Here is a 72,089-nt window from a genome sequence, read left to right as displayed (position 1 = left end):
AAATTCATTATGTATTGCTTCGTTAAATCTAGACCCAGTTCAAAAAGGTTAATTATTTTACACTTCCATGTACTTCCTGATTTCAGTCCTACTTTTTCCAGCTTTGCTGTTTGACATATTTACTGGCAGCTATTGTAGACTTGGGCAAAAGGCAAATAAAGAATCTCACTATTTTTGCTCCATATTATGTACTTATCAAAACAGTGACACTCTTAATTGATACTAAAATGGATAGTTACTAGATTCTTTTTATCAAGGCCTCATATGATTAGATTTGGCATTTATGGTGTTGCTGTTTTTTTGTATGGGTTAAAAGTTGTAACCGTGTGTTGATATTTTCTTGTAATTAATTCACAATTGCAGCTTGATATACAAAATAATTTCGGTCAAAAGGTGTGGCAAGTGGTTGAGTTCATTTTTGGTATGGACATCGAAACTGTATATAGTCTGTGAAGTTCTTTGTTTTAGTACTATAAAATTTGTTGTTTTATTTGGAGTCTGTAAGCTACTCTTTAGGTAGCAGAAATAAGCAACTAAACTCTCTGGGTGGTTCCTCTGCTTTATTATTCTTATAGCTCTGTGTGTGCACTTCTTATTTATTTACATTAAGAGTTCTATTTTAGGATTGAGATATACAGCTAATTCAAAGTTTTCAGTGTGCTTTGATTGAAATGGGAGTGATTTAAGAGAGCATATCAATGAAATCAAGAACTTAAGACAGATGGGAGGAAAAATCATGATGAGGACTATGATGATGATGAGGATGAAGATGACACTAAAGACTATAGCTGATAGTTTTAGTATGGTTGAACAATATACTGGGAATTATAGTTGATGATCAATACACTTTGTTTATGTTTTGAATTATACTGACTTGCTTGTTTATAGTAGGGGTATTCAAAACCAATCCAGACCGAACAAAACCGATCAACCAAACCAAAAAAACCGAAAAACGAACAAACTAAAAACCGAAAAAACCGAACAAATCACATTTTGCTATTTTTTGCGGTTCGGTTCGGTTTTCGATTTTGACACTAAAAATCCTAACTGAGCCGAACCGAACCGGTCACTTAAAAAACCCCTAAAAGGCCAACGCCCAAAGGCCCAAACACTAAATAACTTAAACCTAGAAAGTAGCAGCGCCACTCTTAGTCTCTAATAGTCTCTCTCTAACGAAGGAACATCAATCCCCAATCCCCAAACCCCATCCACCGATCCCCTTCCTCCTAGTAGCGTCTTCCTTCACCGTCCATATCACCGTCACCAGCTCGCCGAATAGAGCCTCGCGGACAGTACCTCGGCGCGGTCCTCTCTCCCTCCCTCCCTCCTTTCGCAGTTCACAGTCGCCGTTTCCCTCCCTCGCGTCGTAACTTCTCCCTTTCCCTCCCTCACTCTCGCAGCCTCTCCCTTCCTTCCAGCCCAGGTGAAGCCGTCGTCGTCTGTCGCTCATCGCTCGTCGCCCCTCAGTCACACTTCAAAAACATCGTCCATCATTGTTTGTGCTGCCGTCAGTACAGTAGCATTCCTCTGCATCTAGAATAGGGATGCCTCTCAAGTAAATTCTTTGTTCTAATTTTTTTAGATATGGTTATTTGTTCTTAGTTCTGTTCTAATATTTAGTTCTATTTTTATTTTGCTATTATGATTTTTAGTTTAGAATTCTTGGTTCTGTTCTTTCTAATTTGTTCTTGCAGTTTTGATAATTTGTAGTTCTCTAATATAAAAATTTGTGGCTGTTAGATAATTTCTTTTTGAAAAATTAGTCTGAGTGTTCTTGTTTTAATGATCTAATTTGAATTTGTGGTTTGCTGTTCTATTTTATGTGGTTTTAATTTTAGTGTTGTTCTAATTTTGACCTGTTTTAAATTATATATATATATATATATATATATATATATTTATAGTTCTCTATTCTTTATTGAATTTAGTCATTAGAGATAATAATGATTGAGATCTAAAACATAATTAGCTTATAGTCAACCATGTTGCTGAAGTATTCATATTTTTATAATATTTTTTTGGAAGACAGAATTTTAAATCACCTTATACATGTGTACAACGTATAGAAGTAGTGATTGATTGAAAATAGTTGTTGCTTTCCACCACCACCCTTATTCTTATTGCTATGATTTGGTCAATTTCTTTACCAGCTTAAGTTTTGCATACTATGATTCATATGGCTCTGGTATTATGGCTTAATTTTGTTAGGCAAGGATGGCTACAATTTTACTTTTTTCTACTGATTGAAAAAAACGAACAAACCGAACCAAACCAAACCAATTTTAATTGGTTTAGTTTGGTTTGGTTCGGATGGTTTCGGTAAAAAAACCGAACCGCAGTTTAGTTAAACGATTGGATCGGATGACTTTTCTCTAAAAAACCGAACCAAACTGCACCGCGAACACCCCTAGTTTATAGTATTTTTCTTTTAGTTTAATAATACGATGAATTTGTTTACATTTTGAAATATTATAAATATTCGAATACAAATTAGATAAAAATTTGTATTAAATTTATATTTATTTTGTATGAAAACAAGTTTATTTTGCAATGAAAAAATCTAAAAAAAATTCTATTTTACCTTACTGACGGATTTACAGACAGATTTTCTGTCTGTATTCAAAGTGTGGGATGATTTTTCAAGGTTCAAATTACAGACGAAAAATCTGTCGGAAAATCTTTTGCCAATTACCGACAGAAAATCTGTCGAAAAGTTTGACATTTCATGGAAATGGAGGGGAGAATTTATCGAGGGAAAATCTGTCGGTAACTGTTCAAAATCCATCGGTAACTTTTCGTTGGTAAATAATTTCCGACGAGACTTTTACAGAGGGACAAAATTTGTCGGTAATTTTGTCAGTAACTAAAAATTGTCTGTAATAAAGACTAAATCTGTCTGTAAATCTGTCTGTATTAAGCAATTTTCTAGTTGTGTTAGTTTATAGGCTGTATTGAATTTATTATTAAGAATAATATAAAAATTTTGACAAAATCCAAAATAAAACATCTAATCCAGTAATACTACCTTATCCTATAAGATTTGTTCATGGTATTCAGTACCTTCAAGAATCATATTTCCGAATCATAATCATACCAATTTACCAAATACCACCACTAGCCTAGATAAGATAACTCACTGGCATAAAGATTAGATTCCCCTTTTTCCTCCCAGAACCGAGAAACCTTGTTAACTAGAAGAATTGCCATTTTTTATTTTGATATTGCATACTAATATTAGATGAAAAATATAGAATAAAACATATGAATAAACTATATGAAAACTAATATTATATGATAGTCTTAAATATAATAACGTTATTTGCATATCCAATTTTGATAATAAAATTATATAAATCAAAGTAAATCAACTCGATTTACCCTTTTTCAATGTGAATTCGATTTACTCATCTTCTATGTAAATCGAATTTACTTAATTTGATTTAGTTTTCCATTATATAAATTGAATTTAGCATTCGAATACATAAATCGATATTTTTGGATTCGATTTACTTAAATAGGGTATTATATGGTGTAAATCGAAGCAATTACATTCGATTTACTTCATCTTCGACAACATAGCTAAATCGAATCATAATAATTTGATATACATACATACATACATACATACATACATACATACATACATACATACATATATATATATATATATATATATGTATGTATGTATGTATGTATATGGGTTAATGCTATAAAATATAAATGAAGTTAAATTAATTCGATCTACTACCATACCTACATATATAAATATGAGCTGAACGTAAAATTCTCATCATAGTGAGACTCACAATGATTAGTGAGGATAGTTTTTTAGTTCTTGTGCACTATAGAGAGTCGATTAAGAAAAAAACACGAGAGAATAAAATTTACTAATAAGGATCCGTTCTACGAGTTTCATTGAGTTTCAGATTACTATCATCCAAAAACTAGGACTACATGGCATGAAATGGGTGAAAAAGTTATTTTATAAAATTTTGATTTCTATTGTACGTGATGGTGTGTAGTACGATTCCTTTATCATAAACAATAACGAAGATTTGCAAGTTCTGTTTCACTGTCGTCCTCAGTTTTCCGATGTGAGAACCCCTGAACTATTGGCCAAGTTTGGAGATGTGGTTTGTAGTTTAGGAGAATCAAACCGAAATCCTTAATCTTTAGCAATGCCAGCCACCTCTACTTCAATGCCTCTTGGTGCCTCATCATGCCTGGCATTGCACCTGAGGCAGTTTTGGTTGCATCTCTGTCCTTTGCAGTTAACTGCGATTGTGACAGACAAATAAGTGATAATTGACCCTTCGATGAGCTTGCTATTGCGATGGCTGTTATGATCCCGATTTTCAGGAAGGGTAGAGCACCAGATAGTGTCTGCAGAATGATGATGATGATGTGGAGCCTACCACGATTGCTGATAATAGTGATGATGATATAGCGATGAGTATTCCAGTTGAGGGTGGTGGAGCATCTAGTTCAGAAACTCATCAGTATCCCCGCATTTTTCAATTTTAGACTTGGAGGCCATGACATAGCAAAGGTTACCGGGAGAGCTTTTGGATTTGGGACCAAAGATACACAGGATACAGACAGGAGGTCTAGCTGAGTTTAAAGTTAGTCAACAGTTTCAAGATAAAGAGAAGGTCATCTTAAGTGTGAAGACTTATAGCGTCCGTCGTGGAGTTGAGTACAAAGTGCTGGTAGTTTTGAATCTTGTGGTGTTGTTGCCAAACTTTTCTCTCTAGGGTGTGTTTGGATTAGGGGAGGAGATTGTGAATTGTAATTTGAAACAACTGAATTCAAATGATATATATAGGTGTAAGGTTAGTAAATCAAATCTAATACATTCGATTTACCTATGCTCTACAATGTCTATAAATCGAAGCAACTTCATTCGATTTACTATGGGTATAATTTAATTATTTTGAATTACCATGTTAATAATTTCAACATTTATAACCTGCTAAATCGAAGCTATATATTCTGATTTTAAGCTTCCTCTGCTAAATCGAATCTAATAAATTCGATTTACATATAAACACAAACAAGACATGCATGTAACGTTATCACATTTAGGACTATCATGTAATATTGATTTTTATTTGATTTGTGCGTTTTATCCAAAGATGTATAATCCAACTTTATTGATTATATATATTTATATATATTTGGTATGGGAGTGTATAATTAGCAGATTCGATTACTTTGCAAAAAAAATTAAAAAAAAATTAATATTAATCGAATGATCTATTTTGCTTATTGTGATTTTTTTTTTCGAAGTTTACAAATTAGAGAATCCAATTTGTATTTTTAAGAGAGTTCGATTTTTATTCTCAGAAGAATCAAAAAGTCCAATTTTTACATTTTAAATCAAATAGTACCACATTTAAAATTAACATATTTATAATTCATGATCATGATGAAAAATATCATTCTCACCCCAATATAAAAAATAATTTACAATAATATATATATATATATATATATATATATATATATATTGAATAAAATGATGTTTAATAAAAAATAGAATTAACAATTCATCTTTTATAAATTGACAATACCTCTTGTGAATTGTATTTTATGAATAAAAAAAATAATACATTCCTGCCAATTATCAATATATTTTTTTGTAAATTGAACATTATAAATAAAAAAAATATTTTTTAACAATATATCTTCAATGAATTATGTGTCACAGACATCATCAAAAATTTTTTAAATACTAAATCATCCAATATTTAAGTAATTCAATATTACTAAAATAATATATAAAAAAATTATCCCAAAAATTGTTTCCATATATATATATATATATGTTGCATTATTAGAGATGATTTTACAATACATGATTTTATAATAAGCTAGAACAAACAAAATATTTATAATTATATTTTGAAAACTGACTATTTTAATAATTAATTACTTTACTAAAAGAATATATATATATATATTTTGCATTATTAGAGATGATTTTACAATACATGATTTTATAATAAGCTAGAACAAACTTTATTATCTTTTGACCACTAAGCAATATAATAATTAGACGATGGATAAGAGGTATATATATTCCACAAGAGAGACAGAAAACTCAAAACACTTTACTCAATTAAATATATTTTGTTGGCACCGGATTTAATGGTCTCAAAACGTTTAGACTATTAAATGGTCCTATAACAAAACATGTTTTTTTAAATTTTTTAATAACTGCTAAATAGTCCTTATTTAATTTTAATTACAAATTAGTCTTTTATATATTATTTAATTATAAAATCTATTTTTTATTTTATAAATTATTATTTTATCATTCATCTATCATGTTTATTAATGATCTAAAACTAAAATAATAATAAATTAGATCTTCCATTAATCGTAATAAATATTTTGCAATCTTAATCGATCATAATTTTATCATTGATCGAGTTACATATGTATTGGGTTGGAAAAATTGTGTTCGTTAGAAATTCAATCAATTGGATGCATAAATCAATCGATTGAAATTCACGTTTCCCAAACTTCAATCGATTGGAATTGATACACAATCGATTGAATTTTGCAAGGCATGTAGGGTTTTCCTTATTAAATCGATTAGTCATATTACCCAATCGATTGAAATCATCAAAGCAATATGGGTTTAGTTAATTCAAATGATTGGTTCTGTTACCCAATTGATTGAGTTACGCTATATCATTCTAATTATAAGAGTTATAACATAATGAACTTGTAAATCTCTAAACAATTAAGAAAAACTGAAGTTTTGTACTTCCACCAGAAACAACACCAACAGCAAAGAATTCAACAATTAAAGAACATAAATATAGGGATTAAAGTATTTAGATGATGCCAAAAATTATTACATGCTTCCATCCCTGCTAAAGGCAAATTAATGGCTTTATACTAGAAGCTCATGTCTATCGAGGCACAGGTAACCATCCAATTGTACTCCAGCTTCTCAAGAGTTAAATGGCACAATGACACATAATAGTTGAGCTAGAAAGGGAAGAAAGCAGTTGGAAACGGTTGAAAATGACCAGAAAACTGAACCATTCATCAATTTACTATTAGAAGTTAAGAATCCATTAAATCGTGAAACAAAAAGAATAAATCAAAGGCTAGCTAATAATATATGATGATTATCGATGATTATGTGCCCAACACTAAGAGATTTGAAAATAAATTATCAAATGAACTCATTTAACCTAGTTTATCTTTCACCATTACAATATGGCATTACAAGTGTTGCAGAGGACATAACATCAAGCATATTTACAAGTCAAAGGCTTAAATCATGCAAGATCTGATATAAAAATATGAAGCACAGACAAGTATGAAGGATAAGGATATGATGCGAGTAAAACAATGTATAAAAATCTTACGACGCAATTCAGCTGCAAGACATTATATTAGGTGAATTATGATTTCAATTTTGGCATAAATTGTGGCGAACATGCTAAAATACACAATCTTGATTGCTGTAAAATTATCATACCAATCGATTGAATTAATTAAACCCATATTGCTTTGATGATTTCAATCGATTGGGTAATATGACTAATCGATTGAATAAGAAAAACTCCACATGCCTTACAAAAATCAATCAATTCCAATCGATTGAATTTCTAACGAACACAATTTTTCCAACCCAATAAGTATGTAACTCGATCAATGATAAAATTATGATCGATTAAGATTGCAAAATATTTATTACGATTAATGGAAGATTTAATTTGTTATTGTTTTAGTTTTTTATTATCAATAAACATGATAGATGAATGATAAAATAATAATTTATAAAATAAAAAATAGATTTTATAATTAAATAATATGTAAAAGACTAATTTGTAATTAAAATTAAACAAGGACTATTTAGCAATTATTAAAAACTTAAAAAATATGTTTTGTTATGGGACCATTAATGGTCCAAACATTCTGGGACCATCGAATCCGGAACAGTAGAGTTATATATAACAAATTCAAAGATAAACTACCCTTAAAAAAAAAAAGACAAACTAGGCATCGGATTCGATGGTCCCAGAACGTTTGGACCATTAAATGGTCCCATAACAAAACATATTTTTTAAGTTTTTTAATAACTGCTAAATAGTCATTTTTTAATTTTAATTACAAATTAACCCCATATATTTTATTTAATTATAAAAAATATTTTTTATTTTATAAATTATTATTTTATCATTCATCTATTATGTTTATTAACAATCAAAAACAAAAACAATAATGAATTAGATCTTCGATTGATCGTAATAACTTTTTGGCAATCTTAATCGATTAAAAGTTTATCTTTGATCCGTTACATCCCTCGAGCATTGTGAAATTGTGTTTCAGAGAGAATCAATTGATTGGATTAATAAAACAATCGATTGAATTTCAGGTTTCCCATAACTTAATTGATTGGATTAGACTTCAGGTTATCACAAAACAATCGATTGAAAGTTGCAAGGCAGTATGATTTTTACAAAAATCAATCGATTGGTCATATTACCCAATCGATTGAACGATGACTAGAATGTGGGTTTTTTTTATAATTCAATCGATGACTGGACGTATTGCGGCAGATGAGGAATGGGGTGAATATAATAGATTGGTTGGTTTGCAGAGTCTGCAGTATGAGAATCCACATATGGATGCTAGAGGTAATATAAGTTGCAGTGGTTTGGGTAATGAGCAGGGTATATTGATGTATTTGTTTTCAGACATGTTGATTCCAAGAAAACATAATCATAGAATCTTGTTTAACGAAGATATTCTAGAGCTTTGGGCTATGGTGACTGGAAAGGAGATAAACTGGCCTTATTTTATGGTTCATCATATGCTTGAAATGAAGAAATGAAAATCAAGTGTTGGTTTAGGATATGCTTGCCAATGGACCAAGATTTTCAAATGGCTTGGAATTGACTTGAGTGAAGAGAAAAGTATCGTCTTGAGTAATGTAGCCAAGATTGATGACAGCACTCTAAGACAGATGGGAAAAGATCCGGATGCCCAAGAACCTCAGATCCAAGGACAACCACAAGACCCTGAGGTGCAAACACAATCCCAGGAACCCCCACCACCACCGCCTCCTTCGCCAACAATGTGAGATTTGATGGATGAATTGCGAAGCATAAGATTATATATGGAGGGACAATTTGCTGATATGAGGCAGCATCAAGACAGGTAAACTGAAGCTATCAATCATCAAGGAGAAGCAATTGATCTTCTATACATTAATCTAGGCATCACAAACCCAAGGGACATCATCTCAAGGCCTGGACCATGAAGAAAATGTGTCGAAGAATGAAGAAAATCTGTTTCAGGGTCTTGAAATTGTTTCAGTTGTTCTTGAAATCAATTGATATGCATTCAATCGATTGAATTAGGAAACCAATCGGTTGAAGAATGCTTGCAATCAGGAGTTTGTATGCATTCAATCGATTGTTTTGTTAGTGCAATCGATTGAAGTATCCACAATTACTGATTCAATCAATTGTTTTGTTAATGAAATCGATTGAAGTATCTTCAATTATTATTTCAATCGATTGGTAAGTGCTTGAATACGTATAGTACTATTCAACTAGTTTGTTCCTATTTTTATTTAATTATTAGTGATTTGTCTAATCTTATTATTATTATTATTATTATTATTGTTATTATTATTATTATTATTATTATTATTATTATTATTATTATTATTATTATTATTATTATTTGAGTATTTATCTACTTAAAAATAATTATAGATAAGATATAATCATATGAATTAATAAAATTTACTTTGTTAAATTGTAAAATAAAAATCAAGATAAAATTCAATTTGTATTTGATTTTAACCAAAAGATAAGATAACATAAAAAATTTTAGAATTGTTCACTTAATTTAAAAATTTTAAAAAGATAGAATTAAAATTTGATTATCTTTATTAGGTGTATATATATGTGCTCACTATAAAACCCAGTCAAACCGTAATTAATTAAATAATAAATTAAATATGAGCGAATATGGTTAGAAAATTTAGCAATCAGATTTTGATAATTTAAATATGATATTTGGATTCAATGAATTTTTCTGAGTTGGAAAACATAGTTTTCTGCGTAAAAATGCGCACTGAAAATTTGACCAGCAATACCGACTGCGATCTGTCCGGTACTGTGGCTGAGAAAATTAATTAAAAGTGGATAATTTTAAGAAATAAGAATTTATAATTTGGGGAGATAGAAATATTTAAAATACGATTTAAAAATCTAATCTTAAAGGTTTTGGCCCAAAATTGGGACAACGGATTAAAATAAGTGAACCAAGCCCATGTGGGCCCAAGACCCAACATATAATAATATTAGCTATGAGAATTTCAGCTCATTTTACCGTAAAGAAAGGGTGTGGGGTGTGGGGCGCAGCTATAGTAAAGAGAGGAAGAAGAGAGAAAATCCTAACTCCATCAAACTTCAAATCACCATAACTTTTGATCCGGAACTCCGATTGACGAGCTGTTTGCGGCCAAGCGTTACTCTTCTCATCCTCTATAATTCTATATAAGTTTTGTGGTGAGTATTTCATTCATCTCTGCTCAGTTTTCAAAATTTCCCACTGTTACACGTTTTTGGGTAGTTAGTGTTAAAATCTTGTGATTTTGGTTGTTTAGGGATACTTTAACATGGATTCTAAGTGGGTTCTATCCTTATTTCGTATGGGATGAGGTAAGAAGTACTCAAATCCTTGTGATTTATCAATTTCATGAACCCTAGGTTGATTATAAGTGTGAAAATTGATTTTGTTAGAGTATTGGGTGATTTTGGTGCACAATTGGAATATTGATATTGCTTGAGGAGCTTTGGTGAGGCTTGGAGCTAAGGGTTGGTGGAGACTCTCAAGAAGAAGCTCAATTATTTTGGCTACAAGAGGTACGATTTAAGTTTCATTTAAGTACCGTGTGGTGTGATGAGAATTCCTATGCTAGATGCCCCTAGGATAAGTTTGGATTGTGCAAATGGTTGGTACTAATATGCATAGTTGATATGTAATGTGAATTAATGATTGGGTTGAGCTTTTAAACACCCACCTGGGTAGTAGCCGCAGTAGTGGTTATTCCAGTGGCTCTGGGTTGAGCGGGTAGTAGCAAGGGGGTTGTAGCTCAAACCTACTTGCTCCGCGATGGGTGTTTCTGTCCATGGTTAGCTACCAAGACGTGTCGGGTTGGCTATATAACCGACAGATGATATCATCAGCCATAGGGCAGGCATACATCATTTGCATATGTTTGAATTATTTGGGTTTGCCTATTTGTTTGGATTGCTATATCATATATGCTATGTTACCTGACTATATGCTATCTGTTCTACTTGTACCTTATTTGTGTATTACTTGTCTGTATTGATTGTGTTTGTACAACTGAGAGGTCCCTCATGCTGGTGTCGGTTGACACTGAGGGCTGTTCTTGTTGAAATGGAATAATGATATGATTAATTTAAAATGATGATTATTGAATGAGATAATTTGAGCTCCCTGAGTAGACGCAGTGAAGTGATTTCACTTGCTCCAGGTTGATAATGAGATCATATGAGTTCCCTGGGTAGACGCAGTGAAGTGATTTCACTTGCTCTAGGTGAGAATATGAAGTATTGATATAGAATTGCTGAGACAAAATAACTGGTGATGGTTTATTGGCTTATGATTCTGATTCTGATTTGTTGGAGAGTTAGAAAGTTGGGAAGCATGAGGAAGAGGAATTAGATTTAGCATTCCCTTATGACAGTTGCCTATTTATGGATTAGCGAGAACATAGGGTGAATGTTTGGTGAAAGGAAGTTTAGGATGCTTAGCGAGTTTTTATTACGATGCATTATATTTATTTGGCACTTTTACCGTACTGGGAACCCATGGGTCGGGGGTTCTCATTTTGTATATATCTCTTGTTTTTCAGATATAGGTCCAGATGCTCATAAGTGAGTTGTGGTTCATCTGAGAGATGGCGAAGATCTTTATATTCTCTACTTTATATTTGCGTAGAATCTCTCCACCTTTATTTGGAAAAGCTTTATTATGTATTGAACTCTTCTGATGTTGCCTATATAGGCTCTCATGTTTCTTTTGGGAGAGATTAGGAGATATTGTTGTCAACTATTTTCATACTATACCCTAGCCGGCATAAACTTCGTGGGTCGCGACTAGTGGCTATTTACTTACGTTATATATATATATATATATTGTCCTTCTCTTACTCTCCTTTATGCCTTTATCCTTATATCGCTTTTGACTTCACGCTTTATCTTTTAGTTGTCGATACGTGAGTGATATGACTTCGTGATTTTATTTTCACTCTTTTTCAGGCTTCTCGTTTAATATTTCCTTTCATACATACATGATTACGTATTATAATCCCCATTGAGAGTCGTACCACCTTATTATCATTGACTTATGACTCGAGTATAAGGATTTGAATATTAGGATGTTACACTCACTCCGACTAATTTTTTATACTTTGACAAATTATTTTAAGTATTTGCCTTTCAACCAAATTTACTCATACAATATTTTTCAGTTGATAATAATCATGGATATTCCTCCTAATGAAGATTTAGTCCCCAATGATGCATGTAATACACAAAATATGTCACTGGCTACAGACTGTGATCTTATCACACTTGATTTTGGTGCTCAAATTGGAACTACAATTCCTAATGCTAAGGTAAGACGTAATGGATTTTTAAATTTTAGTAGAATATATTATAAGTAATTTAATCTTTTATGTTTTCTTTCTACAGGATGACCTAGTTATCAATGACGATGTTATTCAAAACAAGGATCTAAATAAAAGTGAAGAATTGTCTAGTAAAGTGGAAGAGGTCCTCCTTAACTTGCAGGTAATTTAATTTGGCAAATAGTAATGCAATTTATATTATATAATACATTTTATATATTATAAACATTTTTTCGCTATTAGTTGTGATTAGAGAAATCTTTGTCTTATTCCTTTGACAATCTCATTAGAACAACCATCACTCTTTTTGTATTTTTATATTTATATGAAATTATTTTACCTAAATTTGCAGTCAATAAGAGTTGTAAACATGGCTCGAGATGAAAAATTGATAAAATCCTTGAATCTGTAAACCGCATTGAGACAATAATATCACAACTAAGTCTGAACAATGATTTCGAGACTTCGACCAAGCTTTCTTCACAAAAGATACGTCCATTCTCAAATGGATTGAAGGCTAAGAGTTCGGATATTGATATTCATACTGCTATATCAGATGATGAGGATGATCTTATTGAAATGGACAAGAGGACTTTCACTCACGATGATGCGTTCAACATCAAAATCAAAATCAATATGGACAAACCAGTATCCCTAACTATAAGAGCCGCAACGAAAAAGAAAAATATATAAAAGGTATATGCATGTGTAGTAAATTCATGCATCATATTTTTTACTAGTATATTCCTAACATGATAATAAGTGTTTACTGACCTATCATTTTTCTTAGGGTAAGACTATTATGGGACACAGAAAAAATTATCGTTCACTCCCCCAGGCGGAGTTAGAAAGCAAAAGATTGAGCCCAAATCATTCAATAAATCCAAAGCATCTTATGCACTGAGCCAGCCCACAAAAGATTATAGAAGACCTATTTATTTCTTTTCCATCACCAATGTAATTACCTCTTAGGCACCAATCTTTAATTATCTAATTTGTTATGAGTAGTGCTAATTAACCATCTAGTATACAATGAGTATTGCTAATACTCTTGTGTTAAACTTTGTAGTAAATGAAGTATAAATTTATGCCAACTCCAACCATGCGTCTTTTAGAAGATCAGATAAAGGCCTGTGCATATGCATTTTCAACCTCGATAGATCCATCGTAAGTTATTTTGATATTATCCGTCTTGTCGATCAATGAGGACCCATCTAATGTGTTTTGGTTTTTAACTGATACAGTAAAGAACTTGTGGTAACAGATACAATCAGAGCTACTATATCAAACTTTGATCATTTTCTACCTAACAGACCCATTACGGATAAGGTACACAAATCATCTATTAATTAATTTATATTTGATTTTTCGCACAATTTAGTAATATATTTGGATTATGGTTCAGATTCTTGAATTAGTGGCATTGAGATGCACCGATGATCAATTTGATGTAAGTTTCAAGACAACATGGCAACATCCACCGGAATTTGTGGTATGTTCTATAACACCTAACAAGATAATTTTACTTATTATAAGTTATAAATGTAATGCTGATAAAGAACTATGCTTTATCATGTAGTAACAGTTATATGAATGCATTAATGTTTTTAGGTGGATGTCTTCAACAAGATACATTTAGAGCAAAAGATGCAACACTATATATACAAATTTATGTAACCTACTGCTGATTTAAAATTTGTAAGATTTTTTTGGATATTCTTTGTTGAATATAGTTTTTTCTTATCAATATACATAACACACGGGAAAATTTTATGGTCTAGATATATGTTCCTATTCAAGAGGATGACCATTGGTATCTAATGGTAATCTCGATTGACGATCGTACAATCTATCACTTGGACACCCATTTTAATGATGACAGAATTCACTATCATGAACGTGTTATCAAGACCCTAGTAAGGACATAAAAAAATTTTATAAGCTTATTTGCTTTGGATTTTTCGTTTTTATTATTTAACTAGTTAATTGAAATCAGGCAAACGTACTGCAGCAAATCATCATGTCGAACTTTTACAAGGATGATGGCATTCAAGAGTATAATAAATAATTTCATGAATACAAAATTATAAGGCCAAAAGATATACATTAATGTAGTTCAAGCTGGAACTCTGCAACTTGGGTAATGAAGTAGATGGATATGACTTTTGAGTTTAAACCAAAGGGTAACAATAAGGTGAGCAACTTTTACAAATCTCTAATATTTATACTCTATCTTTTTGTACTAATTCATAATAAATAAATTGCAGCCTGAGGATCATGATATTCGCATGATAACTGCTGTGCATTTACTCAGGAGTCGGATCAACCAGAAGAAGTCACGAATTATAGTGTCGACCAATGAGTTTTGGAATATGCACACAAACCATGAGATGTAAAGATAATAGTAGTTACTTTGATAAATTACAATACTTTGGTTGTTGATTATTTATTTGTTAGGTTTGGTGGATGTACTTCTTTAGTTATTTTAGAATGACTTCTTAAATAGATATTTTTGGTTTTGTGGCTTTTACAATTTTTTTCTATTTCTATGCACTATATAGATATCTTAGTTTAACGAAACTCATATTTTTATGATGAAGTAATGTCATTTTCATTTATTATTTCAGCAACAATGCCATACAAATATTATGTATGGTGAATTATATTTTACTTTATACAAATAATTTATTTTAAAGATAAAATTCTATTTTTTTATTTGTGTGCATTCTATTTTTATGTTTTCATATATTCAAGATTTGACCTAGTATGATAAATGATCTTTCACTTCCCAAAGGGTTTTTTTCCTTAAATCCTCTTCCTTATTTATATTTGTGAGGCATACGTTAAACTTATTCAGGTCCAAAATAAAAAGAAATTTCCACCACTACAACATTTTTTATCTATTGCAACATATACTGTAAGTAACACTTAAAAAGTGTTGTTTAAAATGATAAAAAACAATGCTTAATATTTGTTGCAATGAAATATTGCTATTGCAACACTTTTTTAACTAACACTACATAAGTGTTCCCTTTGATTAGATAGAGAACACATGAAAGGCGTTGCTTCAGCAAAATACACATGCAACGTTTACCATGTACATAAATTACACTTTTCTAAAATTGCTTTAAAATTTTTAATAAGCTTCTCATTATAAAGTGTTGTCTAAAATATATAAATGTATTTTTTTCTTTTAAATTTCAATTTTTCCTCTAAATATATCAATAGAAAACTAAATGATTCAAACACAGAAACTTTCATTCATTCATCATCTTCATATTCCTAACAAAACGTTGAAACAAAATGCTACTGGTAACCCTAACCCCTAAATTGATGAAATTCGCGGTTCCTTTTCTACTCGCGGAGAAGCATTCCCTCTCTCTTTGCGTTCCTCCCTACTCGCCTTGTTATGCTCTCTTCGTGTTACCTCGTGTTCCTCTCTTTCTCTGTTCTTTGCACGGTGTCGGTTACTTCTCTCTGCATTTTGCCGAAAAATTGCATAGTACAAGATCTGGTTTCGTTCTGCGTTTGATCTGCTGCCAAACTTGTTTCATTTCATTAGGTGTGCACTTCAATTCTTCCCTTTCCTACTCTAATTGCTCAATTGTGTGTATGTGTGATTTTTTCAAGAAAAAGGAAATTGTGTGTGTCTATTTGCTGTTTTTCTGAGCTATTTGCTGTTTCGAGCTTCTCTAGGTTTTGCTTGCCGTTCATCTCTGATCTCTTCCAATTTGCCAGTGTTCTTCTGCTAGGGTTCATCACCGCTGATCATTGTTCAGGTACTCATGATTCTGCCTCTGTTTTTCTTTTCTATTTTTGTGTTTTGAATCCTAATTTTTTAGATTAGCAATTATTCTGGAAAATTTTAGTTATGAAAAGTTCTTCTCCTTTTAATCTTCTTCGCCAGTTTTTGCTTCATCGGCACCTTCGCTTCACTCTTGCGCCACCTCAGCATCGAGCGTGGTGCACTGCCGCCACACCGGCTATAAACCCGTACCACCTGTGGAAGGAGAAGGAAGAGGAGATTTTGAGGGACATTGAGCCTGTGGTTACACTAACCAAAGATATTCTTCACTCTCGAAGGTAACTAAGTAACTAACTAAGCTTGTTATTCAGCTTTGCGCTCTTTCTGTTTGTTATATTGTCTCAGTCATTGGTTACTCTTTTTTCTATCTTTTGTTTTTCTCCAAGTACAAATAAGTAGTTTTGTTGTGATTAAGTTCCTTTAGAGTGTGTTGCAAGCTGCATTTTAGAGGGTAAAATGCATCATTTGGGTGCTGTGTTATATCACTTTAATATTATAAAATATATAATTAACTTCCTGATAAGTAAAGTAACAAGTCTTCTAAAGGAACTGTACAAATTTGTGTTCTCCCGTTTCAAACACTAATCAGACTTATAAATGGTTAAATAAGCTGAACCTTTCTAAATTTGAATGACGATATGATACATAACTCAACTCAACTCAACTCAAATGCTTGCACTAACTATGAAAAACAGAGACGTCTTCAGCACCATCGGCTGTGTCTCCGTCTTCGTGTCTGTGTCTTACTTCAAGACATTGCTCATTATTGTTAGTTGGAGAGATGAGAGTGATTAGATAGCTTGCTATTATACTGATAATGTGAAAGAAAGTAAAGGGAGGAGGAACAGATTCAGATGGGTGTGTGTCTGGCCAATCTAATACTAAACTATTAAGAGAGGGTTGTCAGGTAGTGGAAATCCAACGTGTCTTGAAGGAGAGATCTTAAAGAGTTGGGTTGATTATGGTACCTTTTATAAGAGTTGTATCATCTGTGGTCTCTCTTTCTTCATTTCTTCTGCATCATTATTAGGTTATATCAAAGGTAATATTAGCTTCAATGTCTTTAATACTTTCTGACAACTTCTCCTCTTATTCTCTTTAACCATTAATAATTTGTTGTATTGTCTCCCTTATTTCAATTAATTTTTCCTTCCTTTTGTACCTATTTTTCAAATTTCTTATTGATTTTCAAATTTTGAATTTCACCGCCATACATCATATGCATTACTCTTACTTATTTATAACTCCTTGCTTTCATTGTATTTTGGCCTTTACTCATCCCCTCCTTTATTTTTCCAAGTCAGGAATGTAAATGTTAATGTCCTTCAACTGCAGCAGCAGAATGCTGAGTCCGTGTGGGCGGTGCTAGGGCTTGCAGATGAGCCTGCGGTGCAGCCTTGCTCTGAGGTGAAGAAGAATGGGGTTTCGCCTAGGACTGCAGCGACGCTCATTCCGGGTCCGGCTGTTGTTACGTTGGGGTGGAGAGGAAGCCAGGTTGTCCTCTGAAGGCTGTGCCCACTGCTGATGTTGTTGCTGCTGTTGTGGCGGCAGCTGAAGCTTCAAGTGGTGACTCCTATTATGTTCATTGTTGTTTCTGATCTTGCCGCTGTTGTGAATGCATTGCTGTTGGTGCCCGTAGTTGTGCTTGCCAATCAACAGTCATTATAACCAGGTCATTCATTTGAGTTATGAAATTTTATATCTATCTGAGTTGATTTTGTTTTCCCTTTTTTATTTTTATTTGTTTGTTATTCCGACAAACAGATCTAAAGAAATCATTTAAGTGCCTCCATATAGCTGAGAAAATATTCTCTCTCTCTCTGAGTAAAATGTGCTACTATCATCTCTCTCCTCTGCAAATTTTTTTTCAAGAATCAATTATTGGAAAATGCAATGTGATTTCCACATCAATAGACCAGAAAATCCTGAACCATCTGAAACAGAGTTGAAGAGAGCTGATTTGTTTTTCAATTATGCATATGCGTTAGTTGCTAGCCGTGCAAAACTTGATGACTTTACAATTGAAGGTTAGTTATTTGCATCTGATATTTGTTAATTTTGGTAAGATAGAAGTTTCAGTTGTGATGTTTGTATTCGTGAGCAGAGCACCATTCTTTATTCATATGTTGATTTTTTTAATGCACTAATTAATGATTATGTCCACATGTACGATATATAGTAATATTACTTAAGAATGATAAGAGTTTCTTTCTTTTCTTTCCCTTTATTTTTACATTTTATGACTGATTCATTGGGCACTGTGTTTGTATAGTGCAAGTAGGCACAAGCAGTGCTGGATGCGGCTGAAGCTGCCACTACAACTGTGAGATTTCTGGACATACATCATAAGTATATCTCCCAGGCTTCTTAGTTAATTTGATCATCATTCTCTTGGAATTTAATTTTTTTTTTTCATTTATCTTTTACTTAGGTTTAAGTCTGAGATTGAAGAATGTTCAAAAAAGGTCTGTTCATATGGGCGTGTGTTTGGTCTCTTTAGTTTTATTTAATATTAATAGATAGTATAAATGTGTATTGTGTTGTGGATTTTTAGACCTTTTAATTTTTTTTCTTCTTCAGACTTTGCTATTAGGATATTTGGAGCAGCATATGAGTTTTACTTCTTCATTCTTTTATTTACTTTTTCATTTTAATTTTTTTAAAATTATTTTCATATATGTTTGGAAAATTTGCCTCTTTAATTTAGAAAATTTATATGTTTGGCAAAAATCATGCATTTAAAGAATGTTTTTCAATATTTTTTGGAAATCTCTATGAAGCATTAAAATAGTTTTTTCTTCTACTATCTTATTGATAAGAAATTATTATTTGGTCAGATTTTTGTCTCTTACCATGTATGATTTTCTTCATTATTGTACCATTCTTTTCTTCTGGACCAATTCCTTAATAAATTGATGGAGTTGAATGATTGCATTTATGATTTATCAATCAGTATTCAATACTATATATATAGAAATTCAAAGATATGCTATTTTGATTAGGTAGTACAGTAGATATATGCTTGTGCCATGCTTGCAAAAGAGTTCATGTTGAAAAATCTTAAAAGGAAAGAGGTTAAATTATTCAATATAATTATTTTGAATGTGAATTGTTGGGGTATAGGAGCATGCCTTTATATAATAGTCTATTTCAAATATTCGAGAGAAATTCAAGCACAAATCTAAATGCTAAGTAGACTAAGAAATTCAGATTTCTACATATTGTTCATTCCAGATCCAAATCTGTTTATATCCCTCTGGTTCATACTGATGAATGGTTTCAGATTCCTTCTTAGGGGTATTTCAAATAATAATATAATTGGCTCCATTCCTTCTTCCCTCGGTGACTTGGAACATCTTCTAAAGCTGTGAGTACTGTGGCAAGTTTCTTGTTATTTATTTGTTTTTCGAATCTGGCAGTTTCTCTTTTACTCACGGCTATTATTTGATTTTTGTAGGAACCTGAGCAGAAATCATATAACAGGATTTATTCCAGCAGAATTTGCTAATCTTAGAAGTGTTATGGACATGCAAGTCATTTGTCTTTATTTTTTCCTAATGAAATCTGTTTTCTCCTTTGTTTACTCCCCCCCCCCCTTCTTTTTTTCCTGTTTGTTAATTGGTTTTTGTCATTCTATGTTGCAGTGATTTGTCAAATTTGATTCCTCAAGAACTTAGTCAGCTTCAGAACATGGTGTCATTGTAAGTTCAGATGCTGGAAATTAATAACTTGTTATCTGTATTAGAACACAAATTTTCGTTGATGATGTTAGACTCTTGGAGTGTTAAATGGTAAAATTTCAATCTGGAAATCTTCATTCTGGATCCAATTACAAGATATTGTACTGGCTACTAGTAATTTCTATTAAGTTCCTTGTTAATTTTGTTTTTATTTCTACAGAAATTTTCTGCTCTGTTAATTCTTCGGCTTGCATATTAGAGTCTTGGTGTGGTTTATGGAGATTTGGGAACTTCCCCTTTGTATGTTTTCTACAATAATTTTCCTCATGAATTGCCTCCTTATGAATAATAATCAAGCGGTACTTTGATGCCATTATCATGAATCTTTGATTGACAGATGTATAAGGTTGTAGTGGGGATTATATTGAAGTGAGTAGCTAGAGTCTCCTTAAAAAGAAGTCTCATCTTTGTTAATCCCAAGATGCATAGGCATAAGGCATGTGCCTTTGACATTATTGGACTCATCATCATATAGTCAAGGATTTACAGCGCACCTCCTAAGTTAAAGTGCATTGAATTCATCGTTTAATTAACATACACTAATAATTTTTTATCATCTTTTTCCAATTTCATATGGCTTAGCTGCAGTTTTGTGAAAATATATAGCTGCTGTTTCCAATTTTTTAACCTTTTTATTGAAGTTTTTAATGGAAGTTAGAGACATGTTTTATACTTTTAACTAACTGTGATCTTTTTTATTATAGTTTTTCTTTCCGAAGAGAATCAAGACTAAGAGACAAGCTTTGTTTGTTGAAATACTTGATCAAATTTATACCTTAAGCACATTAGAAGGAGTTTTTTAGACCTATTTATTGCTTTTGTATCTATAATATTTAATATCATAAAGAAATTTTTATTATTATAATTTTTCATTTTTAATAATAAGTTGTTTATTTTTTGTTGTGTATTATTTGCAGATTTAGCATATGGGACAAGTCAAGCATGGATATAAAATATGCAAGTAGATTGATATTTTTTTGATAAATATTAATTACTATTTTGTTATGACAATTATTGTTAGACAAGAATTTTATTATTTTGTTGAGAATTATTGATGAACATGTATTTGAAATATGTATTTGAAATACTAATTGAACTTTTTAATATCTATTTTGATTAGAATTTTATTATTAGTTATTTTGTCTCTTTTATAATTTTTTCCTATTGTGCACAAATTTATTTATTAATTAAAATAATTAACATATATGAACAAAAAATTTTATTATAAATTTTAATTTTTTTGTATTTTTATTACGAAAGTAATTTTTTTTTATCAAAAAGGCAACATTTTTATTAGTTGCATATTTTGAATATTAGACAACACTTGTATGGTTGCATATCCAAAAGAAAAAGCAACACTTGTATAGGTTGCATATCCAAAAGAAAAGGCAACATTTGTATAGGTTGCATATTCAAAAGAAAAGGCAATGCTTTAAAAGGTTGCATATTCAAAACTAATAGGCAACACTTTAAAGTATTGCAAATTCAAACTTATAAGCAACACATAAAAGAGTTGAATTTTATTGCAAATAGGAAACATTTTTAGTAGTGGTCAAAATATGAGAAAAGACAACATTGCAAAAGTGTTGTTTCAAACACACTTTTGAAGTGTTGTTGTTTTCTAACCAAAGGCAACACTTACCAAGTGTTGCTCTCAAAAGCGTTGTTTTTGAAACAAAAAAGTGTTGCCTTGATCTAAGGCAACGGCTGCATATGCAACGCTGCCCAAAAACGTTGCCTTAGGTCCAAAAATGTTGCCATAGATCAAAAGCAACCTTTGTCAGTCTTTAGGCAACACTTTTTAAATGTTACCTCAACCTGAAAATGTTGTAGTGCACTAATAAGGATTTTTAAAAATCTATTAACCGATACTATAATATTCTTAATGCAAATGTAATTGAAATTGTCAATTGCAAACTAGTAAATTTAGCTAGAAGTATTTATTACAATGGTTTATGTTAACCGTTTAAATATCAAAAGTAGTTATAGATTACAAGTTTACTAAGACCATTGTATTCAATAATCACACTCAAACAATTTTTTTTCCTCGAATCTTGTAATTGTCACAGAGCGTATTCCTTGATATTTGATTAATCTTTATAATAAAACTCAGAAGTGAAAATAGGAGAAGAATAAGAAAATTGAGTGAGGAAAAAAATGAGAAATATTTTATTTAATATAACAAACAATATATTTCTTTCATTTCCATCTAATGAGAAATATATGTGGTTTTACTTAAATTACAATTGTATTATTTTATTTAACAAAGATTATTAGGTGAATTTTAACAACAAATATAAAATGATATAAATTTGTAGTTTTGAATTAATTTTCATAAAAACGAAATAATTTTAATAAATTGCAAATATATATAATTTTGAATGATTACAATTCAATGAAAATCCCGGTTGAAACCTTCCATATTGCCTTAAGTTGAAGATTTGTAGCACCTTCAACTTTGCTCATCTACAACTACTTAAAGCTAAAGAAGAGAAGAACGAAAAACATGTCCTTTGTCTCAAAGTCTCACTTGTCCAAACCATTAATCCATGACAGAATAACTTTTGCTCCTTTTTCCCATGAAACGTCCAACATCATATCATGCGCAACGACATCAACACAATCCGGCGGCACACTGTAAAATCTTGCCGTCTCATTTAGTCCTTCGGCATCCTATAAACAACAATAGTTCAGTGAATTTGAGTCTGACATCATCTGAGGGGGCCAGAAACTCTTTTCGAGTGTTCGGCATAGAACGACAAACAAAAATGAAGTCATTTTTCGCACCCAAAACAAGGACATCGACAGGGCAGTTTGGTGTAACACCCTCACTATCAGTAGTCACGCTTTCGGCTGCGCCACTCTGATAGCAAGAAGTATTACGACTACTTTACATACTAAATAATAAAATAGGAGCCTGTGACTCGACATTGTATCGCTGATCACTTTATAAATCGGAAATACATACTTCATCTAAAATAAACAAGCAGGCATAGATTCATATACAAGACTCCTTACATAATAACTTTATATTATACATATAAAACATACAATTCCTATCCCTCTTACAAACTTGTAATAACAAAGACGAGGGAAGAAAAATAATCTAATGAATACAACAACATATAAGCCAAACGCAGTGTAACTCTTCATAACGCTTCTTCCGGTTCCTGAAAAGGTAAAGCTGTAGGGGGGTGAGAACCTAACCACACGGTCTCACCAAGCAGTTTCAAAGTTGTCATAAGAAGATATTTAATAAGAAAACTGTTTTCAAACTCAGTGATTATCATCGCCTTATGAATCTCTTAAAAACCAGTAGGTAATCGTTCAAGACTTTTTCAAAGAAACAATGTTTAATCTAATTGAAATCCGAAACCTTTCTTTTCTTATAAGAAAATCTCAATTAGAAACCAACCAAGCAATCAAACAACACAATCATTAATGCAACGCCAAAGTTCATTCTCAAATGTAGCACGCCAGGACAAACACAGGCAAGACAGACAAGGAAAGCACAAGTAGGTAGCAATTACAGCAAATAGTTCAAGTAGCAGTTAAGAACAGTTTAGCAATTAGGCAAACCAAAACAGGTTCAAACCCAAGCAAAGCATACAAATGCATATGATGCATGCCTGTCCTATGGCTGATGAGGCTCATCTGTCGGTTATCCAGCCAACCCGACAAGTCTGAATTGTCCTTAGACTGTCCCCCGACGTGCATCCCCAAGAGTCTATGCATAGCTTTTTCTCAAATAATCAATATTGCTCAATGGGGGTAACATTCCCGGGAATTTATATAGTGCCCGGTCACACTTACGTCGTAGGGTCAACAGAGTATCGAGTTTTCAACCTGGTACACGTGGTGGCAAGCCACGGCACTTAATCCAGGGAACCTCGTATCTCAGATATTTCAAATTCATAAGCCAAATGAACAATTCAAAGATCGTATCTCAACATTCTCAACTTCATAATCATTCATTAATCCAAATCTCATTTCCAAATTCATTCGAAAGTCATATTTCAAAGAAATCCTCATCATCTTTCTTTTCATTCTGTTCACTAACAATTCTCAATCCAAAACATGACTTTTCCTTTGATAAATGAAGTAATCTTAAATTATATAATGCTTAAAATTAAACCTTGTAAAATAACTACTTCAAATGAAACTTCTAATTTTATAAAATTTCGGCAGCATCTCCTCTAAAATTCGGATTCTGCCACCCTTTTCGGGTCCCATCTAAACATTTCTCAAACCTTTTATCATCCATTTCCAAATCTCATTCATTTTTCCAGAGTTAAACCAGCTCCAATATCAATTTATTTTCAAATCAAACCAATTCCAACAATAAAACTCTTTTTAACATCAAATCAGCTCAAATATTAAATCATTTGTAAAGTCAGACGAATCCAAAATCAAACCGCTCCCAGAATCAATTTATTTTCATATCTCAAATTATTTCCTAAAATCGATTCATTTATATTACCAAGTAAACTTTAAAACCAAGAAGATCCACCTTTCATAATAATCGAGTAAATAACATTTCAAACCGGTTTTTACCAACAACCATAAGCCACTTACACAATCAAGCACCAAATAATCCAATCCAACAAATCATCACATTCACAAGACAAATGTAACCACAGAAGTTTATCCTTTTGCGTCAATATCTATTTATCACAACTCTGTAATGTAAAATAGATTTTAAGAAAAACCCCTACCTCGTTCGCGATTCAACTACGTGACAAACCGCATTTCTATTCTTATCCCACAGCAACAACATTAATACTGACCGTCCCCGCAGCAGCCACAGCCTCTAAACACAGTCTTAGCCCAATCCTAAAATATTAATGTCGCGTAAAACTCAATAATCTATAACATAACAGCAACTAAAAGAGTTTGGAACAAGGAACGACTTACTGGGCTTACAAATAATCAAGAAAACGGAGCAACAGCAGCTCCGGTGACGACGCAGCACCTTGATGCTGTATGCAGCAGCCATAGAACTCAGCAATCAAGACCCGTAACTCGATCCTATGACACCAAGACCTCAGATCCTCAAACAACTTAAAACAGAAATACCAATTTAAAGGTTTTGGAACGCATGGCTTACCCAAACAAGGATGAACGGCTGAATTGAAATAACGGTAACTCCGATGGTGGTTCCGGTGATCACCCACGCCACACCCGGTGACCAGAACGGCGGCAACGACGGTGCAGCAGTTCAGAACAACAAGCAGCGGGGGCGGGTGACTGAAATAAGCATGCAGTGACGATAAAGGTTCCCGGAATCCAAAAGAACATAAACCAAACTTTAAAACCCTTACCGACAGTGCATTCTCCCGCGGCGGCTTCACGGTGTGGGCGACGCTGGCGACGCGAAAAGGGTTCTGACACGGTGGTTGGACCTCAGCTCGGCTTGAGATCCCGCTCTCTCTCCCTCGCGCGTCTCTCCTCCTCGCGTGGTCTCCTCGGCGCTGGCGCCAACGGCGACGCGACGCGACGCGACGGCGGTCCTGAGCTGCGCGGCGGCTTCCTCGCGGTACTCTCCTTCTCTCTCAGATCTCCTCTCTCTTCTGTCAGCAGCGGCGGCGACGGTGGCAGTGACACCCACCGCGCCGCCTCACTCTTCTCCCCCCTCTCCTTCCTTCCTCGGTTCCCATCCTTCTTCCTCTTTCTTTTTTTTTTTTCTTTCTTTCCTTCTGATGGAATTTTTGTGGGTAAGTGAGGGTAGGGAAAGGGGTGCAGCTGTGTGTGCGTGTGAACTGAGAGATGTGAGGGTGAGTGTTTATAAAAATTAGGCTTATGGTTTTGTTTTAGCAATTTAGGATTTAATTTAGATTTTAGTTATTTTTAATCAAATTAGAGTATATAATGTTAATTTGAAATCTAATTTTAATCTTTAAAATTATTTTAAAATATTATTTGTTGTATTAAAATACTAATTGGTTTAAAACCAAATTCTCTAATTGAATTTATAAGATAATAAGATTAATTTTCTTTATTTCTAAAACTTGAAGTATTAAATCATAGAAATATCAATTATTTGAATTAAATCACATAAATATTCTTGTCATCCAATAACTACTAATTTTGAAATTTAAATATAGTAAATAATTCAATAATTATAAAATTAGGTAAAATTCTAATTAATTATCAAAACCTGATTTAATTTTTGATTTAATTAGCTTTAATAAAATAATTCCTAAAGATAAAATTTCTAATGAATTGAAATTAATTTCTAATAAGATTTATTCGAAAATTCTGGGTCTTACATCCTACCCACCTTATAAAAATTTTCGTCCTCGAAAATTGATACAAAATAAAAGAAATTTTTATATCACTTCAAATACCAGGATTTTCATATAGCATAAAAACTTAAAGGGTATAAGTATGATGTGAAATAGAAATTACAAGATAGGCTTGATGTACAAGATGATATGTTTCGACATGTAATGGTAAAGTAAGGTGGAAAAAGTTTATAAAATAAGCCGGGGTTAAAACGATGTGCTTAATGTCCGTTTACTGATCTCATACCAACTTCAGAGATTCAACTATTCAAACTTCAACATAACTTATCTCCACTATTCTCAACCGTACTTCATTGAGTAACTCATCCGAAGGTTTTCAATCTCGTCAACACTTCACAAATCTTAATGGTCACAAACCCAACATCAACAAAATTCTTTCACATGAAATAAGGTTCCACAACTCCCTGCAACGTCGTACACTTACGAATTTCACCTTTTGCGTTCACCAAACCTGTCCTAAAGGACTAATGTGTCGTTTACTAAGTCTAACGGTTACACAAGATACCAAAACTAATCTCGAGTATATTCAGAACGATAATAAACCATGAAAAAGAAAGAAAAGCGACAAGGGCCGCGTTCGCGAGAATTTGAAAGAATAAATGCAATTGCAGGTAAACAAGGATGCTCAAGCAATGAAGTTTGCTAGAAAGGAATCAATTGATAATTTCAAGGATAACCCTTGGATCAAAAGAAATTCAATAGGACCAATAAGAAGAAAATCTGCGTATTAGTTTTTAACATATCCAAGCTGAGTCGAAAAAATATGAGATTTCATAGAAAAGAAATGATTAAAGATTATGCTGACGAGGATAAAATTCGTATAAATTCAAGAGGATGCGTAAGATTGCAACTAAATAACGATTTACAGGCACGAGAGAATGTTCTGGAAAGAAAATCTTTTTACATCTAAATAGGAAATTTGAATCCAGGAACTCCATAAGAAATAAGAAAAGTAGTGATGATTTAAATTGAAATAAGTTCAAGCCAGAACAAAGGAACACTAAGTTTACAAGAAAGGAATGACTGAACTAACGACATCATTTGCAAAACTCAAAAGCATGGAAATATTTAAGAAAGTATGATTTCTCATTTTAAAAAGAAAAGATATGAAATAAATATCCTTCAAGTGAGGTAATAGAAGCGTAAATATTGAGTTATGTTAAATCGAATTCAAGTTAAATTAGATTATTTGTGTAAAACTTGAAATAATAAAAATTAATTGAACTAAAAATGTTGAAAAATCTTAAAAGATCATAATCAAACAAGAATATGCATAAAAATTTAAATTTTATTCAGAAGAGGAGGTCCGAGGTAAATTAGTCAATAAAAGAATACTTGGTATATTACAAACAAGTAAGTTTCGTTTGCATAAGAAAATTTTAAAGCTTCATATAGTGAATATATGCGAAGTTCCAAAACGATTTTATTGAAATTTAAAGTAAGGCTACAAATAGAATCCAGCAAAAGAACTGAATTGAATTTTTTTTTTTTTCCAATGAAATCCAAAACAAAAATCTTAGAACGAGATTATAAAAAGTGGTATGTTGCACCAAAATAAGTTTGAAGTTTACTCAAAGGAATACAAATTTTGATAAAGAAGAATAAGCAACCAAAATTGTATTTCACAAAAACTTGGAGAAATGTTTGAAATTATAGGTAAGCAAGGATGTATAAAAACAGGAAGATGTACTGAAAGGAAAAATCAAGTTGTAACCCTATGAAGGAATGAATTCACTTTCCCAAAATAATTACAAGAAGTTTTAATAAGGTATTGCGTCAAAATAATCCAATTTAAAATAAATTATATGAAGTTAGTCAATTAACTAGAACAGAAGCAAGCTAAGAACCGCTTATCAAGAATCTTAGAGTACATAATCAAGTAAAGACATATATAAAAATTTGAGTAAATATTAGAGGAGAATCAAATTATGTTCAAAGAAAGAAATCTAATGTAAAGTGTTCCTATATAGTTAATAAAAGTATAGATAGTACCCTTAAAAACAAGTATGTCTTTAGCTACATAAAGGATTTATTTATTTCTTGTAGGAAAGTACATGTAAGATCAGAGATAGTTATATCCAGAATTCAAAAAATGGTTATAGACAAGATTAAATAGAATAAAAAGATCAAAACTTTTCTCAATGTAGATTTCGAAACAAAAACTTCGAAAGAATATTACTAGAATTATTATCTCATGCCAAAACAAACTCGAAATTTTTACCAAGGAGAGTACTTTATTCATTTAAAGGAAAACAGGATAAAAAATTGTAACCTGGGCAAAATACGCATAAATTGTAGAAGGTGAAGTAGAAGAACCAAATCACACAATTAGCTTACTATGAATCGTAACTTTCACGGTTTCAAATCACTCAAGTATTAAGAATTATGTGTTACGCTAGAACAGATTTAAGATCGAATAAAAGGATACAAAATTTATGAAGAAATGTATAAATAATAACAATGATGGATAATCAAATCTGGTTCCAAAAAGAATTGAAACAGGGAGCGAAAAAGATAATAAATCGAAGAATAAGCAACACACGCATCATGTGGCATGATTAAAGCACCTAACTTTAGTGTAAACTAATCAAGAAATAACATTTGACGTTTGTCAAAGAATTAAAGACCGTTGTCATGCGTAACAAGTTCAAAACCAACTCAAAGAAAAAACAACTCATGATTCGAAGAGAGAAATATGAGCAACATCAGGGTAGAGGTTCCAAATGATTTCAAGTGAATAATCAGGATTATAATCAAACAGAAATATATATATATATATATAGGAATGAATAAGTATCACTAGGAACAGAGTCGAATCATATTCTAAAAGGAAAAATCTAGAACAAGGAATTCCAACATAACCAATAAAAGAGAAAACGGTGTATTAAGCTACGCAACACGAACAAAATTATACGTCAAAATGGAACTAACTTCAAAAATTAATTTCTAATGTTCCCAGAACCCGTGAACCGCATCGCTTATTAATTCCACTTTGTCCATGATAACCCATTAACTTTACCGTACACATAAACCATCAACATTAAGCTGGCCAGACTTAATATCAACAGATATGCAATAGTAAGCTAACAGCGTTAATCAAAAGACAGTCATGTGCATAAAACTCTGATTCTCGTCATTCAGACAAGACCTATAACATGACAGACACTCAGAGTATGCAATTGAAGCATAATCGGTCCATTTCTCAGGCTCTACAGGAAAGACCGCTCTGATACCATAATGTAACACCCTCACTATCAGTAGTCACGCTTCCGGCTGCGCCACTCTGATAGCAAGAAGTATTACGACTACTTTACATACTAAATAATAAAATAGGAGCCTGTGACTCGACATTGTATCGCTGATCACTTTATAAATCGGAAATACATACTTCATCTAAAATAAACAAGCAGGCATAGATTCATATACAAGACTCCTTACATAATAACTTTATATTATACATATAAAACATACAATTCCTATCCCTCTTACAAACTTGTAATAACAAAGACGAGGGAAGAAAAATAATCTAATGAATACAACAACATATAAGCCAAACGCAGTGTAACTCTTCATAACGCTTCTTCCGGTTCCTGAAAAGGTAAAGCTGTAGGGGGGTGAGAACCTAACCACACGGTCTCACCAAGCAGTTTCAAAGTTGTCATAAGAAGATATTTAATAAGAAAACTGTTTTCAAACTCAGTGATTATCATCGCCTTATGAATCTCTTAAAAACCAGTAGGTAATCGTTCAAGACTTTTTCAAAGAAACAATGTTTAATCTAATTGAAATCCGAAACCTTTCTTTTCTTATAAGAAAATCTCAATTAGAAACCAACCAAGCAATCAAACAACACAATCATTAATGCAACGCCAAAGTTCATTCTCAAATGTAGCACGCCAGGACAAACACAGGCAAGACAGACAAGGAAAGCACAAGTAGGTAGCAATTACAGCAAATAGTTCAAGTAGCAGTTAAGAACAGTTTAGCAATTAGGCAAACCAAAACAGGTTCAAACCCAAGCAAAGCATACAAATGCATATGATGCATGCCTGTCCTATGGCTGATGAGGCTCATCTGTCGGTTATCCAGCCAACCCGACAAGTCTGAATTGTCCTTAGACTGTCCCCCGACGTGCATCCCCAAGAGTCTATGCATAGCTTTTTCTCAAATAATCAATATTGCTCAATGGGGGTAACATTCCCGGAAATTTATATAGTGCCCGGTCACACTTACGTCGTAGGGTCAACAGAGTATCGAGTTTTCAACCTGGTACACGTGGTGGCAAGCCACGACACTTAATCCAGGGAACCTCGTATCTCAGATATTTCAAATTCATAAGCCAAATGAACAATTCAAAGATCGTATCTCAACATTCTCAACTTCATAATCATTCATTAATCCAAATCTCATTTCCAAATTCATTCGAAAGTCATATTTCAAAGAAATCCTCATCATCTTTCTTTTCATTCCGTTCACTAACAATTCTCAATCCAAAACATGACTTTTCCTTTGATAAATGAAGTAATCTTAAATTATATAATGCTTAAAATTAAACCTTGTAAAATAACTACTTCAAATGAAACTTCTAATTTTATAAAATTTCGGCAGCATCTCCTCTAAAATTCGGATTCTGCCACCCTTTTCGGGTCCCATCTAAACATTTCTCAAACCTTTTATCATCCATTTCCAAATCTCATTCATTTTTCCAGAGTTAAACCAGCTCCAATATCAATTTATTTTCAAATCAAACTAATTCCAACAATAAAACTCTTTTTAACATCAAATCAGCTCAAATATTAAATCATTTGTAAAGTCAGACGAATCCAAAATCAAACCGCTCCCAGAATCAATTTATTTTCATATCTCAAATTATTTCCTAAAATCGATTCATTTATATTACCAAGTAAACTTTAAAACCAAGAAGATCCACCTTTCATAATAATCGAGTAAATAACATTTCAAACCGGTTTTTACCAACAACCATAAGCCACTTACACAATCAAGCACCAAATAATCCAATCCAACAAATCATCACATTCACAAGACAAATGTAACCACAGAAGTTTATCCTTTTGCGTCAATATCTATTTATCACAACTCTGTAATGTAAAATAGATTTTAAGAAAAACCCCTACCTCGTTCGCGATTCAACTACGTGACAAACCGCATTTCTATTCTTATCCCACAGCAACAACATTAATACTGACCGTCCCCGCAGCAGCCACAGCCTCTAAACACAGTCTTAGCCCAATCCTAAAATATTAATGTCGCGTAAAACTCAATAATCTATAACATAACAGCAACTAAAAGAGTTTGGAACAAGGAACGACTTACTGTGCTTACAAATAATCAAGAAAACGGAGCAACAGCAGCTCCGGTGACGACGCAGCACCTTGATGCTGTATGCAGCAGCCATAGAACTCAGCAATCAAGACCCGTAACTCGATCCTATGACACCAAGACCTCAGATCCTCAAACAACTTAAAACAGAAATACCAATTTAAAGGTTTTGGAACGCATGGCTTACCCAAACAAGGATGAACGGCTGAATTGAAATAACGGTAACTCCGATGGTGGTTCCGGTGATCACCCACGCCACACCCGGTGACCAGAACGGCGGCAACGACGGTGCAGCAGTTCAGAACAACAAGCAGCGGGGGCGGGTGACTGAAATAAGCATGCAGTGACGATAAAGGTTCCCGGAATCCAAAAGAACATAAACCAAACTTTAAAACCCTTACCGACAGTGCGTTCTCCCGCGGCGGCTTCACGGTGTGGGCGACGCTGGCGACGCGAAAAGGGTTCTGACACGGTGGTTGGACCTCAGCTCGGCTTGAGATCCCGCTCTCTCTCCCTCGCGCGTCTCTCCTCCTCGCGTGGTCTCCTCGGCGCTGGCGCCAACGGCGACGCGACGCGACGCGACGGCGGTCCTGAGCTGCGCGGCGGCTTCCTCGCGGTACTCTCCTTCTCTCTCAGATCTCCTCTCTCTTCTGTCAGCAGCGGCGGCGACGGTGGCAGTGACACCCACCGCGCCGCCTCACTCTTCTCCCCCCTCTCCTTCCTTCCTCGGTTCCCATCCTTCTTCCTCTTTCTTTTTTTTTTTTCTTTCTTTCCTTCTGATGGAATTTTTGTGGGTAAGTGAGGGTAGGGAAAGGGGTGCAGCTGTGTGTGCGTGTGAACTGAGAGATGTGAGGGTGAGTGTTTATAAAAATTAGGCTTATGGTTTTGTTTTAGCAATTTAGGATTTAATTTAGATTTTAGTTATTTTTAATCAAATTAGAGTATATAATGTTAATTTGAAATCTAATTTTAATCTTTAAAATTATTTTAAAATATTATTTGTTGTATTAAAATACTAATTGGTTTAAAACCAAATTCTCTAATTGAATTTATAAGATAATAAGATTAATTTTCTTTATTTCTAAAACTTGAAGTATTAAATCATAGAAATATCAATTATTTGAATTAAATCACATAAATATTCTTGTCATCCAATAACTACTAATTTTGAAATTTAAATATAGTAAATAATTCAATAATTATAAAATTAGGTAAAATTCTAATTAATTATCAAAACCTGATTTAATTTTTGATTTAATTAGCTTTAATAAAATAATTCCTAAAGATAAAATTTCTAATGAATTGAAATTAATTTCTAATAAGATTTATTCGAAAATTCTGGGTCTTACATTTGGCGCCGAAGGAACTAGAAGTGATGCATTCAGCTTTCTTAAATTAAACAATGGCAAACTCGAACTTTCTTTCATTAGCTCTTGATATCTGAAATCCAAACACAAACCAGGCTAAAGGCATGATAGTGATACTCAATATGAATAGACCATTTGATATTTCACAGAAAATGCATACTCTTGTTAAGGGGGTTTATAAGTTTAGTTTCTAGACTTATCTATTTGAATTAAACCAAATAAAGTCATAGCTATTGTAGACCAGTGTGCTTTACTTCTTTAAAAAATAATGGATTCTGCAATTCCATGGCTCCATGAAACATAACATAAGTTCTTATCCATATTCTTCCGATATCAAATTTCAATTAACATGATGACAAACAAACCTTTTAAAAATATGATCCTCCATTGTGGCTGAGAAAAATGTCTCTCTACAAAGAGGAAGAGAGGTTTGAAAAGCTTTTGCTGCCAAGCTGCGTGTCACCTGCGGCCAGGTCAATGGATATATACATATAGTAAATACAGAAGAATCACATTCTTGAGAAAGTCTGTTCAAAATACCTTGAAGGCAGCAATTAGCTTGGTAAAGAGATATTGCCAGATAAGACCACTAACAAAAATAAAAAAGAATTCTCAATAAGTGAAATCACAATTGAGTTAGGGTACAATCACTTTATTCAAAAGTAATGATAACGCACTAGAGATCTTAGTTATTAACCTGTTACCAAAAGGAGGCACAGAGCAGACAAGGATAGCTCTTCTAAGCTTTGGATATGTATTTTCTATTAATAGAATCAAACTCAATCAGATTAAAAGCTTCAAGGAAAGTAGGTATTTGAGACTAAAATGATATATATGATATTCATATGATGGGGGGATTAGTAACATACTAGTACCTTAATTGATTACAAAAACATGTAGCAGAATCAGAAGGAAATTGGAAAGTACCTTCATGGTTTTTGCTTCCCAAAGAAGAGATATAATACTGAATGATAAGTACTCCAAATGAATGTCCATTCAAGATAGGTGGTGACTGAACCTTATGATGGACAAAATCTGCAATATCTCTTACATGCGTCTACTGTAGAATCAAGTGCATGCAAGAAATTAAAGACAATAATTATTCAACAATAGCACAAGTAGGAGTGAGGGAGTGAGCTTCGAAGGTCCAACTTGGAATGCGGTAGGAGAAGTCCGGTGGCTGAACGGAAGTGAGGGAGTGAATGAGCTGGCGTTGAGAGGAACAACGAGCTCGAAGCTGATGGGAGGGAGGGAGCATGTGCTGCTGCTACTGCGGCGTTGTAGTGAGTTAGGGTTGTTGTGTTGGTAATGGTTAGGGTATTAGTGGATCAGCACACAAAACGGCAGCGCTTTTGGTCAAATTCAAAAACCCGGCCTGATCTCGGTTTAGTTTGACCTATCAGTTTTTGGCCAGTTTAACGGTTCAATTCTGGTTTTCTATTTTTGCGGTTTTAACATATAACCGAATCGTAATTTATATCGGTTCGCGGTTTGACCGGTTTGTCGATGCCAATGGATTCAATAAAATTCGTATTAACAATAATTCATATAAATTAATAATTCTATGAATTAAATAAATCATTAATTTGTTTATTGTCTAACCGAGATTTATTTGACAATCATTTCATCTAAAAACATAAGCATGAATATTGGAAGAATATAGAAAATTTTATTAATATAGTAAAAAAAATTTAAACACGAATATGTAAGTGATTCCCTACGCAAAAATATTAAGTTTAGGGAGGTTACTAATTATCACTATCTAAATCAGGAGTTGGTTCAGTATACATGTCATTGTTATCTGAACCATTAGCTTCAACTTCCATAACGTTGTTGTTAATGTCCTTTTGCCAAGGACATGTTGTCTTCTTATGTCCTTCCATTTGACAAACACTACAACGCTGTCGCTTCTTCTTAGATGGTTGTCCTAAGCCTATATTGGTTTGATGCACATATGGATTCCTACTTTTAGCTACACCTGACTGAGGTTGCGTAGTGCCTTCATCTGAAGTCTTGTAAGATGAATACAACCCCATAATAATGTCACGTGTCTCTTCAAAGCACCCTGGTGAACCCACTTGCATCATTGAGTGCTGATTTCACCTTCTTTGTCCATCTATCCAACACTAATGATGGGGGAATCTCACAAATGTGTCTGTCAACCAGAACTTTCACAATATGTTCACAAGGAATTCCAAATAACTCCATTCTTAAACAAGAACACATGAAGATCATTTCTTCTTGATGAAATTCAATGGTCCACAGAAAATCGGGCCTCCCATGCTTACACACAATGTACTTTGAGCAATCGTTGTTATTCTCTATGTTTAGCACCCGCATTGATCCAGCTCTAGAAAGAAATGACCAAATCAATAGAAATATCTCATGAGTGTAAACCTCAGCAGCAAATCGCTCTAGCAGCTCTATACAAGTCTGCATGACGGGCACCGCATGTGTAGATTCATAATCAGCATTAAATTCTTTAAAGCGCAAGTGTGAAACACACCTTTGAAAATGCTCTACAAAACTTATCAAATCATACTGCGACCCCACATACCTTGCCACAACTGAGTGTAAAACTTGACATCTTGAGGTAGTTCTAAAGCCAGCAAAAAACTTACCTCTTATATATGCAGTAGCCCACATATGCTTCTCTTCATACATGTTGTTCACCCATGGCTTATCCTCAAGGCCAAATTCTTCAATAAGTTGAACCCACTTACGCTTAAACACGGGAATCTCGTAGTCTCCCAACATAATTTTCCTGAATTTATATGTAAACGCTGGATTTCCAACATTGCTAGTCGCATTTCGAATAAGGTGCCAAGCGTATAATCTATGTCTGACTTCGGGAAATACATCTCTTACTGCATTCCTAATCGCCATGGCCCCATCAGTTATTATTAAGGTCAGGGTCTTACCCTTCATGGCAAACATGAGCTGACGCAGGAGCCAAATATATGTATCAATAGTTTCATCCACAATTAACCAGCATCAAAAACAATTGTTTGGTTGTGGTGGTTAACCCCACTGAATATGACTAATGGACAACTATACTTGTTCTTCTTGTACGTAGCATCAAAAGCAATGACATCTCCAAAGAGTTGGTAGTCTAGTTGGCTAATCCCATCAGACCAGAACAAGTTACGTAACAAACCTCTTGAATCATGACATGCCTTGAAATATAATTGTGGATCCTTCAACCGTATATCCTCCAACTTCTTCAACACTCGTGCTGTATCACTAGGAACTTGACGCTTTGCCGAGAAATCTCATTGTACATATCTCTGGGATCATAGCCGACAAATTCATACCCGCCTGCTTGACTAGCTAGAAGACCAAATATCTGTAAAGTGCTAATCCTAGACTTTAGCATGTTCATCATTTGCATAATATCTGCCTCTGTCATTTTTCTGTGGGCAGGCAACATAGCACTAAATTGTGTATCCAATAGATCATGCTTGTGTTCATTAGAGAAATAAAAGATATGCCACCTTCCAGTTTTAGGTACAAATTTTAACATCCTTTCGGGCTTCACACTTAGTTCTTGTTTCCAATCTAGGCTCCTTCTTCCTTTTTTCCATCGTGTAATATTTTTTCTCCCTGAATCCTTGCCTATGACATACAAAATTTTGTTTGTAAATCTCGCCAATACTATTCTTGAAAGTCTTAATCATCCTTGCACTAAAGCCCTTCGACTTTGAGTACTTCAGATAAAAATCAAATGCAAGCTGCAAAGTAGAAAAGTGATATTTACCAATTTCCTCCGCACAATTTTCACTGAAATCAAAGTTGTAATGTCTTGCACGGAGTCAACCCATAAGCAGCTTCAAGGGTATCTTCTGACGGATCAGATTCAGAAAAATACGCTCCCTCAGTAAATTCATCTCCGAAATCTTTTTCGAATTCATTCTGTTCATTCATCATATATTGGTCACAAACTAGCTCTTCTTGTTGGTTAATGTCATCGTCCTCCTAGTATTGCTCATCCATCTCAGTGTCCGTAAATATATCTGACATCTTAAAAATGTCCAATGAAAAAAAAATTAGTACACTCCGTCTGATAACATTACAAAAAATAAATAGCTTCTAATATTGCTAGCAGTGACGGATCCAGAAATTTTAATATGGAGGGGCCGAATTTTAAATAATTTTTTTATTCTATAAAAATAATTAACATATAGTTATTAGAGTTAGTTTTTTAAAAGATTTATCAAAATATATATATATAATTATAATTTTTTTTCACAAATTTATTTTTAATATGATAATTATAAAATATAACAATATCAATAGTACATTATAAAATTATAAAATACCAATAATTTATAGCATGTTTAAGTAAAAATTATCACATATCTTATTAATTAAAATTAATTCTTTCAAAAATTTTAAAAATTTGAAAATAAATTATAAATTATTAAATATTTGAAAGACACAATACCCTTATAGATACAAGATATAAGATATCTTTATAAAATTTTTCTTTTAACAATATAAATTTAGAAGAAAAATGAGTATTTTTTACAAGAAAATAATATCTAAAGTACATAATGTGATTACCAAAATATAACTACGCAAGTTATTATTATTATTATAATATGAATGTTAAATATATTAATATAAAAAATAAAAGATTTTTTTAAATAAATATAGAGATTATTATATAAAAACTAATTTGAAAGGTACAAAGACTTGAGGGTATGATATTAAATTAGTTAAGTAAAAAATATTAGTGAATTAAACAATTAAGACATAAATCCATTACATAGTGAAAAATAAAACATATAAAACTATTAAATTACATAATATTTTTTATTTTTTAAACACATATCTTATATATAAGTATAGTTTTTTTAAATTTTGGGGGGGGGGGAGGGAAGGCCACTACTTGCCCCCTCTAGGTCCGTCCCTAATTGCTAGCTCATTAATAATAAAAAATAATAAAATTTATTTACTTTTAAGTATTTTTCAATGTCTGTGAATTATTAAAAGATAAAAAAATATTTTTTTATTACACAATCAATTTCATGAATAAAGTATCGGAATGAAGAATTGCAAAATTAGAGATTCTATTCACTGACCTCGATTTTGTAATCAAAATGGTGGATTGTTTTCTAAACACTACAATGAAAAAATTGATTGGACCTTTGCTGATTGTTGCAACTGTGATTATCAATTAATAATGAATAAATACTGGATATTAAATAGACGGATAAAGAATGAAGAAAAGTTGGATATTAAGTAGATGGATATTTGAAAGAAAAACAATGAAATTTTTTATAATCAAAGAGATTGATACATGATTCCAATTGTGGGATTGAATAATTGGTGATAGATTATTCACTAATTTATAATCTTAATATTAAAAAAAAGATAAGATTAGAATATCTAAATCAAAATAAAAACTTAAAAATTGAAGATAGAATTTTAAAGATAAAATAAATTAATAATAAGATAATAATTTATAAAAACGATAAGAAAAATGAGAACAGCGTAGTGCATATATAATTCAATTGATTGGGTAACACAACCAATCGATTGAATTGGGTAAATCCATATTGCTTTGAAGACTTCAATCGATTGGGCAACACAACCAATCGATTGAATTGTGAGACCTCAAGTTGCTTTGAAGCCTTCAATCGATTGGGTAATATAAACAATCACTTGAATTATAAAAAATCCACATTCTAGTCATCGTTCAATCGATTGGGTAATATGACCAATCGATTGATTTTTGCGAAAACCATATTGCCTTGTAATTTTCAATCAATTATTTTGTGATAACCTGAAGTCCAATCGATTGAGTTATGGGAACCTGAAATTCAATCGATTGTTTTGTTAATCCAATCGATTGATTTTCTAAGAAACATGATTTTACAACCCTCGACGGATGTAACGGATCAAAAATAAAATTTTTCATCGATTGGGATTGCCAAAAGTTATTACGATCAATTGAAGATCTAATTCGATATTATTTTTATTTTTTATTGTTAATAAACATAATAGATGACTGATAAAATAATAATTTATAAAATAACAAATAATTTTTATAATTAAATAAAATATATGGAGTTAATTTGTAATTAAAATTAAATAAGAACTATTTAACAATCATTAAAAAACTTAAAAAATATATTTTGTTATGGGACCATTTAATGGTCCAAACGTTTTAGGACCATCTAATCCTTTGCCGACTTCGTTACTAAAATAGATAAATGGAAGAATACTCTAAAATGATGCTAGAATATTCTTGATAGAAGTGATATACAGTAATAGACGAATTATAATAGTAAAGTAGTAATGTTATATTCTCATTTGACCATGTCTAGAAATACACTATATTATGTTATTCTGTTATGTATATACTAAAATTAATTATTAAAATTAGTTATTAATATAAAATATTTATTAAAATATAAATATATATTTAAAATAAATTAAATTATATATATTTATATATAAATATATTAATAATTAATTTTAATATATAAATAATATTTTTATTTATTAAATACTAGTTCTTCTCATGATTTCATTTACTCCATAATAATAATAATTAGTAAATATATAATTATTTATGTAATTTTTTAATTTAAATTATCAAAAAATATAATTGACATCATATTAAATTAATATTATAAAATTTTGAAAGAAATCTACTAAAGTGTGTAAAAATTTAAAAAACTCTGGAAAAAAACTGATTTGATCTCATGTATAGTTTTGTATAAATGTTATCCTATAAAAGTACGGACACTTTTTTTTCTTAATAAAAAATAAAAATTTTTTTTTAGATGTACTTAAATACATCTAAATATTATCACGTGTCAGTATGTTCAGTCTTATTTTTAACATGTATTTTGAAAATAAGTTTTGAAATAGTATATATTATTAATTATTAAAATAATAAATATTTTAAATATTTTATATAGTTAAAAATATTAAAAATAATTAAAAAATTAATTTATATTTTTATATTAATAAAATATCAAAATATCATTATAATTTATCTAACAAATATTTTATATTTTATATATATATATACTGTATTTCCATATCTTACAAAAATTTTAAATTTGTGTATCGTATCATGTTCTATGTCTGTACAAATATCCCTCCATCATAAGTGCTATCCAACTATACATAGGATGCAGTGGACACAAGATTTCTACATGCATATTTCGAATGTACAAAATTTGAAAACGAGTTTTTAACCATCTCAAGTGTATTTGAAAATTTCTTTTTTAGATATTATTACATATTTTGGACACTGAATATCTAGAATTTGGATTTGTTAAAAACAGAAGTGCAGTATCCAAAATATATAAGCTTATTTAAGTGGGTGAGTATTTTAATATAATAGTAAATAAAATATTGAAATGATTTATATAAAAAAATCCTTTAAAAAGTAGCAGTAATTTAAAAATATTGTTATGTAAAAATTTAAATATTGTAAAAAGGAAAAATTAATAAATAAAAAATAAAAAAACATAAACGAGCGCAAGGTTGAAGTCTACATTTTGATGGTACAAACAGAATTTTTTTTTTACCGAAATATTATTGTGGCTAATTTTTTTGGATATAACACCTAAGTGTGTGTAACGCAACATTATGGAGGTTAGGAGTATTTTATACTGTTATGACAGCGGTTAACTGACGGGAAGAAATTGGACGGTCCGATTTCTTTGAGGTGAGATTGGAATACAAATCGGGCCATCCGATTTGTGCTGGGCTAACATTTTTTTGCAAAGAAATCGTATCCACCGATTTCATGCATGCATAACGAAATTTTTTTTGTGCAAAGAAATCGGACTCACCGATTTCTAGCTTGTGGGACAAAATTTTTTTTGGACAAAGAAATCGGACCCACCGATTTCATGCAAACAAATTTTTTGGCAGGCCGTGCCTCTAATCGGACTGTCCGATTTAGGTTCTCCAAAAATTTGAAATGGTCACAAAGACGGTCGGACGATCCGATTTCAATGTTTATATATACGAAATTCCTCGCCGAGCTCTCTACTTCATCTTCTTCTTCTCGCAAGCTTCAAATCGTCTGAAGCTCGTCTCTGCTCCTTCTTTTCTTCTTCAGTGTTTGAAAAAAAATAATACCAAAGTTGAGAGTGTGCAATGTGAGTATATTATCATGGATGATAGAGTTATGTAAAAAGTATATTATCATGGTCAAATTTTATTACAAACATCTGAAGGATTGAAATTTGGGTGTGAAAATTCATTAGATATTATTATTCCATTCACACTATCATTTGAAGAATTAAAAAGTGTGATTTGTGAGAAGATGGATTCTCAAATATCTAGGAGAGTGTCATGTATTCTGTACAGATATCATATATCTGTATTTGGTGGGTTCGTTCAATTTCAAACGAAATACGTGACCGATGAAGCGAGCGTGCAAGAAATGTTTTCAGTGTATCTTAAAAGTTGCTCCCGAATATCGTTCATCGAACTGTATATTGAGTTCGAGAAATCTGCAGCGGACCGAGATATTGAATTGGAAAATTACAATAGTGATAGCGAGGAAGAGTTTGAAAGTAACTATGAGTTTGTTGATCTGGGTCTAGACGGAGATCAAGCTGACGACATTATGGTGGCAGATGTGGCGGATGTGGCAAATGCAGTAGCAAACCACCATCTGTTTGAGGAGCCGAGTTTCATGTGTTCGTTGGATTTGGAGGTCATGCATGCACCAGAGTTTCCTCAATATATAAATGCAGGTATTTGATAAGTTTAAATTATGATCTATACATAGATTTTGAGTTTGAGACAAATATTTAAGGTAACGGTAAATAGGTAAAATATAGCATATAATTACTACATATTTAAATTTTATTTATCAAGTAAACATGTATGTATGTTGAGAAATTTAGTATTTCGCATTCTTGTGTGATTATTAATTTATTAAATAGTATTTGATGACCTAATTGATTAATTTATTAATTTTTGAATGATTTATTCTTGATTTACGAATCATAGATAGATTTTATTATTAAGATACGTATTTAAGAATTATTTATCGAAATATAAATTTTGTGGCGTGATTGCAGCAGAGCTTCCTATTATGACGGATGGTGAATTCACCGTGAGAATGGAATTCAGTTCTAGGGAGGCAGTAATTAAGGCGATGAAAGATTATATCATTCGTAGAGGTGTAGATTATCGGGTGCATGAGTCGGAACTAATGACATTCTATGCTAAATGTACCCAGTACAGCGTAGGTTATGATTAGCTGATCAGGGTTAGCAAAATGTCCAAGAAGTACTGTTGGGAGATAAGGAGGTACAATGGTGTAGTCACACCTATACTAGGGCTACCATTTCACAAGATCATTCCAAGCTGGATTCCAACACAATTGCAGAAGCAATAAAGCCATTGGTAGAAGTTGACCCATCTATTAAGGTGAAAGCAGTGATTGTGGAAGTAAGTCGAAGTTTAACTACACCATAAGTTATTGTAAAGTATGGTTAGCAAAGCAGAAGGCAGTAGAGTCAATTTTTGGAGGTTGGGAAGCTTCATATGAAGTTTTGCCTATATGGTTTGATGCCATGTGTCACAAGGAGCCATCAGCAGCCATTCATTTTGAAACAATACCTGCGTACCAGGGGGATGACTTGGTTCCTAATATCTGTGTACTATACCGAGTCTTCTGGAGTTATTACCCTTGTATTAGAGTATTCAAACATTGCAAGCTAGTAGTGCAGGAAGACGGAACTCATTTGTATGGAACAAACATTTCAAGTAACTAGACCATTCTATTCTAATCTAACAACATACAACAAATCAAATCATTAATCCTTAATTAAATATTTAAATAATATACTCATAATAATAATTAATTCACTAATTTTTAAAAATTTTCTATTTTTTATTTTATTGATTATTTCTAACAATTAATAACATAATCATTTTATCATATCATAATCTTAATAATTATTATTACAATGTTTTTTTACTAAATTCTAACATTATCAATATTATTTTTATTAAATCAAAATATTTGATAATAAAAACTTACATAATTAGGATGATCAAGATAATTAGTAATGTGAAACTCCGAACGATTGACGTCTTTTACTCTTCGTCTCCTTGGCATTGTTGAAGGAAGGTTGATGATGGTGGTGGTCCAAATTTTTGCTCTCTAGACCGATGCTGCTTCAACAATGGGAGAAGAAGAAAGAAGGTAGGGTTGGGGATGAGGGAAACACGGGTGAAAGAGAGAGTAAAAGGGAATGGTACGATTTGTGTTTGGCATAGATATAAGCTGGGGCTGGGGAGCTTTGCATGTGTGACGCGTGGCATGTAGTGCACAAATTGGACGGTCCGATTTGTATACCTGCGATGCCTCAAATTGGAACGTTCGATTTCTCTCTCCCTAAATCAGACCGTCCAATTTGTTACTCAGCACCATCACACCCTGGTGATACACCTTGCACTCTAATAAACGCGCCATACACCACAACGATCCCAATATCAAAATTTAAAAAGTGTATTATTGTTTTTGTCGCAAACATAGATGTATTTGTCATATCTCATAAGTCAAGTGGAAGCAGGTGGTTGTTTTTATCTTTAGGTGAATCTTATGGTAGAAGGGCACAGATAATTTTGCGTCTAATTTTTATTTAATTTATTTTTATATTTTTAAATTAAATATTAATTTTTAATTTTTTAATAAATTAAACACCTTTTTTGACACTATAACAATCGCTTTGTCTTTATTAGAAATTAGTGATATTATCGTGAATAGGAAAAAAAACCATAAAATAGTTGCTAGTTTTTTTTTATTAAATAATTCTATATAATTTTACCAAATTAAAACAATATCAAGAAAAAATTATTATTGAAAATGTTTAAAATATATTTTTATCATATTTAAAACTTATATGTATCAGAATATAATTTGTATACAAATATTTTTAGTTATTATATTTATCAAAATTTAAAAATGATAAAAAATATATTCAAAAAGAATATTATAAGGTTTTATAATGTTGATCAATGACGAATGGAATTCTCGCGCGATCTAGAATTTTCACAATTAAAATCACGTTGTAAGTATAGCTTCTAGACTGACAAGAATTCCTTTCTTACAAAAGTTTTGGTTGTCACAAGTAACAAAACCCAATAAAATTTATAACCGAAGTATTTAAACCTCGGGTTGTCTTCTCAAGGAATTGCAGGGAGGTGTGTTTATTATTGGTTATGGAAAAGGTAGAATTTTGGATTTTTGAAATAGAGAACGAGTAATTTGAATGGCAAGAAAAATAAATTATTAATTATAAACATTTTTGGCAAGGTATAAGAACTGGAATTCCTATCCTAGTTATCCTTATCAGGTGTGATGAGAATTGGATTTTGCTCCCATTTAGTTAACCCTTACTGAATAAAGGAAAGTCAAGTGGACTAATTAACTTGGTTCCTCAAGTCCTAGTCAACTCCTATGGAAAGACTAGCTTTTAGAAGGATCCAAGTCAATCAGCAAATTTCAATGTTCAAACAACAGCTGAGTTTGATAACTCAAGTGTTGCCAATTACTTAACCAAAGCCAAAATGAGAAAATAAATCTACTCGAATAAAAGTGCCTTTAGATGGGAAGCAGCAGTAACATAAATTAAATAAAAGAAAGAAATCTTAAATCTGAAATATCTCAAATTGCATTTAAACATAAATTCAAATCTAACATGGAGTTCATAAGCCAAATTGAAAAGATAAATAACAATTAAAGTAATAGAATAAATAAAAGTAGAAAGTAAATTAAAGGAACCTTGAACCTGATATGAAGAAATAACCATGAAATAAAAGGAATCCTAATTCTAAAACTAAATCCTAAGAGAGAGGAGAGAGAGCCTCTCTCTCTATAAAACTACATCTAAAACTTAAAAATTATGTATTATGAGCCATCTATATTGTTCGGATACATTCCCCACTTTATAGCCTCTAATCTGTGTTTTCTGAGCCGAAAATTGGGCCAGAAACAGTCCAAAAATCGTTGGTTGCGAATTCAAACACGCTGATTTTCGCAGATGGGACGCGTCCGTGTGGAGTACGCGTTCGCGTCACCTAGCTGTATGGCCACTATAGAAAATTATATATCATTTCGAAGCCCCAAACGTTAGCTTTCCAACGCAACTATAACCGCATCATTTGGACCTCTGTAGCTCAAGTTATGATCGTTTGAGTGCGAAGAGGTCAGGCTAGACAGCTTAGCAATTTCTTCAACTTCTTGTATTCCTTCCACTTTTACATGCTTCCTTTCCATCCTCTAAGCCATTCCTACCATGTAATCTCTGAAAACACTTAACACACATAGCAAGGCATCGAATGGTGATAGGAGGGAATTAATTTTTGGTAATTGAAAGGCTTGGGAAGCAAGTTTCCAATTATAGAACAAAATTAGGAAGGAAAATATAAAACCATGCAATTTATATGAATAAGTGAGTAAAGAGTTGATAAAAACCACTCAATTGAGCATAAGATAAACCATAAAATAGTGGTTTATCAATCTCCCCACACTTAAACATTAGCATGTCCTCATGTTAAGCTCAAGAGAAAGAGTAAAGTTAGAATGGTGGAATCTCATGAAATGCAATCTATTCTAAATGCAAACTACCTACATGAATCATGCAATTTTAATTATCACCCACCTATATATATAGAGCTTACATGTGGTTAATTTGTTTCATATTTTCAAGGAATTATATATGCATAGCCAAACCTAGATCATGTTAAAGCACATTCACAATTGAGTTGGGTTAAAATATTTCATAAGCTTGCAAGACATTTAACAATTAAACAGAGATATACGGTGATGAGCTATTGAACCCTCACTGTATTTGTGTTTACTCTCTATTCACTCAGTGTTTGGGGTTAATCACTATATTCTTTTCTATTCTTGTTTTCTAAAACTTTGTTCTTCATCTAACCAATCAACAAATATTGAATACAGACATACAAAGATCATGAGGTCTTTTAAAGGTTGTAATGGGGCCAAGGTAAAGGTAGGGGTATATATATAAGGCTAAATGAGCTATAAGTTGAATCCTTGATTAGTCTAAGGTCTCACCTAACATATACTTTATATAATTTGAAATGCTTTACCTAGCTACCCAAATTTTTCCATTTTTTTTATTACATACTCATGTACTAACTTTACTTTGAATTTCACCTTATGTGCATTGATTTCTTCACTAAACTTATTATTGGGGAGATTTCAATTAAGAGAGTGTTGCACGTATAGCCCTTAACCAGCTAAGATCTGCCTCACCAATTTAAAAAGGGTTGTCACAAATTTTAGAAATAAAATACTAGGAGTATGAGTCCCAGGTCGTCTCACAACGAGTTGCAGGAAAGAGTGCTAATTTATTAATCAGAAATTTTCCAGAAAGTTGAGTTTGATAATGAGCAATTAAAAATAATTGTGAATTGAGGCAATAAAATAAACTAAGAATAATTATTGATACTCTGAATAAAAGGCCATGACTGGGGAATAATTAAGTGGAACTTCTATCCTTGTTGGGATCTTCTCAAGTATGGTGTAAAAAAGTTGTTGTTCTCACTCGATTTTTCCTTACTAAATGAGGAAAGATATGGTGATTGAACTAACTCTTACCCTCAGATCCTAGCCCTCTCCCTTAGGGAGGTCTAGTGTTAGTAGGTATAGAATTAGCCAACAACGTCCAGTTTAACCAAGCACTTGAGCATCCCAACTCAAGTATCACCTCTTAATCAACCCTCATGTCAAGTAGAGATTCTACTCCATTGACATGAAATTAATAATCATAAAAATATGAGAAGACATAATTGATTAGAATAAAATAGAGAATTTAAATTAATTAAAATAAAAATAACTTCATATATTAATAAATTCAAAATGTAACATACTTAATTGAATAGAGTCAATGAGTAACTAATTAAAAATAAAGGAATAAGGAAACAAACTAAAGTAATGTCTTCAACGGAGGTAATGACTTTCAGCATCCAAAAATTCCAAGCAAAAACATAAACTATCAATGTAATGCAACTCTCAAAACTCAGATCTAAAACTAAAAGCAATCCTAATGTGATGAATCTAAATGTGTGTGGATCCTCTTGAGTCTCTGCATGTTCCCTAGGTTTAATCTGTGTTTTTGAGCCAAAAACTGGGTCAAAAAGCAGCCCGAAATCGCCCCCAGCGTATTCTGTTATTTTTGCAGATCGCGCAGGTCACGCGTACGCGTCGTCTACGCATTCGCGTCAGGCAGCAATTTTTCTTGTCACGCGTTCGCGTCGTTCACGCGTTCGCGTCCTGCGTGCAAACTCCAATCCACGCGTTCGCGTGGGCCATGCGCTCGCGTCATTGCTCGCTAGTCATCTCCTTAGTTTCTCGTGATCCTTCCATTTTTGCAAGCCTCCTCTCCAATTTCCAAGTCATTCATGCCCTATGAAGCCTGAAACACTTAACACACAAATCACAGCATCGAATGGGATAAAGGAGAATTAAAATACATAATTAAAAGTCTCTGGGAAGCAAGTTTTCAACCATGGAGTGATTTTGGGAAGGAATTGTAAATACATACTTATCATATGAATAAGTGGGTAAAGATTTGATAAAACCACACAATTAAACACAATATGAATCATAAAATAATGGTTTATCAACCTCCTCACACTTAAACATTAGTATGTCCTCATGCTTAGTTGAAGGAGATAAAGTAAATGAGTAGGGGAATGTAAAACTCATGCAATGCAATGTAGCCTATATATATATATATATAAGACAAATATAAATTAGATTTCACTAACTCAATTCATATAGTAAATACAGATAAAATTGTAAGAAGACAGCTCATGAAAACAGAGAACATAGAATTAAGCACTGAACCCTTACTAGTAGTGTATGTGCACTCTAATCACTCGGGTGTATATGTAATCACTCTACTCTTCTCCAGTCATGCTTTCTAAAATTTGTTCTTCACCTAACCAATCAACAATATTTAACATACCAATGCAAACATCATGAGGTCTTTTTCAATGTTGTAATGGGGTCAAGGTAAAGGTGAGGGTATGTGTATATGGCTAAGTGAGCTTTATAAATTGAATCTTTAATTAACCTAAGCTTTCACCTAACATACATACACTCTATATAACTTTAGAATCATGCCTAGTTACCCATAGTCTTCACTTTTGCATTACATACTCATGTATCTATTTTTCTTTAATTTTATCACATATGCATTGATTTTTCATTAACTTAACATTAGGGTAATTTTGTCCCCTTATTCATTTAGATATTTATTGAAAAATATTTTTTTTTCAATTGGAAAAATAAACATAACTTATTAATGCACATGAACTTTTAATTTTTTCTGGTCTCACATGAGTAGGTACCCAAATTCCCATTATTTTATCATGAAGCATCCCCTTATTAACCCTTGTTCCCACAAATTTCCCATACTCAATTAACACACCATTCCTATCTTAAGCTAATCAAATATTCAATTGGGATATTTAATTGTTTTTTCGCTTAAGGCTAGTAATATGGTAAAATATAGAACAAATGGGATAAAAATGCTCAAAGTGGCTGACAAAGGTTATTTAAAGGGTAGGATTATTTGGGATAAGTGAGCTAAACAAATAATGACCTCAATCATACGCATGCATATAACATATTAAACATTGGACATATAGGATGAAACAAAATAAGATTACAATCATAGAGAAGCAAACACACAAGAATAAAATATTTATGGTTAAATAATGTAACCATATAATTAAGCTCAAATCTCACAGGTTGTGTGTTCTCAGCTTTTTAAACTATGTTCCAAATACAACTTCAAACAAGTTTACACAAAGGTTTTGATTTAAATTAGTGAAATTTTTCAAAAAGTAGGGTCTTAGAAGAAACTTATTATTTTCAATCAAGTAGAACATGTATGTGAATAACCTATTTTTATGCAATCTATCCTATTCTACAAAAGAAAATTTGACTAAATATCCTATTTTACTGGTGTTTAAGAAAAAGAAATTACCTCTAGAAGTCAGGTACTGACCGACCTCCCCACACTTAAGGCTTTGCACCGTCCTCGGTGCCATCTGTCAGGAACAAAGGGGGGCTGGTAGCAGCATCTCCACCATCGGGATCGTCATGGCTCCCTGTGCTGGTAAATGAGGTGGATTCCGAGGTGTCTGGGTCTTTGTAGTTTCCCAAAAGTAGCTCCTTGAGGTATGTGAATCGGCGCTTGTTACGGCGCTCTCTTAGCTTTGCTTTGTGTTCCTGCCGATCCAACCTTTCAAATATCTGATGGAGCAGTTGGTTTGTTGTAGGTACTTGTGGTGTTGAAGGAGGAATGTCTTCAGCCGGTTCCGTAGGCTGGCTTGTAGTGGCTGCTGGTGGTCTGATATATTTCCCGTTAGGGACGTACTGATCATCCCAGGAAAGGAAGGCTTTGGTGTCCCCAGCTCTGTAGGAGACTCCGGCTGCCGAGACGAGATCTGAAACCAAGGCGGGAAAAGGTAGGTTGCCCACAATTTGTACGTGTCCCATTGCATTCCGGATGTGTCTTGGTAAGTTTAGGTGCTGGTCTGTAAGGATACACCAGAGTAAAACAGCCATGTCTGCAGTGAAGGAGAACTCGTGAGTGCTCGAGAATACATAATGGGACATGATTTGTGCCCATACTCGGGCCTCCAAGGTAAGTGCTGAAGTCGATATCCCTTTTGGTCGGGATCGATGGTATCCGTAGATCCATCTGCTGCCAGGTTGTGCTATAACTCTGAGAACGGCGTCCCAGTCAAATTGGTATGTTTGGCGCTTGAGTGAGGCTTCTTGAAATGCGTCCAATCCTTCTGGAGCAGGGGAAAGATCTAAAGCTTGTTGAATGGCTTCTTTCATTATGGGGACTTGCTTCTGACGGACATAGACAGACTGCATGATTGGTATGTAAAAGTTGGAGTAGAATTCTACTACCCATGAGAGATTAACCTATCATGGCTGTCTCCGTAGGAATTCCCATTGTCTTCATTCAATTTGCGACTCAACAAAGTCAGCAATGTGGTTTGGGAGGATGAGAAGATATTCATTGTTGTAATTCCTCTCTGCCAGGATGGGGAACATTTGCTCACAGTAGCAGTTAGGAAACCGCGCAGTGTCCTTTGCTGGAAAAGCTTTTTCTTTTTCATCGACCTTGATGATCTTCTTAATTCTTTTTTATTGAGGGCTTTACTGCTGTTGAAGATGGCTCAGCCACTAATGCTCTTTTTGTTCCTCTCCTTGCTGGTGGTTTGGAAATAGCTTTCTCTTTTCCTTTCTTGGTGGCCATCCTGAAAAAGAGAAGAGAAAGTAATGTGTAAAGTGAAGGGTTCGAGCAAAGGAGCGAATATGATGAGTGGTAATCAATGCACGGTAAAGAGGGATGTCGTTAACACATGGTCTAGACTACATGTGAAAAGTTCATCAAAGGTAAGATAGTAAATGCATGTGATGGCAATTAAATGCAAGATGTTTATTAGCATGCCGGCAAAGGCATGAGTATCATAGATCAAGCATTCAATATCCAAGTTAGATTACCACATCATTCAAACTAACAATATGTTTGTATGGACAATTATATTTTAATTAATAAAATATAAAAGGGGTTTTGTGAAAAGCAGGCATTAAAGTAGTGGAATAGAATAAATTAAAATAATGTGCAATGCCACACGGGCTTTTTCACAAACACTTGGCATGCATGATGAAAAATTGAAAATGTTGTTGAAAGTAGGAAATGTGAACATGCAAGCAACCCTTATGAAAAGTAATATATAATTGTCAAATAATTTCATGATAATCCACAAGCAAAAGATGCAAAAGAAAGATCGAAATAAATTTTTAACACCAATAAAAAGGGATAGAAAGAAAGAAAAATAAGGGAAAATATAGATAATGAATGTGAAAAGAAAAATGTAAAACATAAATAAAATTGATAAGGGAAAGTAAAAAAGTAAAGAAAGAAAGAAAAGAACCTTGATGATGGGTGTGAAAAATAAGAATGGAGAAGGTAAAAAGTGAGAATGAATAGAGAAGGAAGAAGGGGGAAGAAAGAAATAACAAAGGAAAAGAAAAATAAGGATTTGGGAGAAGAAAAGATAAGATATTTTGGCTGATCTGGATATTCTGTGCGCTATATGCGACGCGGACGCGTGGGTCACGCGGTCGCATGACCTGAATTATGCAAATGGCGCGAGAGCAGCCACGCATTCGCACGACTCTCTGTTTCAAACTCTATTTGCCAAATTTTAAGGTGACGCGATCGCGTGGTTGACGCGATCGCGTGAATGGTGATGTTTTGAAAATGACGCGGCCGTATGGGGCACGCGGTCACGTGATGTAGCTGGTGCTTCTAGCATCAGTCCAGCCCAGCTCCATCGCAACATGCTGTCATACACCTATTTACGTCGATTTTTACAAGGCCACGCGTTCGCGTGGGTGACACGGACGCGTGGGGAGGCTATTTCGCAAACGACGCAGCCGCGTGGGTGACGCGGACGCGTGGGCATGTTCGTGCCTAAGGCACGCCTCCAGCCACGCTTTCGCGTGACTCGCCGTTCAACTTTCTTTTCTTCATAACGCACTGGTGACGCGGACGCGTCAGCGACGCTGCCCCGTTGCGTGCTCTTTTTGTTTTTTTTTTTGTTTTTAAATGAAAAACTATTATGCAAAATGCACATGCAAACTGTATGCAGCTAAATGCAGGGATGATGAGAAGAGTCATTAACATCATAAAAAAATAAAACTAAGACTGAAACGGAACAATCATACCATGGTGGGTTGTCTCCCACCTAGCACTTTGCTTTTACGTCCTTAAGTTGGACGCTCGTTAGGCTCATTCAGCTTCTCTTGGTGGATCTTCCAAGAGGAAGATCTCTAGTTCCTTTTGATTCTTCATCTTCTCACCATGGTAAAGCTTTAGGCGATATCCATTAACCTTAAGAAATTTGGAGTTAACAGGATGACGCAGGTGGAAAACTCCGTATGGCTCTACCTTTTCTACTCTGTATGGACCTTCCCATCTTGATCTCAGTTTACCTGGCATGAGCCTCAGTCTGGAGTTATATAGTAGAACTAACTCCCCTAGTCTGAATTCTTTTCTTTTTATGTGGTTGTCATGGACAGCCTTCATTTTCTCCTTGTAACGCCTGGAGTTGTCATATGCTTCTAGACGGAGGGTTTCTAGTTCAGCTAGTTGCAGCTTTCTTTCAGCACCAGCTTTCATAAGATTCATGTTGCACTCCTTCACAGCCCATAAAGCCTTGTGTTCCACCTCTACGGGGAGGTGGCAAGCCTTACCGTATACCAAGCGGAAGGAGCTCATCCCAATGGGTGTCTTGTACGCTGTTCTATATGCCCAGAGTGCATCTTGTAGCCTGGCACTCCAGTCCTTCCTGTGAGGTTTTACGATCTTCTCTAGAATACATTTAATCTCTCTGTTAAAGACTTCTGCTTGCCCATTGGTCTGTGGATGATAAGCTATCGCTACTTTGTGAATTATCCTATGCTTTTTCAGTAATCCTGTTAGTCTCTTGTTACAAAAATGGGTGCCTTGATCGCTCACGATCGCTCGTGGTGATCCAAAGCGACAAATAATATGGTTTCTAACAAAGGAAACAACAGTGTTAGCATCATCAGTATGGGTAGGAATTGCTTCCACCCACCTAGAAACATAATCTAAGGCTAACAGTATATAAGAGTAACCATTAGAATTTGGAAATGGACCCATGAAGTCGATGCCCCAAACATAAAAAATTTCACAGAAAAGCATAAGCTGTTGAGGCATCTCATCCCTCTTGGATATATTACCAAACTTTTGGCATGGGGAACAAGATTTACAAAATTCAGCAGCATCTTTAAAAAGAGTAGGTCACCAGAATCCAGAGTCTAAAATTTTTCTAGCTGTTCTTTGAGGGCCAAAATGTTCTCCACTCTCAGATGAATGGCAGGCCTCTAAAATGGACTGGAATTCTGATTTAGACACACACCGTCTAATTACTTGGTCAGCACTACACCTCCATAAATATGGATCATCCCATATATAATATTTGGACTCGCTTTTCAGCTTGTCTCTCTGGTGCTTAGTAAAATTTGGAGGAAAAGTGTGGCTAACTAGATAATTAGCTACAGGTGCATATCAAGGAACTACTTTAGATACTGCTTGTAAGCTATCAAATGGGAAATTATCATTTATAGGAGTGGAGTCACCCTTAACGTGCTCAAGGCGACTCAGGTAGTCTGCCACTAAATTCTGGTTACCACTCCTGTCCTTAATTTCTAAATCAAATTCTTGTAACAGCAGTATCCAACGTATTAGCCTTGATTTGGACTCCTTTTTAGCTAATAAATATTTTAGAGCTGCATGGTCTGAGTACACTACTACCTTAGTACCAAGTAGGTAGGCTCAGAATTTATCCAGAGCAAAAACAATAGCAAGGAGCTCTTTTTCAGTAGTAGTGTAATTAGACTGAGCAGCATCTAAAGTCTTAGATGCATAAGCAATTACAAAAGGGTCCTTACCTTCGCGCTGAGCCAGCGCTGCTCCTACTGCATGGTTAGAAGCATCACACATAATTTCAAACGGCTGGCTCCAGTCTGGTCCTCTCACAATTGTGAGTCAAGGCGGTTTTCAGCTTATCAAAAGCTTGCATACAGCTTTCACTAAACTCAAACTCAATTTCCTTCTGCAGCAATCTGGATAAAGGTAATGCTACCTTACTGAAGTCCTTAATGAATCTCCTGTAAAAACCTGCGTGGCCAAGGAACGAACGGACTTCCCTCACGGAGGAGGGGTAAGGTAAACTAGAAATAACATCCACCTTTGCTGGATCTACAGAAATGCCAGTATTAGACACAACATGTCCTAGTACAATTTCTTGTTTGACCATAAAGTGACATTTTTCAAAATTTAATACAAGGTTTGTATTAACACATCTATCTAACACTCTAGATAAAATATCCAAGCAAAGGCTAAATGAATCACCATATATGCTGAAATCATCCATAAAAATCTCCATACAGTTCTCAATAAGATCAGAGAAAAGACTCATCATGCATCTTTGGAAGGTAGCCGGTGCATTGCACAAGCCAAAGGGCATTCTCTTATAAGCATAAGTTCCAAAGGGACATGTAAAAGTAGTCTTTTCCTGATCTTCAGGAGCTATATGAATTTGAAAGTAGCATGTATAACCATCTAAGAAACAATAATGAGATTTACCTGACAGGCGATCAAGCATTTGATCAATGAATGGCAAGGGGTAATGATCCTTGCGAGTGGCTTGGTTGAGACGCCTATAGTCAATGCAAACTCTCCATGACTTCTGCACTCTAGTTGTCAGAAGCTCTCCATGCTCATTCCTTATTGTTGTGACTCCAGACTTCTTGGGCACTACTTATACTGGGCTGACCCATTCACTGTCTGAGATGGGGTAAATGATATCTGCTTCAAGTAGTCTGGTTACTTCTTTCTTGACAACTTCTAAGATGGTGGGAGTCAATCTTCTTTGAGGCTAATGGACAGGCTTTGCTCCCTCTTCTAAGAATATTCTGTGTTCACAAACTTGAGGGCTAATGCCTACTATGTCCGCCAAGCTCCATCCAATTGCTTTCTTATATTTTCTCAGCACTCTGAGTAGTTGTTCTTCTTGTTGAGAAGTGAGTTCCCTTGCAATGATGACTGGGAACTTCTGCTTGTCCTCAAGGTAAACATACTTGAGGTGTGGAGGAAGGGGCTTTAACTCTAATTTCTGCTCATAGCTAGCCTCTGGATCATCCGGGGCTGGTGATAATGGTAAAGTCTTCTCATGGTTTTCAGAAAGTGTCCCCACACTTGGACCTTGCTCTATGTACTTTTTTTCTAATTCTTCCTGGTAAACTTCAGCTACAATTTCATCAATAATGTCCCATTGGAAGATAGAATGATCTTTCGGAGGATGCTTCATAGCTTCATTTAAACTGAAACTCACTGTTCTGCCATCTATCTCAAAAGAGTAAGTTCCTGAGAATGCATCCAGCTTGAACTTTGAAGTTTTCAGGAATGGTCTTCCAAGCAGGATTGATGATGGTCTTCCTGAGTTATTAGGGGGCATTTCCAGGATATAGAAATCAATGGGAAACGTGAGCCCCTTAATGCTCACTAGTACATCTTCAGCAATTTCAACTACTGTAATAATGCTTTTATCTGCTAACACAAAATGAGCTGCCGACCTTTTTAGGGGAGGGAGCCTCAAAGTATCATATATAGACAAAGGCATTATGCTAACACATGCTCCTAAATTGCACATATAGTCAGAAAATATCACACCTCCAATGGTACAGCTAACCATACATGGACCTGGATCACTACATTTTTCAGGTATATTTCCAAATTAAAGCAGATATAGAACTACCTAAAGGAATAGTTTCTAATTCATTAATTTTATCTTTATGTATGCACAAATCTTTTAGAAACTTTGCGTATTTAGGTACCTGTTGAATAACATAAAAAAGGGGAACAGTTACCTCGACCTTTTTGAATATTTCTACCATTTTGGGGTCAAGTTCCATTTGTTTTCTGGGCTTCCTTGCAAGTTGTGGAAATGGAACAGGAGGGGCGCGATTTGTAGCTTCAGCATCCCTTGGTGCTTCATTCTGTGGTTGAGCTTCTTCTTCTTCAACTATGTCTTGTACGTCCTCTTCTTCTGTAGCTTCTTCTACTTCCACCACATCCTCTGTTGGCACGTTCTCTTGTTGGCTTGGCTCCTCATGGTTCCTCTCCTGTAATGTGGTTCCGGACCTTAGAGTGATGACATTGATGCTACCCTTGGGATTAGGCAGTGGTTGAGAAGGAATTCCATTAGATCTTAAAATTTGATGTGTGGAATTAAGTGAGGAATCCATACGGGAGACGAGAGCTTGTAAAGTGGCAGTTAAGCCATTCAGACTAGAGTTGAGCTGAGCATGCATGTCTTGTTGTCCTTGTGCAAGAGAACGGAGCATCTCGTCATTTGATGAGGAACTAGAATAAGCAGTCTGAGAAACTTGTTGTTGGGTTTGCTGGGGTCCTTGTGATTGTCTTAGGTGAGGTGCTCTGTAAGGTTGGTTCTGATTCTGCTGTCGGTTGTTGTTATTATTATTCCACCTCTGGTTTCCATTATTGTCTCTGCCTCCTCTGTTAAAGTTATCCCTCCAGCCATGGTTAGAATTATCTCTCCAGCCTTGGTTGGAATTATCCTGCCATCCATGGCTATTGTTGCCACCTTGATTGTAGTTGCCACCTTGTTGATTTTATCCTTGATTTGGGCAATCATAGAAGTTGTGAGTGGCTGCCACAGTGTTGTCTTCCTGGAGTTTTGGGCATTCATCAGTATAATGACTATAATCAGCACAGATCCCGCATACTCTTTGTGGAACTAACTGTTGGCTCTGTTGTGGTGAAGGCTGAGCTTGTTGTGCTTGTTGTTGATTCAACTGCATCTGTTTAAGTAGGTTGGTCATTTCACATATACTCTGTGTTAGAGCAGTAGTTTCTTTGCTAGTGGAAATCTCTGCAACAGCTTTGGGGTTGCGCCTCTGTCTGTGATTCCTAGTGGACTCAGCTAAGTCGTTGATCAGTTTCCATGCTTCATTCGCGGTTTTGTACTTTTTCAGTGAACCATTACTGGCACCTTCCAGTGTGGTCTTATCCTGGGGGTTCATACCTTGGGTGAAGTAGCTGATCAATACTAGTTTACCAATCATGTGATGGGAACATGCATCCAGGAGATTGTTGAAGCGCTCCCAATATTCAAAGAGAGTCTCTGATTCACCTTGAACAATGCAAGAGATCTCTTTTCTCAGTTTATCTGTGACTTCAGCTAGGATGTATTTTTTCAAAAATTCTCTTCTGAGTGTATCCCAGTTGGTAACAGTTGCTTCAGGTTGGGAGTAGTACCACTCCCTCGCTTTTCCCTCAAGAGAAAACAGAAAAGCGGTTAACAGAATAGAAGTTTCATCTGCACCATGATGCCTAACAGTAGAACAGGCTATCTGGAAATCCCTAAGGTGCTTGATAGGCTCTTGAACAGGTAAGCCATGAAACTTGGGCATCAAGTTGATCAGTGCGGTTTTGAGTTCAAAATCTGCAGCTGCATTTGGGTGATGCACTTGATACGGCTGCAGTGTAAAATCTGGGGCTCCTACCTCCTGGAGAGTAATCCTCTTAGGTGCTGCCATGTTTCCTGCACGTAAATCAACTGGATCAGTAGTAAATGAGCTTGTTTTGCTCTCAGATGGCGGTTCAGATTCGCCCTCAGATGAGACTGTTGAATTGCTAATAACCACTTCACCACCCTCGAAGGCTAACCAACGTCGAGTTCGTATAATATATGAAAGAGTTCTTTCAATTTCAGGATCAAATGGGACTAAACTCGGATCAGGCAGTGAACGCGTCATTCAATGAGAAAGACATGTAACTCATGGTAACAGAAATAAAAATAAAATATGCAAATAAAATAAAATATATACACTAATTAATAATTTAGCACACTATTGCAACTCCCCGGCAACGGCGCCAAATATTGATGTGTGGCAGAAGTTAACCAATTTAGAGATTTCAATTAAGAGACAGCATTGCACATATAGCCCTTAACCAGCTAAGATCTGCCTCACCAATTTAAAAAGGGTTGTCACAAATTTTAGAAATAAAATACTGGGAGTATGAGTCCCAGGTCGTCTCCCAACGATTTGCAGGAAAGAGTGCTAATTTATTAACCAGAAATTTCCGAGAAAGTTGAGTTTGATAATGAGCAATTAAAAATAATTGTGAATTGAGGAAATAAAAATAAACTAAGAATAATTATTGATACTCTGAATAAAAGGCCTTGACTGAGGAAATAATTAAGTGGAACTTCTATCCTTGTTGGGATCTTCTCAAGTGTGGTGTAAAAAGGTTGTTGTTCTCACTCGATTTTCCCTTACTAAATGAGGAAAGATATGGTGATTGAACTAACTCTTACCCTCAGATCCTAGCCCTCTCCCTTGGGGAGGTCTAGTGTTAGTAGGTATAGAATTAGCCAACAACGTCCAGTTTAACCAAGCACTTGAGCATCCCAACTCAAGTATCACCTCTTAATCAACCCTCATGTCAAGTATAGATTCTACTCCATTGACATGAAATTAATAATGATAAAAATATGAGAAGACATAATTGATTAGAATAAAATAGAGAATTAAAATTAATTAAAATAAAAATAACTTCATATATTAATAAATTCAAAATGTAACATACTTAATTGAATAGAGTCAATGAGTAACTAATTAAAAATAAAGGAATAAGGAAACAAACTAAAATAATGTCTTCAACGGAGGTATGACTTTCAGCATCCAAAAATTCCAAGCAAAAACATAAACTATCAATGTAATGCAACTCTCAAAACTCATATCTAAAACTAAAAGCAATCCTAATGTGATGAATCTGAATGTGTGTGGATCCTCTTGAGTCTCTGCATATTCCCTAGGTTTACTATGTGTTTCTGGGCCAAAAACTGGGTCAAAAGCGGCCCAAAATCGCCCCCAGCGTATTCTGTTATTTTTGCAGATCGCGCAGGTCACGCGTACGCGTCGTCCACGCGTTCGCCTCAGGCAGCGATTTTCCTTGTCACGCGTCCGCGTCGTTCACGCGTTCGCGTCATGTGTGCAAACTCCAATCCACGCGTTCGCGTGGGCCATGCGCTCGCTGGTCATCTCCTTAGTTTCTCGTGAACCTTCCATTTTTGCAAGCCTCCTCTCCAATTTCCAAGCCATTCATGCCCTATGAAGCCTGAAACACTTAACACACAAATCACGGAATCGAATGGGATAAAGGAGAATTAAAATACATAATTAAAAGTCTCTGGGAAGCAAGTTTTCAACCATGGAGTGATTTTGGGAAGGAATTGTAAATACATGCTTATCATATGAATTAGTGGGTAAAGATTTGATAAAACCACACAATTAAACACAATATGAATCATAAAATAGTGATGTATCAATCAGTCGGATTATATTTTTACTTCATTAAATGTTTCAAGTATAAGAAATTATCCAAGAGTAAATAGTCATTTTTAATTATGAAAGATCTGAACATTAATAAACACTACAAAAAACATCGTTAAAATCAACGGCATAGCCGTCGTTAATATTAAAAATCGATGGTAAAATCGAGGATTTTAGTCGTCGCTTTTAAACGGGTCAATTTTTCAAAAATCTAATAAAATCGACGGCTTCACTACAACAATTCCAGCAGATAGCAGCGGAAATTTTGTGGCGGTTTAAAAAAATTGCCGCAAAATGACAACCTGCGGTGCATATCGCGGCAGTTAGGGGTTGGGGCTACAATCAGCCTTGCATTTAGCAGCGATTTTCCTAGAACCGCGGTTATATGTACCGTCGGGTGAGTTATCGTTTTACATTTTCCGGCAGTTTTCTTCCAACCGCCGGAAAAGACGTATTACCACATATTACAATATTTTGTTTAGTAATAACCCTCTGAGTATAATCTAGTTAAGTTAACACTACTATTTTATGCTACATATGTTTAAATCATTGTTAGTTAAACTCGTAACACTTTTTCTAGATTTGTTTTACGTAAAAAGGTTCACAAGTTAAATAAGCTATATATATTAACTCATGTGACCAAATTTACCAATAAGATTTCCTTGTTTACTTTATTGTCATTTAAATTTGCATTCAAACATAAATGTAAAAGAAGAAAATAAAGTCATACTCTAAATTTATAAAGTTAAAATAAAGTTCTAACGAGCATAAATCAAAGTTACTCCTCTTTGAAATTATACCTTACTAAACCTAAATCAAGAAACTCTAAAAGTAGATAAACATGTGAAACTGCGACCCAAATCATTAAATTAAGGAATCAACGTAACTCTTATAATAGAAGATCAAAATTTCTCTTCAACATCGTATTGACCTAGCGAAAAATACTCTGTCAAGAATCTTTGGGCTTCACGTTTTACAGGATCTGATATTTTATCTCCATACCATGGCTTTTTGTTCAGATTAAACCACCTTTTCTTAACATGTATATCATCTTCTCTTTGTTGGTCTTCTAAAGTTTCATTGTCTTCTTCCGGAACCTTATTGAGATCAAACTGCATGGATCTGTCAATTCAAACAGAAGAGATATCATCTAAATTGTCTTCTGAATCAGACTCTTCCCCATCTAGGCTGTCAGGGACTCTTTCTCCAGAATATTTAGGTAATACTAAAAATATCAACATGCATACAACAAAATAAGTATACCCAGAAGAAACTGAGAACTCCCAAGTCATTAGATACTGACTTAGAAAAAAATGGACGACAATATGCTAAGACAATTTTACAACTAAACGCAAATTATTGACAATTACCATTTGCCTTGTTAGTAGTTTGGGCAAATTTGTTAGACAGAAGCTTTGTAGCGAATGTTGTGCTTGCAGAGGATGATGAAAAGTCCTCAGTTTTTATTTGTCCTGTTTCACTGTCATGTTATATTCGCTAATGTTTTAAAAAGCGTAACACTATTGGAATTGATATTGAATATTAGATATCAAGATTATCAAAACTGCAACATTAAGAACAACAACAATTGAAACAACATTAAAAATTTAACGTAAACTAACTTTTGATGAAAAAACTCGTTGAAAGAAATGAAAAATCTCCTTTTACTCATGAAAATTCACAATATAATAAATACTTAACTGCAAATCGAAGATACACCAAATTTTTTGTAACCAAAGAAAACAACGTACAACGTTGAGTTTATTTAATTTAGTTCATGACACAAATATCCTTTTTAAATTATGTTAAAATTCTTCATATAAGCATTACGCAACATCATCGATATTCTCTGAAGCATTTTCTGTAGGGTCTTCTTATATCATCCTCCCTTGTCAACTGTAAATCCAATATCACCTTTCGCTGACATGTTCAACACTGGTTGTGGAGAAAAACCAACTTCAGCTTCTTCATTCTCTTCTCTCATGCCATACAAATCTCGTGGTTTCACATGAACCACAACACTCCATTCCTTAGCTACTTCATCATCCACATAGTATACAAGCTGAGCTTCTGAGATCAATATGTATGGTTCATCTTCTTCTCGAACACCAGTGTGTATCGGACGAGAGAAATTAACTCTGGTAAGCCCCAAGTGGTCTAGTTTGATGCCTCTACTGGTAGTGGTATCAGCCCAAACACATTTGAACAATACCACTATGAAATGACAGCTATAATTCATTTCAATTATGTCCACAACTTTTTCATAATACAAAACACTGCCAACAGCGACTCTATTATCACGCATGCTTGCATAACTTTTTGTATTAGATGATACATATACTCCACTATTTTGGGTTTTCAGCCTTCTTCGTTTGTGATAGTTCTAATACTCATTGTAATCCACTAGCATTTTTTCCTCATTGTCAATTTTACTTAATTCAGTTTTATTTTTCCATTCTTACTATACTTCTCTATTTCCAAACTCTCTGCATCACTATATACTTTTGCAATAACATAAACTTGTTCAAGTGCTTCACTGTTTTGTTAAATTTAGATGGTGTGTTGCTTTGGAATTTTTTCTTTTCAGGTTTGGATTTTTATTAAGATAATTATTGTAATGTTCTTATCTTGTATTTTGACATAAACATCATTACGGAACTTTATGAGTGTAAAAGCATAAAGAGAAAAAAGTCAAGTATATTTGTTATGAGAATTTTGGTAGAAATTGTGTTTTGTACATTTGTAACAACAACTTTGTAACAAATTTAAAATTGTTACAAAAAAATTTTTTTGTAACAAAAATTAGTGATTGTTACATAATAATAATATTTTATAACAACAATATAATTTGTTATGAAATATTTTGTTATTCTGTAACGATTTGAGTTTTTTGTTACAAATTATATTGGCTTTTGTAACGAAACGATATTTGTTGTAAAATTTTATAATATTTTATAACAAAAGATGAAGTTGTTGCAAAAGTTTAAAATATTTTGTAACAAAATATCTATTTGTTTCAAAAACTCTAATTATTTTGTAACAAAAAATTAATTTGTCACAAAATTCAATATTGTTTGTAACAAATTATTTGTTTGTCACAAAATAAAAGAATTTTTGTAACTAAAAAAATTTATTTTAAAATATTAAAATCTTTAAGATAATTTTATTTTGTTTTAAAAATTTAATATTTTAAAATATTATTTGTTTTAATTAATTATTTTTTATAAAAAATTAAATATTAAATGATTAATTTTTAAAAATAGTATATATTATTTTATATTTTTATAAAAATAATATATAATTTTTACTAATAACCAAGTCTTAAATGTTGACTAAAATTAATTTTTTAAATTAAAAACATTAATTATTAAACATAAATAAAAATAATTAAAATTAAAAATAAAAACAAATGTAAAAAGTAAAAATCCTAATTGTAATCCTCACTTTCACTCTTTATTCTACCGCTTGCTGGGTCACCCTCCTTCTTTTTTTTCTTTTTTTTATACCAAAGATAGGAAGACTCAAACGTGTGACCTCTTAGATGAGTATGGAAAGATTATACCATTTGAGATATAACTCATTGGCGGTTACCTTCCTTCTCGTATTTAAAATAAATTTATAACCAATATTATTTTTTGTTTCATTACCACTCTAAAAGTTAACATATTTTTATATTTAAAAAATTTTTTAAAAAAATTCCTTAAGAACAAAATATAGAGTTCTAGTTTTTTCCTTCTTTCTACTAAAATCCTAAATCCACCATAACCCAACACTTATTATTAAGCCTATAAAATCTCTGATTGTTAAAAAATAAAAAATAAATTATTTGTGATTTATTATAGTTATTCATACTTTTATTTTCAAAAAATTATTTATAAAAAATAATTAAATCAAAACAAAAAAATTTTAAGTTTAAAATTAATTAAAACTTATATAATTTTCATAAATATTTAATACTCTATATTTAATTAAAATTACCAAACTTCAATTTATCTAAAAATTTCTAATTTTACATTTTCTCCAAAAACAATCCCTAATTCTCAAATTAAAAATTATAACTCTAATTTTATCCTAACACTTCCCACACTCACTCACCCACTCACTCACTCCCAAAAAGCGGACAATATCGTCCTAGCAGGTGGTCTGGGCTGTTACAGTCACCGTCGTTGCCGCTGTTAGAGGTTGCATCACTGAGCACCTGTCACCGGAAAAAAGCGCTGCCTTGCCGGGATTCACTGCCGTTAAGGGCATTCTCCCCTCTGATTTTGATTTCCTTTAATTTTTGAAAATATTATTGTCATTGATTTCCGTCAGGAGCTTCGGATAGGAGGGAAGGGCAAGTTCAAGGGAGTTGAGGAGCAGCTAAGATTGCTTAGGAGCTCTGTTGTCATAACCAAAAAAACTTAAAGCCACTAACATAACCTACTTTATAGAGGTATGCAAATTTGTCTTGTTTTGTTTAGATGGATGAAAGTACATATTTCAAGTACCAATATGCACATACTTGGTTTTGCTAATTGGATAAGTTTATTCACTATGTTAATCAAGTTAATATCGTCAACGATTTCCTTAATTCATCACTTTCTTTACTTAAGTATTGATTTCTAGCTATGTACTATCTTCTAGCTTGGCCTGCTAAATTTGACTGAATCTAAATTAAATAAAACTTATTCTGTTAAGCATTTGTGTGTTTAGAATTTTTTGAGATACTAATGGTGCTTCTGGATAATGCTTCTTCAGGATGGCCGGGTTCATGCCCTTTACTCAACCCCATCTAGAGTGATATATGATGCAAAAGAAGTCATTAATGGGCTGCAAGCACCAATTGTTAAGGATGCAAAGATAACATATATAAGACTATTCTCTATGATAACATAGCATGTTATTTGTCTCGTAAGATTCACATTGTGTAGTTAACACCTGAAAATGAGTTTTATAAGATCTTAACTTTTTCATCATACGAGCTAATAGCTTTGTGTTTCAACTTGGTATAATTGTGAATGCAGTAGCTCAACCAAGTTGCTTTCTAACTATTGGCAGTTTCTGCTGAGTTGTTTTGCTAGTTTTGGCACTTATTTTTCTTTGAGATAATTGGAGATACTTAGCTTTCTTGTTAAGTTTCTGCATTTTGTCAATTATGAAAGCAAATGATAATCTTAGCTTTCCATTTGGATTTTTATTTTTGTTCATAATAGACCAATTTTGTTTATTTTTCTCTTCCATGCATATCTGGAGGATTTGGGTTGTGACTTGCTTATTCATCAGGATAGTGCTTTTGGCATCCAAGAAGCAGAAAACCTCTGGTGAAAAGTCAAATACTAAGGGAAAGGCTGCAAGCAAAAAAACAAATAGAGAAGCCATCAATAGCTTCAGTGAAGGATCAAGGTAAATTGATTGTATTTTTCCCAATTTACATATGATGTTATCTGTAGTGCTTGCTCTATTTCTATTAGCATTCTATTGTTTGCTCGAAATAGTTTTAGAACTTGTTAACTTTGATTAAGTAGTCTTGTCAAACTGTTTCTGGAAACTTCCCTTCTCAGGTGTTTGGTTGGGGGAAAAAATGGGATATAAGTTTTCATGGATGAGATAAATTCTGACAATTACAGAGCTCACATGAAATTTGCCTCCCCATTTTTTACCATCCTGATAAACACACCCTTGATATGAATTCGTATCAAGTTACACAGCATGGTTCTGTAATTTACAAGTATGTATCCATTTGTAAATTTTCCATCTCAAATTATTCTATTCCAATGCCATTGTTAGGAAAAGAAAAAGGTAGTAAGAAATCCAAGAAGGAACCTAGTAGGGAGGACATGCATGCAGTTGTAGTCGATATTCTAAAGAAAGTTGATAAATACTGTAAGTAATGACTTCTATGGCAATCAATCTTTTATCCAAATGTTGAGTTCTGATTTAATAAACATTTGATTTTGGGTTTTCTGCTTGATGTATTTCTGGTTAGCTATGAGGATAATAATTCATCTTCAAATGCCAGTTCTGCTTCTGAAAATATTGTGATTGATGAAGCTGTTATATTTCTAAGCCTTTCTGCATTTATTATTTTTTAAGTTATTGTTAATGCATGTTAATTGAGTGCCAAACATAGCCTGTGATGATTCAACCCAACTGTTTGAGGTGTTGTGGAGCCAAGACCCTGTTTACAGGGAGAACCTACTTGGTGAAGCTGCATTCATTTGAATTATGATTTAATGAATTAACAATTGATAGTGATTGTTCGACAATTGATACTTATGTAAATTTAATGAATTGAATTATGATTAATTAGCCCGAGTTTATATATTGAATTGTTAATTCTTGATAATTTACATTTTTGATTGGCTAGTTTTAAACTTTAAGAATAGATTCTTAAAGAATTAGTTAATTTTAACTTGTAAGTTCTAACTTAATTTTTACTCTGATGAAGATAGTGTTATGTGTTTTTTTTAATTTTGATTTTCATTGTTCATATTTGCAGGGGTACAAAATTGATGCCAACTTGACTGAAATATGCTAGAAGAGTCAAGAATTATAAATCCGATATGATATAATTTTATGTTAGGAAAAAGTTGTGTTTAGTTGAATTTCTAGAACTTATTTTATTGTAAAAGAATCTTAATGACATGTAAGATATTCTAATTATCTATATGATTATATATTATATAAATGTTAAGTTAGCATGTCTAAAAAATTAATTGATATATCAATTGTTTAATTAAATGTTTTAAAATGAACTTTTTATTTTTGTAACTAAGAATAAAAAATGTTACAAAAGTAAGTAGTATTTTATAACAAAATATTATGACACAAAAATTTAAATTGTTACAAAAAATATTTTAAAGGTCAAATATTGTTATCACTTTTGTAATGATTTTTTATTTTTTGTATCAGAAAAATTTGTTACAAAATATTACTTTGAATTATAACAGTTCCTTTTTTTGTTACAAAAATTTTTTGTAACGGGACATACTGCAACGGCCCCTTTTTTTATTTCAAAATCCTTTTGTTTCAAAATTCTGATTTTTTGTAATAATTTTTTTGTTACAAATATTACTTTTTCTTGTAGTAATTGATACTTATATAAATTTAATGAATTAAATTATGATTAATTAGTCCGAGCTTATATATTGAATTGTCAATTCTTGATAATTTGTATTATTGATTGGCTAGTTTTAAACTTTGAGAATAGATTCTTAAAGAATTAGTTAATTTTAACTTGTAAGTTCTAACTTAATTTTTATTCTGATGAAAATAGTATTATGTCGGATTAATTATTTTCTAACTTAATTTCTTAACTTGTAAGTTCTAATTTAATTTTAACTTGTAAGTTCTAACTTAATTTTAACTACTAGAAAACTTGTTATTACAGATGGAAATTTCCGACGAATTTTATCCCACGAAAATACAGACGGAATTTCAGAGGGATTTTTTGTCGAAAAACAAAAAAAAATGGATTAGTATAAATTACAGATGGAAAAGAGAATCCGTCGATAATTCCGTCGAAAAAATTAATTTTTTTCCGTGAAAAATGGTTACAAACGGAAAATTCGTCTGTAATTAAATAAACAAAACGTTGCGTTTTATTAAATTATTACAGACGGATTTTCTGTCTGTAATTTAAAATTTTCCGTCGGAAAGGTTGAAATAAGGGGTTTGCTTTAAGCGTGGCTCCTCATTTCACACGATACCTATCCGCGCCTCCACACCCCTCTCTTCCAAACGCTCCATCGGCGGCGCCTCTCTGCCTTGCACCGCCGTCGCACTGAACTTCTGTCACACTGAAGCTCCGTCACATCCCCTCCCGATGCTTCTTCGTGTGTTGCTCATGTCGCTTCGTATCGAACCCTAATATGCAGAAATCGCTCTGTTTCGATCTTGTCTCAACTGTGCAGGTAACCCTAATCTCTTCCACACCTTTATCACTCTTCCTATTCGCTGCTACACTGACGCCAGCCTCTCCTCCTGTTCGCCATTTTCCATCTAGCTTTTCTGCATCTCGTCCGATTCATCACCTCTCCTCAAACTTTGCAGCGCGCTGCCGTCGTTTTCCTTCTCGCACTTCTGGATCTGCTACCACTCATAGAATTTCCTGTTCTAGAATATCGAGAATCTATCCTCAGATTTGGTTAATTTCTGAACTTATCACTTTCAGTTTTCTGGATTTTTATTTTCATGTTTGAAATACTGATTGTGTAGATTTTGTTGTTCAATTAGTTCATTCTTTTTTCAGTTGCTGAGATGATTATATGGCTTTAAGTCTAAAACATGAGCAATAGAATAACAAGAGAACACTCTCCTTAAGTTGCTCGTTACAAGATTCATGCAATCGTGGTCTTCATTACTTTCCTGTTTATTTTCAGATTATTTCATTGCCTCATTATATTTGTGCATAGTTTCTTTCCTTGACGGAGCCGTACTTATTTTTCAAGAGCAGATTTGCGAGAAGATTTGAAGACTGTTTTGGCAAAAATTGAATCACTATTAGCTGGCTTTGGCTTTGGATGGGAGACTGTTGTCTATATTCACCTTTACATAGATGACATGAGTAAGTTCTCAGAGGCAAATGAGACATATGTGAAATTTATAACCCCGGAGAGGTATCCATTTGGTGTCCCATCATGTAGCACAGTTGAAATGCCTCTAGTAGAGATGAATTTCAGCAAAGCATATATGGAAGTTCTTGTGTCAAATAATAAAGCTAAAAAGGTTTTGCATGTACAGAGTATTTCCTCTTGGGCACCTAGTTGCATTGGGCCATACAGTCAGGTAAATCCAACCTCATGTCATGATTTTCATGTGGTTTATTCTATGCAATGTTGACAGTGAGACTATATGTAGAATGACTTTTTTTTGTCAATATACTGGTATGGACCCATAAGTTCTTGGATCTTGATGACAAAGTTACTATACCACGGAAGCACATTTCCATAGAGAAGAATTGTAGAATGCGAGTCCTCAGAGATGAGTGATTTAAAAAATAATTTAGAGGATCCTTAATATTTCAACTGTAGCAACTGCACAAAGGTTCATTGACTATAGTCTCTACTTGGTTGAAACCAGATAATCATCTGCCTTTTGAACTTCATTTCTAAATATCTATAATGTTTGGGTGTCATGATTCAAGTCTTGGGAATTATTATTGATGCTCTCATTAAAATATGAGAAAGTGTATTTAGTTATCTGATTGAATGATACAATTGTAGTGACTGTTCGTTTGGTTACCTCGAACTTTTCTTCATCATTTAATGTATGGTATTTGGTATATACTTTCACATTTCAAATGTTATCTGGTGAAATGTCCTTTTATAAGGTGAATGCTTTTGCTTTTAGGCAACCTTGCATGATAATATACTCTATATGGCTGGTCAGTTGGGAATTGATCCTCCGACAATGAATCTTTGCAGTGGAGGTGCTAGTGCTGAACTGGAACTGGCTCTCAAAAACTGTGAAGCTGTGGCAAAATGCTCTAATTGTTCAATATCCACATCAGCAATTATGTTTGTTGTTTACTGTTCGAAACGTGTCTCATCATCCGAGAGACATGATATGCAGGAGAAACTAGAAACAATCCTTACGCAGATGAGGATCTTTCAATTACAGGAACAAAACACCTGCAAAGCATTAGATCCCATAGTTCTTTATGTCCTCGTTCCTAATCTACCTAAAAGGTACTATGGCCGTCCCATAAATCTATGATTTCTCTTATCTACGCACCCCTACACCCATACACATAAATTTATGGATATGCAATATTTAGGCAGGCCTTTTCTAGAGCAGGGAGTGGATGAAGAAAACTATCTCAGCATCAATGGCAATGAAACTAATGCTACCGTTTCTAGAGAACTCATATAGAACTATGCATAAGCTTAAGTCTTTCTACTTTTGACAACTTTCACCCACTACAAATTTAGCATATTAAATTGACTGTAAGTTCGTTCTTTCCTTTTTCTTTTGGCCTTGAACCATCAATTCCATCAAACTATCAGAATTGTTATTGATTAGAATTTAGAATAGAAGCTTCTCTATTCAATTAAGTTACTCAACTTCCCTTGAAATTTGATTATGTAGGGTCCATGCCTAAGCAAAGTGGGCACTACTGTTTCTTTTATCTAGTGATGGCACTACTGTTTCTTTTATCTCTTTTCCGTTCTTATCTTTTCGGTGGGTTTGGTCTGAATGTGAATATGATCTTTGCTTCTTCTTTTTCTCTCTCTTGGTTCTTCAGGAATCCGACAATATCAGAGGGTGAAAACCAACGAGAGGTACTCTGCAATTCTAATCTGATCAATTTTAGTAATGCAGAAACCTTAAAAATGTTTTTGTTCTTTTCACGCTGATCTCAATTTCTTCCCCTTTAATACCACTTGAGTTTTTCAATATAACCCTAATTTTAACGATCTTTATCTGATTTCACTCATTGACTTCCTTTGAGTTGTCCATTTGCAATTTGGGATTTTTAGCTACTTATATTGTACATAAGCATAACTATGTAAGAATTCCCAAATTTCCCATTCTAATTTCAGGAAGAAGCAACTGAAGTAATTACTATTGTTTTGGTGTTTCTTTATTTAATGTTAAGCAGGTGTTTAGCGTGTAATTAGCTAATTGGGATTAAGCTAGCGTTTGCCTTTGATTTAGTCTCTTCTAAGGAAGAAAACACTATGTTGGTTTAGTCTCTTCTTGAAGGTGAGGATATAAATATGAGCATTTCACATGCTGCTGATTCTATTGGTTTGAAAGAGAGGCCAAGATATGAAGTTAAAATTATTGAGGAGGATGACTGGATGAAAGGAGCTCAGGTCAGTTTGCTTCTTTTCTAGATCAATATCATGAAGTTGTTCTTGTGTTGCTTTAGAAGATTGATCTAATATCTACGCAACTTCCTTGCTATTGAAGTTCTGCATTATTATGCTATATTCACATTTCTTCAGCCATCTAGTCTCTGCTCTATGATATTTGGCAAAGTTTTTCATGAGAAAAATGTCTTGGTATGCCTTTCACTCGAAGGCAGAGTAGCTGAAATTTTTGGGTGTATCTTCTAGTGTTTCTGTTCAAATCAATTTTGGAAGGGCATGAGTGAAAATCAGACAGGTTCATCTTTTATGAACTAGAAATCGAGTCAATGAGGCAATGATGCTCTTTATGAAATTGAGTTAGTCCTGTGTTCTAGCTGTTAAATACTAACTGCTAATTGTTTGGTTTCTGTTTAATAGCTATTAAATTTACTGCGTTCTTTACTTAGCATTCTTATTTGGGGAATGATCGCTTATTCATATTATGGAAAACTGTCAGTGCGAGAATGTTACTGGAAATAAACTTACAAATTTTTCAATGCTTTCAGGAATCATTTCATCCAGTTGAAGTTACTGAAGGCCTATGGGTGGTGCCCAAGTGGATTACTCCACCTGTACGCATATCTCACACTTATTTTTTTGTCACAGTTTATCTTCCCTTTTCATTACAGATAATGTGTTGCTAAACTTCCTATAGTTGGTAATTATACATTGCAAATCTATTTAAGTATTGAATTTTTTGCATCTTGTTTGAATACCATTTTTAACTTTGACCATTTTTCTTCTTGTTTTCCCCACATCATTTTTGTCTGAGAACTATTTGTTCATCCTAAATTGAATATTCTGTGAGACTAGTATATTCTAATGAGCAATCTTGAATCTTACACAGGATATTCAAGCAATGAATATAATTCTTAATCCTGGACTAGCCTTTGGAATTGGAGACCATCCGACTACCAAATTATGTCTATTACTCCTACATGACCGTATAAAAGGAGGAGAATACATCTTAGACTATGGCACTGGCACTGGAATTCTAGCAATTGCAGCTCTAAAGGTATTTTATTGATGATCTGCATATGTTAAGAACTTAAAGTAAAATGAAAAGGCTATTTGGAACTGGGATACCTACTCCGGTTTCAGTTAGCTAGAATGCCTTTGCTGTACAGTAGAGTTCATTTTCATTCTTACTTTATTTCCTTGAACATCTCTGTGTGGAAAGCTAAATATTATAACCGTCTCTATCATATTCACATATTTTAACTGTCTTTTTTTGGTTAATTTTTTGTGGTAGCTTCGATGTAAGAAATTTTTTTTTCATAGCACCGATTAGAAAATACTTGGGTTATCAAATTAGTGAAAACTTTCAAGAGTTAATTGACAGAACATATGTCAGATATGAATTTTCAGAGACATTTTGATATGACATGTTCTGTACTTATTGGGCCTTATATAGGGTTTAGGGTTTAATTATTAAGTTAGTATGAAAGAGCATATTATTGATGTAATAGAATCAGTTGAGAAATTAATCAAATGAGAGTTCAGAAAAGCAATTCTAGACCTTCTGCAGTTTCATATTCACCAATAATAGACCTTTTGCAGTTTGGTGCTGCCTTTGCTGTTGGAGTCGATATAGATTCACAAGCAATTGCATCAGCATCTAAAAATGCTACTCTGAATAACATCAGACCAGACAAGCTGCAACTGCACTTGATTGCAAGCCAAACTTCTTCATCCTGCAGGGATGACTGGCCATCTAGAGTTGTCGAGGGAGAAAATGCTTTCGAGATAGACAAAGTCACTCACAAGGATAAATATGATGTGGTCATCGCAAACATATTTTTAAATCCTATGTTAAATCTTGCTGATCAAATTATCTTTTCTGCAAAGCCTGGAGCAATTATTGGTCTCTCTGGAATCTTAAGTGAACAGGTAGTTTAAATGTTCAATTAATTCTCATTATCGATTTTCTTTATTCGAAATGCAGCTATCTCTTTGCTACCAAATGCATATTCTTGTTGGTGG

The 72,089-nt window shown here is 33.4% G+C and overlaps 4 protein-coding genes and 2 non-coding genes across 39 annotated transcripts in view; 4 read left to right on the top strand and 2 right to left on the bottom strand.

Moving 5' to 3' along the window:
- The first annotated feature begins 15,917 nt into the window (after window positions 1-15,917).
- On the top strand, window positions 15,918-21,367 carry LOC107639024 (uncharacterized). Of its 32 annotated transcripts, none has more exons than XR_015881248.1 (12): window positions 15,921-16,265; window positions 16,400-16,482; window positions 16,611-16,786; window positions 17,813-18,180; window positions 18,273-18,535; window positions 18,781-18,831; window positions 18,940-18,973; window positions 19,792-19,875; window positions 19,966-20,037; window positions 20,153-20,209; window positions 20,409-20,488; window positions 21,166-21,367. XR_015881248.1 is itself a non-coding variant. In XM_088485624.1 (9 exons), the coding sequence occupies exons 5-9, from the start codon at window positions 18,806-18,808 to the stop codon at window positions 21,227-21,229; spliced, it is 303 nt and encodes a 100-aa protein (XP_088341750.1). In that variant the 5' UTR covers window positions 15,923-16,265; window positions 16,442-16,482; window positions 16,611-16,786; window positions 17,813-18,535; window positions 18,781-18,805; the 3' UTR covers window positions 21,230-21,367. The 32 variants fall into 32 exon arrangements, 9 of the variants coding, with proteins under 9 accessions (XP_088341749.1, XP_088341750.1, XP_088341747.1 ...); XR_015881244.1 differs by having other exon boundaries at window positions 18,781-18,857; XR_015881255.1 differs by lacking the exon at window positions 18,273-18,535 and having other exon boundaries at window positions 15,922-16,265; window positions 19,804-19,875.
- A 1,407-nt stretch (window positions 21,368-22,774) lies between these two features.
- Window positions 22,775-35,296, bottom strand: LOC107636150 (uncharacterized). The gene is made up of 9 exons (XM_088484430.1): window positions 35,020-35,296; window positions 34,878-34,888; window positions 34,188-34,317; window positions 33,958-34,021; window positions 33,801-33,849; window positions 33,626-33,723; window positions 33,243-33,333; window positions 23,013-23,075; window positions 22,775-22,921 (listed from the first exon to the last, which is right to left on the bottom strand). Exons 1-9 carry the CDS (start codon window positions 35,294-35,296, stop codon window positions 22,775-22,777), a joined length of 930 nt encoding a protein of 309 aa, XP_088340556.1.
- A 19-nt stretch (window positions 35,297-35,315) lies between these two features.
- Window positions 35,316-36,146, bottom strand: LOC107636149 (protein FAR1-RELATED SEQUENCE 5-like). The gene has a single exon (XM_016339674.2). The coding sequence runs from the start codon at window positions 36,144-36,146 to the stop codon at window positions 35,316-35,318; it is 831 nt and encodes a 276-aa protein (XP_016195160.2).
- A 29,084-nt stretch (window positions 36,147-65,230) lies between these two features.
- On the top strand, window positions 65,231-65,323 carry LOC148566786 (small nucleolar RNA Z223). The gene has a single exon (XR_015882781.1). It is a non-coding gene; the product is annotated as a small nucleolar RNA Z223 (small nucleolar RNA).
- A 56-nt stretch (window positions 65,324-65,379) lies between these two features.
- Window positions 65,380-65,490, top strand: LOC148566785 (small nucleolar RNA Z278). Its single transcript, XR_015882741.1, has one exon. It is a non-coding gene; the product is annotated as a small nucleolar RNA Z278 (small nucleolar RNA).
- Window positions 65,491-66,945: 1,455 nt separating this feature from the next.
- Window positions 66,946-72,089, top strand: part of LOC107639023 (uncharacterized) — a 5,477-nt gene continuing 333 nt past the window's right edge. The window contains exons 1-9 of one of the 3 annotated variants that reach the window (XM_088485447.1): window positions 66,946-67,163; window positions 67,303-67,396; window positions 67,706-68,037; window positions 68,602-68,939; window positions 69,497-69,533; window positions 69,945-70,070; window positions 70,613-70,678; window positions 70,954-71,121; window positions 71,667-71,996. In XM_088485447.1, the coding sequence (XP_088341573.1) occupies window positions 67,122-67,163; window positions 67,303-67,396; window positions 67,706-68,037; window positions 68,602-68,939; window positions 69,497-69,533; window positions 69,945-70,070; window positions 70,613-70,678; window positions 70,954-71,121; window positions 71,667-71,996 (1,533 nt within the window). In that variant the 5' untranslated portion in view covers window positions 66,946-67,121. Of the gene's footprint in view, window positions 67,164-67,255; window positions 67,397-67,501; window positions 68,038-68,601; window positions 68,940-69,496; window positions 69,534-69,944; window positions 70,071-70,612; window positions 70,679-70,953; window positions 71,122-71,666; window positions 71,997-72,089 lie in introns of all 3 variants that reach the window. The other 2 variants (XM_088485448.1, XM_088485449.1) reach the window with 2 other exon arrangements.

Source organism: Arachis ipaensis, chromosome B4 (assembly GCF_059453495.1).
Source record: "Arachis ipaensis isolate K30076 ecotype BB chromosome B4, ASM5945349v1, whole genome shotgun sequence".
NCBI classification, from domain to species: Eukaryota; Viridiplantae; Streptophyta; class Magnoliopsida; order Fabales; family Fabaceae; genus Arachis; species Arachis ipaensis.
This window is presented reverse-complemented; position numbering and strand designations above follow the sequence as displayed.

Bases quoted from the DNA above. Each gene is read 5' to 3' on its own strand.
- LOC107639024 (XM_088485619.1), top strand. From the start codon at position 19,694: ATGCTAAGTAGACTAAGAAATTCAGATTTCTACATATTGTTCATTCCA. The intron at 20,038-20,152 runs GCAAGTCATTTG...TCTATGTTGCAG, and splicing joins CTTAGAAGTGTTATGGACAT to TGATTTGTCAAATTTGATTC. The intron at 20,210-21,165 runs GTAAGTTCAGAT...TATTATTTGCAG, and splicing joins CTTCAGAACATGGTGTCATT to ATTTAGCATATGGGACAAGT.
- LOC107636150 (XM_088484430.1), bottom strand. From the start codon at position 35,296: ATGGGGTTGTATTCATCTTACAAGACTTCAGATGAAGGCACTACGCAA. The intron at 34,022-34,187 runs GTACTTTCCAAT...TTCTATTAATAG, and splicing joins GGGAAGCAAAAACCATGAAG to AAAATACATATCCAAAGCTT. The intron at 33,334-33,625 runs GTTTGTTTGTCA...TTTGGATTTCAG, and splicing joins GAGGATCATATTTTTAAAAG to ATATCAAGAGCTAATGAAAG.
- LOC107636149 (XM_016339674.2), bottom strand. From the start codon at position 36,146: ATGGCGATTAGGAATGCAGTAAGAGATGTATTTCCCGAAGTCAGACAT.